A 72,089-nucleotide genomic window follows, 5' to 3' on the forward strand; every position below is an offset into this window, starting at 1 on the left:
GGAAATAAAAAGCTGTGATATCTTTTTATTTAAATCTTCATGGCTTAGCCTATTAGCCTTCTGTCACAGGGTTCTGGCCAGGAGGTCCTGAGCCAGGCCCCTGTTAGCCCAGCTCCAATTAAGAAGCATTAATTGGGGCTGTCTGAGTATGCCACACCTAATTGCTAGAAGAGAAACACCTGTGAGCCTCATTAGGCAGGGGGGGAAGAGAAAGGAAAGGGAGGAGCCAAAGGCTGTGCATCCCTGCTGGCTGGAGAAGCTAGCTGTCCCCCAGGTTGCTGGTTTGGAGCAGACTGTAAATAGATGGTGGTGGGAGCTGACACTGAAAATAAAAAGCACTGGTGATTACACTCAGACGGGGTCTCTGGCTGATGGCAAGGCGAGGGCAAGTGAATGCCTCATTACATCTTCATGATGTAAAAAGGACTGAATTTGTGATTGCTCAGTGTTTTTCTACTATTTTAGACCGAGTGTCCTACAGCATTGCTATGCTGTTTCTGATGAGATGTACCACCAGGCCCTTTGAAGCCACCTGCTGGAGGTATCATGATCCTACCACACCCTGCCCCAGGAAAGGGGCAGTGAAGGTGGGTCCTCCATGCCTGCCTAAAGATGCTGCAGGGAAGAAGCCAATCAGAGCTCAGCAGGCTCAGATAAAAGGCACCGCAGAGCCTGAGCAGGTTAGTTGCTGGCTGGGACCAGAAGGATGGAGAAGGAGTAGAAGGCTGTGAAACTCCACAGATAAAGTGATTGGGGAGAAACCCTGCTCCATGCAGGGATAGGATTGTGAAGCTCCCCAGGCAGAGAAGTCTGGGAAAGAGAACCTTGACTAAAGGGGACTAGACTCTTGCAAGTTCTCCAGACAAAGAGGCCTCAGAGAAGACCCTGAGAAATCAGGACAGAGACTGAGAAACTCTCCAGGCAAGGAGGCTTGGGAGAGACCCTGCTCCAACAGGGAACAGATAGAGAACCCAGTAGGTGATGGAACAGAACAGGAAGCAACCCAGGATATGCAGCAGCAGCAACTATTAAAGAAAGCAGCACATGGCTGCTATTTATAGGGTCCCTGGTTTGGGATCTGGATGCCTGGTGGGTGAGCCTGGTCCCCCTCACTGGCCACTGGGAAAGTGGCCTAAGCCCCAAGAAGGGGATAAGACTCGGTACTAAAAGCTGGAGAAAGGGGCTAGAATTTAAACAGGCCTAGAGATGGGGCTGAAGACCCTGGAGAGGGCCAACCATTTGATGGACTGTGTTACTCTGGATGGCGTTCCTTCATGCATTTGGACTATGTGACTTAGCCAGAGAGCTGAGCCACTGAAGACCTGCTTGGCAAGGGCAACAGCCAACAGAAGGCACCAGGGACAGAGAAAGGAAAGGGTGCACAGTTGCACTTAGCTGACAGGAGGCGCTCACGAGAGGTGAGTGTGCCCCACAGTGTTGCATTAAGACCATACAGTATGATTGCTGTCTCCTGGGCCCTTAGGAAAATGAGAGGAAGCTCTCCCCAGTGTGTCAAAACTTTAAATAAATAAATAATGCATTCAGAGAAGGATAATACGCAGCTAATGTAGATTTTAAAGTGTCATTAGCTAAGAGAACTGACAAAACGGGTTGCATTCTGAAGGCGAAGACTTCAGAAATGACTGATCCAATGGAAGAGTCAGCTTGTTGATCTGGAAACATCATTGGGTAAGAAATAATGAGCAAACTTCAAATGGTTTGGAAGCTATGAAGCTATGATCATCCAAGAAGGTGGATGTCTCTCTGAACTTCTTTCAAACCTATTTAAACTAGTTTGGCCTGGAAATCTCATGAGCTTGAATTGTGTTGTGGCATATGTAGCATTGGTATCACCTGGCTGTACAATAAATACAAGGACAGCTGTTCACTATTTTAATATTCCTGTTTCCAGCTGGAACCAATAAGCAAGGAGATGCATGTATTTTTTAAAAAAGTTTAGAGAACTCCAGAAATGGTTTTGGGTAAAAGCTTGGATCACTTCTTGCCTACCTCTAAGCCAAGCATTGCTAGCCAGTTCCCAACTGGAGAAAGAGGAACAAAACCCCTCTCCTCCTTTCCCGCTTCCATATATTAAATATAGTCTCCAATCCCATGCCATGTAATACGTATCTGCCAACATCACATATACTGTATAGTAAGCAGTCACAGAGTCAGCGATGATCATTTGCAAATTGTAAGTAAGTTGTAAAACTCATGGCAATTGTTTTTCCCCCTTAACACAACAGCAATCCTCCCTTGCCTTTGGAACGCCCATTCCTTATTTTAAAAAGGAGTCTGGAGCCCAGTGCGCTGGGCATGACCCTTCTCAGTTGCTTGATGGAGTCTAGGGCACACCAAATCACGATTCTGTCTTGGGCTCCAGGTCTATTTTTCAAGGTAGGGGGAAATGCTGCATGGCTGGAGGTTGGGGTATGGTAGCAGAAAGGAAGGGTACGTCTACACTATCAATCTATCGAGGATCGATTTATCGCGTCTAGTGTAGATGCGATAAATCAATCCTTGATTGATCTGCCGTTGACTCTGGAACTCCACCGTGGTGAGAGGTGGAAGCGGAGTCAATGGGGGAGCGGTGGCTGTCGATCCCGTGCCTCGAGGACATGAAGTAAGTGATTCTAAGTTGATCTAAGATACATCTACTTCAGCTACGCTATTCTTGTAGCTGAAGTTGCGTATCTTAGAGCGTTTCCCCCCCCCACTTCCCCTCCCCCCCCCCCCAGTGTAGACCAGGCTGAAGTCTGTAAAGACAGTGAGGGGATGAAAAATCCCAGGAGCAGGCACCTCAGTAACATGTGCCCCAACCTTTCATTCACTCCTAGTCACACACACACACAGCCAGTATGGGACTGGGTTGGAGGTTATTGTTACTAGGGGAGAGGAGGATTCGGTAGTGGGAAGGGGTTAGAGAATTCTTAGAAGTGTGGGAGGGTTTTGCCAGTTCAGGGGACTGGACTGAGAGTCATTTCCCTAGGAACATTCATTCCTTGGACCTTTTCCCCCACCCCCCCTTATCACGCACCGCTGGTTTAGCTGCCAGCCCCGCTATCTATTTGTTTCTAATTTTCAGATTTCACGGCTCCTCACCCTCTTATGTTAGTACTGGCCCTTGACAGATATATATAAATCTCTGTAGTGGTTAATGATGGTAAATCCTGCACTAAGCAAACGCTATCCAGCAGCTCCTGGTCCTAGTTTATTGCAGGTCAAGCTCTCTCTCTCCTTTGGACTTCTATATTCTTCTGCATTTCCTATGTCTTTTGTCCCAGCTGATTTCTCATGTCTATTTTTTGGAATGTCTTACCAATACTTAAATTGGTTTACCTCTTTATTCACAGTTTAGAGCTACCCTTCAGAACATAACACACTGCTATGTTTACTTATTGTATTTATGTAATTGTCTTCCCTAAAAACTATATCTCAGCTTTGTGCTTTCTACTTAGTCACTCTTCTCTCTTACACAACCAACAACATCCCTGCCCTCTATGGCATTTTTCTTTCCGCAGTCTCTTCTTTGCTCCCATTTATTAGGTGCTCTCTGTCACTCCACCCTTCTCAATCTGACTCCAGGGAGTTAATTCTATTCCTAACATTCTTCAAAGCATCACAGATTTCCTTTAAGTTTCTAATCACCAACGCCTGGTTTCTGCATCTGAGGCAGAAGTTAAATGGGGATCCCCATCTGTATTTAATATGCACTTGGCACAATGCCTCCATTATTTTTTATGCTTTTTCCCCTCTATTTTAAAGACCAAGGTTGAAATCCTGGCCTCCTTGAAGTCAATGAGAGTTTTCCCACTGACTTCAATAGGCCCTAGATTTCACCCTGAGAAAACAAATCCTGAGAGACAGATTTTATAGTCCTGAAATCAAGGTGACTCTTTCTTCATTCCTTCATTATGTTCCCTTTATCAGCACTAGATTATAGTCTTACAAGGTCTTCAATCAGCTACCAGAGATGGAAATATAGGTCTCTAAGCCATGTCTATTTTCATTTCTTCCTATTTTATTTAATTTTTAGATTGCTTTAGTTTTACATAGGCAGCAAAGAATTACCTTTTTCTAAACCCTCAAGAACTTGTTTAAATCTTAAAGATGGACTTGTTACTTGGGGAAAAATTTCAAATGTATTAGATTTAAAATGTAAATCCATCCAACTTTTTACTATGGTTTTTTTCCTTCCTCTTTTGATAATGACCAAAGATGTGTTTAAACAGGAGTTTTCCCCTCTTAACAGCCCATCTTCTCCTAACTGATCAGGCAGTGAAGAAATAATGCTGACTTTGTGACATCACAAGCCATAGAAACAGATTGATGTCAAAAGCAAGATGCTGAGTTCATTTCAGGATCCAGCAAAAGTGGAAACTGGGTAAAATCTTCAGTAGATGGGAAGAACTAGAAAATGCTAGCAAAAATCAATTGATTTTCTCCATTGATCCCAGAGAATGAGTAAAACCCTTCCTACCAGCAGATGGAGACAGTAACAAGCTAGCCTCTTATGACATCTCTAGTAGCTGAAAGCCTGTGTTGACCCACAGGTGTGGCAGCTGGACCAAGTAACCACCATCTGTGCAATTTACATCATACACCAATGCAAGGAAATTAGCTGTATAGTAACAGGGGAGGGTAATTGAGTTACCTCTATCAAACTGGTCTAGGATTTTTTTTGCATTGCCTTACTGTAGATGTACACCACACTGATGTCATTTGTAAAGTCAAAATGGCTGAGAACTTAAAATTTGGAGGGAAATTCTTACAATGAAATGCCGCCATTTTCTTTGAAGTTGCTTTGAGTGCCATATGTGAAAAGGGGTATATCTCTGAGGGCTAACTAACCAGGGGACCCACCCATGCAGACACTCCTTGTACAGCTCCTCCTCAGGATAAATGTGGTATTTCATTCCCTCAAGGCTGAGTCAGAGCACTCTCTTACCTATAAAAGGAATCTCCCCTAGGCTTTGCACCCTGCACTGGGTGTCTCTTTAAGAGGGAACAGGGCCCAGTGCACCTGGGCTGATTACCTGCTGCCCAGTTGGGGCTTAAGGGGATGCACCTGGGCCTTATAAAAAGGGAATCAGGCGGAGGGCTGTGGACATTGAGAGAGGCTCCTGTGGGCTGCAGAGAGCTGTTACTTAGGGCATGTCTACACTACAAGCTTAAGTCAATTTAAGTTGACATCCAGCCACCAGAGTAATTAAGTTGGTTGTGCATATCTACATCACACTCCTTGTGTCGGTGGAGCACATCCTCAGTAGCAGCTCTTGCATATGAAGCAGAGAGCAGTGCAGAGTGCAACTCGCTGCAGGGGGTTTGGGGAGGGGCTTGAAATGCCTCATGGGACCAAAACATTCTCCCTGGGGTGACTGGGAACATGACTTTAACGTCCCATGGTGCAGTTTTCTCCCTCCTTTGATTTCATCTGCAGCCCATAGTATTTTGTGCCTTTTTTTTTAAAAGGCTGGCATAGCTGTGCATACACCATCTCCAGAGAAGCATGGACCCTGATCAGTTGTGCACTATTGTGGTGAATGTTGCTACACCACACGCCTTATTCTGCAGTATTTCCAGAGCCAGAAGGGGAACTGCTGCGCGGAACATGGGAATGTACTTCTAGTTTTACTGCTGGAAGCCATGGAACAAAACAATTCCCGGTTGCTGTCAGCAGTCGCGCAGCAGCTGAACATGATGGAGCGCTGGTTCTGATCCAAGAAACAAGCACTGACTGGTGGTGTTGCATTGTTATGCAGGTATGGAATGACGAGCAGTGGCTGCAGATCTTTCATGTGTATAAGGCCACTTTCCAGGAACTGTGTGCGAAGCTCGCCCCAGCCCTGCAGCGCAGCGACACTAAAATGAGACCTGCTCTGACAGTGGAGAAGTGAGTGGCAATTGCTGTGTGGAAGCTTGCAATGCCAGACTGCTACAGGTCAGTGGGGAATCAATTTGGAGTTGGTAAATCCACTGGAGGTGGGCGTGGGGGAGAGGGCTGCTGTGATTCAAGTATGCAGGGCCATTAATCACCTTCTGATAAGAAGGATAGTGACTCTGGGCAATGTGCAGGACATACTGGATGGTTTTGCCACAATGGGATTCCCTAACTGCAGTGGGGTGATAGTTGGCATGCATATCTCTATCTTGGCACCAGACCACCTTGCCAAAGAGTACATAAACAGAAAGGGACACTTTTCTGGTGTTGCAACTGCTGGTGGATCACCGGGGGTGTTTTACCAGCACCAATATGGGATGGTCAAGAAAGGTGCATGTTAAGAAAGCTACAAGCAGAGACTTTGTTTCCAGACTTCAAAATCATCATTGGTGACGTTGAAATGCTAGTAGTGATCCTGGGAGACCCAGCCTATGCCTTACTCCCATGGCTCATGAAGCCGGACACCTGGAAAGCCGCAAGGATCAGTTCAAAAATAGCCTCATCAAGTGCAGAATGGTGGTGGAATGTGCCTTTGGCCATTTGAAGGGTTGCTGGCACAGTTCGCTCACTAGGTTAGACCTCAGTGAAAAAAGTATCTCCATAGTTATGGCTGCCTGCGGTGTGCTTCATAATATATGTGAAGGAAAGGGAGAGAAGTTTCCACAGGGGTGAGACATGGAGGTGGATAGGCTGTCTAATTTTGAGCAGCCAGATACCACAGCTACAAGAAGAGGTCAGCGTGGAGCAATACATCTCGGAGGCTTTGAAAACCCGTTTTAGTAATAGCTCACAGTAATGTGAGCTGGTTTTCTGTATTGTTCCTACCCATAGTCTGAACCTTGCTGTGACAGAAACACAGCATTCTCATACACATCCCCCGTGCCTCAGTTTCCCTATCCCTCCCCGTCCTCCCACCCTGTGTTTTGAATTAATCAAGATGATTTCATTTTCAAGACATGGACTCTTATTGCACACAGATATAGACAGTGAGAGAACTAACAAAGTATTAAATCTTGGAAAGATGGTGGAATAAAATTGGGAGGGGGAAAACACATTCTTTTTGTCTTTAAAAGCACAGTGGCCTTGCCTGTTGTACATCTGTGTGTGTGAGTTATTCTTTGCATCCTCCCTTGGGGTTGAGTGGAAAGACTATTGCATTGTCCCTCCTCACCTAGTGGAATGTGTGTGTTTGGGGGAAGGGGAGTATGGTGATGTTGGAATGCTGTTCTGTAGGGACTGCAGAGGGAGTCGAGGCTCAAGATGTTTCCCCTGAAGGTCAACAAGATGCCTCAGCAGGTCTGTCTATTCCTTCAGAATCTCCAGCAGCTGCTGCTGTGTGCCACGCTCATTCTCCTGGGCTGCTCTCCTGCTCAGAATGTCCAGTTTTTCAGAGAGAGCAACCCTCCACGCCCTCTGCTTAGTGTCCACTGTCCCAGGGGCGTTCATTATCTCATTAAACATGTCATCACAGGTTCTCTTTTGCCTTTGTCTTATCTGGGAGAGCCTCTCCACCAGCGTGGAGGAAGAGCTTGAAGGCCACACTTTCAGCTGCAAGCCATACAAGCACAAAGGAACTCTTGTCAGTGCAGAACCAGTGTCTAGTACAAAGATGCTATATAAAAATCATTCCCCTCATTCACACAAATATAAAGCAGAATGTTTTCATCTCAGAATGTTTTCATTTCCAGACCCTCTGCGGCATTAGGTGGGCAATCTGTGGCAGAACAGGAGGTGGTCAGGGAGCCACGCCACCTCCGCTTTGTAACATGGACATTGTTTGGAGGTCAGGGACCAGCGTTCCCCCTCTGAAACTGCAAGCCCTGCCAGAAGCAGTGCTGAGGGGAGTGCTTAGGTGCTGTTTGGCCACCACAACATTTTCCTTCCCCCGCAACTCCTCATTGCTGCTTCTGCTCTCCAGCGCCTGAGGCTTGCAGTTTCTGAGGCCAATGCTGACCTTGCCATCCAAATTATGGCCAAGTTTTTAAAGCGTGGGGGAAGGGGTAAAAAATCACAAGGGGGGGGGCGGGGCCTGCAGGCACTACTGTTTGCAGTTTGAGCAATTGAAATGAAAACTACCACTGTCTTCCATAGGTCACCTTAGCTAATATCACACTCCTGAGGGTAACACAGGCAGCAAGGGAACAGCTGCTGCAAGCATCGGGGAACAGACTGGGTCCTTATGCTGTGTACTGCAATGATACCTGTTGAATTAATACTGGAGTGGTGTGGGAAAGTGTCCAACCATAGTGGAAGAAATAAGGCAGCCCTCCCTGGAAACATTCTACAATGGATTGCAGAGTACCTCCCTGAAAGTTTCCTGGGGATCTCTGTGGAGGATTCCTGGGACATCTCTGTGTACCTAAACAATCTTTTTTGTGGGCACTCTCTGCCTAGCTGGCTTGGCCATTGGGAAGCAGATAGCCACTTTACCTCAACTATTTTTTTGTTTGTTTGTTTTGTTTTAAATAAAAAATAGGATACAAGAACATGTGACCCCAAAATATTACTTGGAATTGCATACTCCCCAAAGGTTCCTTCTCTGGTATCATGCCCAACCATGCTGCTGTGCTGCAACTGGCTGGAGTGCTCCGGGGTTACAAACAGCTCCTGGCTCTCTGGGACAATGGATCCCTCGCTCACCTGTCTCCCATTCTCCTCCTCCTCTTCCTTGTCCAAGACCTTCTCTTTAGTGTCGCCTGCGGTGGCCGGGGACGCCGACTCCTCAGAGGTATCCACGCATCTCTTGGGGGTCGTGGTGGGATCGCTGCTGATGCTCGCAGCTGCTATGAATAGCAGGCTGCTACTTGTAAAAGCGGCATGTCTGGGGTGCTGAACCAGAGCAACTGTTCATCTCCCTTTCCTTCTGATATGCCTACTGCAGTTCCTTAATAGTGTAGCCCTCCTCCCCCATGCCACAAGCAATCTGCTTGTATATGTCTACGTTTCTTCGGCTGGATCAGAGCTGTGCCTGCACAGCCTCTTTTTCCCCACAGATCCAGAAGATCCACCATCTCCTTTGTACTCCAGGCAGAAGCAAATTTGGAGTGTGGAGCTGGCATGATCAGCTGGGCTGATGAGCTCTCCACACCAAACAAACCAAGAAATTGAAATTCAAAAGTCCCTGGTCCTATAACAGGGGAGGGTCTGTTTCCTGTGTACCAGGCTGCTGGGCAGCAGAGTTGAGAGCGGTGACCAGAGCGATCACAGCAGAGCATTGTGGCACACCACCTGGAGGCCAGTTAAGTCAACATAAGCAATGAAGTGTCTACACTGCCATGGTGTCAACCTAACTACATTGAATTAAATGCTACACCTCTCACAGAGGTGGAGTAATTTAACTGACATATCAAGGGAGTTACATCAGCTGAAGGGAACTGTTAGTGTAAACACAGACATTATTAGGTCAATGAAAGGCAGCTTATGTAGACCTAACAGTGTAGTGTAGACCAGACCAGGCCTCATAGCTAGCTCCCTCTGCCCAGAGATAAGGGGAAGGATTATCCAAGGAATTGCTGAAAGGGTCCTGAAGGAAGTAGCTAAAAGAGCTGTTGGGTGCAGGAGTTACACATGTCAAGATATAGATTAGGGGAGTTTGGAATTAGGGCCAAATACATAAGCATTTTGACTGACCTTAAAGAATCAGCTGAAGGGAAATATTTTCAATCTATTATTAGTCATATTGAATAGACAAAACTAGCAAGATTGCCTGAATTTAAATGGGGAGAAGTAGGCAATGGAAGAGGGCCCTGATGCTATGAAAATAAGAGAAGATCAGAACATTTAGGGTGTCGTCTATTGTCCATAGAAAGAAAGCTGACCTTAATTGACCACTTTAAATATTATATGATGGCAGGATCCATCTTGAATCTCCACTTGGGTGCACAGGCCCAGGAGGGTGCAATTTTCATCCCATGCACCAGAAGTGGGGAATCAAGCCTTGCACAAATACCAAAAGCAGTAGGAGGTTTGGCCTTACCTAGTTACAATATATAGAGAGGTATAATATTTAATCTCATCACATCCAGTCATTCAGCTAAGTGCTCTGTCTCTGTAGAAGACAGAGGAATGGTTCAAGCAATTCCTTAAATTAAAAGTTTTATATTAACAAAGAAACAAAACAAAGGCCATCGTAGTGCTATAATAATCCACTGATTGCTATAGACCTACACAGGAACAAGTCCTCAATGTTCCAGTTTCTGCCTTAGGGCCTAGCTCCTTCTGAAGTCAAGCGGAGATGTTTGTCCACAGTCGAAGGCAGAACTTGACCCAATTTAACTGGGCTTATTTACCTCACAACAGTGAATCCATGATAGTGAACTGAGTGTACAGCAGTGGGGGAGAGAGAATGCGTGTCAGTTGCTCGATCCTCTCGGGGTTGATTAAAGGAGTGGTTTTGGCAGGCTTCAAAGTGAGCTAAATTCCACCCTTCTAGGGTATTCCCCAGTTATCTTATGGTCACAAAATGCTAATACACCATCTAACTAACTCTCACCCCACCCTTGCCTCCACCACAGACCAAGATCAATACTCCTATTTTGGCCGAGAAAGCAAGCCAATAAGCTCTCCCATGCAGTAAAGCAAGCTCATTCACAGTTGAACCCCCAAGCAGTTACTAATAGAATATTTCTGACTAAATGTCATCACTTTCTCAGAGAAAAAAGACAACTTGATGTGTTTTCCATATTTGTAGGGCCTCAGCCATTTGGCACAGTAATAAGCATCCAGAAATCTTGTTTGGCTTCAGTGATGATGAAATATTGAAAACAAAAAATGAACATAAATCTTGTGTGAGATTAATTTGGAATCCTCATGTGAAGTGTACCTGGCTCAGACTTATCTCACCTAACTGAAGTGACACATTCAGTCTTAGTCATGTCTAGTTTATCTTGTCATGGTCTGAAACAGATAGGAGAAACTTTTCAACATTGTACTTCAAAAAATTGTAACCAGACTGATAAATCAATTTATTTTTCCTTTAAATGTGCCCTGGTTTCCATAAGAGAGGCAGCTTGTATGCATGCTGATAAATGGCAACTCTCCCATCACAGACCCTTATGGACACATTGCCAAGAAACTTGTTTTGTGAATTCTTTAACTCCTCCTCCCTCCCCTGCCCCCCTGCACCTGAAGACTGGCTTGAACTCTGTCTTGGCAATTTTACCAAAGTACATACTTTGATAGCTAAAAAATGACCCTGAAGAATGGTTAATACTGTGTGGGGGTTAATGACATGAATCTGTTAAAGTACAGCTTCACATGCAAGAATGTACAGCCATATTGCTGTATTAACACAGTGACATTGAACAGACTGTAGCAGATATAAAATATCCAAATAGAAGCCCCTCAAAAGGGCCTGAATTATGCTTACCAGCTTGTTACCAGAAAAAGGCTCTGTGTAACAGTAGGCAAGAGTTAGGCTAAATGAAAAATAATAACAATAGTCTTCAAACAATCTTAGGACGTATTCTTCCTCCTTATGTGTTCCCAGTACCTATGAGTGAGAATGTTGATGTTTACCCTAAGGGGGAAATAGTCCTTCCTGCTCTTTTGATTAGAAGTTACTGAGTAATGTGCATACACCACAGTATTGCCCATTTAAGTCAATAACCAAAGGTGGCATGGTGATATGCAACGGTGAGAATATGAACTTGATCCAAAGCCCGTCGAAGAAAATGGGAGCCTTTCCACTGGACTTTGATAGGCTTTGAATCAGGCCCTATGTGATAATGATCCACAACGTTATATGCTTATCAAAACAGCAAGGCCAAAATGCTCAAACTTGGGTTCCCTGTATTTAGATGTCTATACCCTCAATAAGTGGTGGGACGTTCAGAGATGTTTAGCATCCAGCAGCTCTCAGGTGCTCAGCAGCTCTGAAAATCAGGCCACTTATTTAGGGGCCTAATTATGGACTTAGGGCCTGGATTAAGCATGTGAGCAGTCTCACTGAAATCACTTTCAGCAGGACTACTCATGTAGTTAAAGTTAAGCATGTGCATAAGTGCTTTGCTGGCCTGGGGCCAGATTTTTAAAAGGTATTTAGGTGATAAAGATGCATGTAGGTGCCTCGTGGGATTTCAAAAATACCTAGACACCTATACTTAGATTCACAAAGGTATTTAGGATTGACTTCAATGGGAATACATTGACTTTAATGGGAGTTAGGTACCTAAATACCTTTGTAAATCTCAGTTCTAGTTACCATGGGAGTTAGGTACCTAGGCACTTTTGAAAATCCCACAAGGTGCCCATGTGCATCTGTAGACAACTAAATACCTTTAAAAATCTGGCCCTCAGTGGCTAACATTTAGCACCCAAGCTTGAATATTCTGGCCTAAATTATTTGAAGTGAAATATTAAATTAATTCCTCATTAGCCTCAAAGCCATTTAACAGAATAGGATAGAAAGTTCTTTAATTTGACTCATAAGAAATAATGTAATACATAATACTGCTGGCTCCAGACACAGATTTTTCATTTTGCCTTGGTGCCTACAAGAAATTAGCTGAGTAATTAGCTTTGTAGAGGAGTAGTTGGGGACAGCTGACATTTATGAGCTCTTTCCCTGTTAGATCTATGAAGCTCTGTTCAGCTTACAAGAAATGGCTTTCCAGGCCTTTTTGTTGTATAGTAATGTTAAGCATAGTAACAAGCCCTCTTCCCACTACAAGGGTGCTTTCTTCCCCATTCTGAAGAGCTTCAGATAGTATGATGGCTGGGTGATGAGCCTCCTAGAAATACCTATTACAATACTAAGATTTCATGATCTAGTCAACCTTTCTGTTGTATAGATCAGCTAGCATGCCTCCAAGTAGAGATCCAACACTTTCTGTAGCTCCCATGTCACGCAAAGTTATAGATTATTATGGTTGTACAGAAAATCTACGGAAGAAGCTTCCAATTACAAGTTTCATGATCAAGTGTTCCCAGGATAGACTATTTTACTTTACAGATATGTCAGTATGGCACCTTCCACCAGCACTCAATTCATTTAAAATATTATTTGTTACTACACATGTTGTAAAAAAAAAAAAGAAGAAGAAGACAAACAACAGCTGAATAGGATTTAGGACATGATAATTTTTATATTAAACACAAAATTCAACAATTTAAGATGACATTAAAGTTGTGAAAATAATTGAGAACAAGTTCTCTCCAGTTAGAGTGCAAATGAATAAAATTTGTCATCCTCTTATTTTTATATATATAATCTAATATAAATTGATTTAAATGAAACTTTGTTAAAAATATTTACCTTCCAATCCCTCCCTATGATAGGATTCTGTTCACAATTTTTAATCAGAAAATCATACTCGAAAAATGGCTTTTACATGGAACCACTTATGCCTTAACCTTAACCATTCTTACTAGAACAAAAGCGTAACAGAACAGAGACCTAAGAGCAGAGAATATACAAACATTCTATTTAACCTGTTCTTTCAATGTTAAAGAATGTTAATATATACTTAAATCATGCTACTGTATCTATATTCGCAGACAGATTCCTACAAAATAAGACTAATACCAAAAGTTATTGCTATTGCTTACTAGCCTAGACTTTGCTAGGCCTTCTGTGACTGAGGCTGTCAGTTCAGTTAAAATCTTGCTGAAACTGCATGGTGGTTTTGTTTTGTGATGCAGACAAATAGCATTTAACTGCGTTGACTGACTAAAAAGAAAATCTCATTGTATTTACGGTCTAAGACAGGTATGAATCCAGGTTTCCAAAGTGGAAACTATTAATGAGCCTGCTTATTTATCACCACCAAAATTAACACCTCTTAAGTTTAAGAATAGATTACATCTGTATTTGACAGCACAAAAATTTGTCCCTAGGATTTTTAAATTCTCTTCGCTATTTTTTTTTTTTAAAGCTAGATATAGTCAGTTTTATTTATAGTTAGTTATGCTTTTATTCAGTTCAGAACTTCCTAGAGATATATGTAGTAACATGTTGGTATCTTTTTATCAGAACCTGAAAGTGAAAAACTCAGGAGAAAGATTATTATTAAAAAAAAATAAAATTGAAATTTACAAATCTGTTTTCATTTTCCAAGCTCAGAGAAATGCAAAAAGTATGCAAACAGCATGTGAACAGAGAGATTTTTTTCAGTTTTAGTGTTATAAATTGTTTAAAAGTGTACGTAAGAATATTTTTAAAAAATACTGTATATGATTTTTAACCTGACTTCACCCTTTTCAAAACATACTTTTATGGGCTTATTGTGCAGAGATACCATATGCGGTGGCATCTTTTCATACACAAAGTTCAAGTTATTCCTATATTTCCTCATTGTGCTATGTGTTGTTTAGCATCTCTGAATCCTAAACCACCATGCCTATTCTTTTATTTATTCATATTTTCTCCAAAATTAAAAATCCAAAATATAAGGATGAAGTAGTCCATCCATTCTTACCCTAACCCATAAAATATAAAACCAAACCGAATATACAGGGAAACATCTCTCAAATAATTTCTAAACATGTTGTGAGATTAGTTTGAAAATCTGGTGTAGGGTTATCATACGTCTGGGTTTTCCTGGACAGTTCCTCTTTTTTGATCCTCTCCCCTCTGTCCAGGAGGATTTTTCAAATAAGAGAAAATGTCTGGGATTTTTGTGGAGCAGACATTGCAGCTCAGAAAGAGCTGGCTCTGCATCCTGATTGGTCCCTCTGCTGTGGCCGCAGCTGCCAGATACCACCCATCCAGGCCCCAGCTCCCAGCCCTGGGAAGGCGGGGAGGCACTGATAAATGGCTGGCGCTACACCCTGAGCCTGCACCAGCCACCCTGCCACTGTGTGAGAGAGCGATCTTGAGAGTGAGGCTGCAGGTACTCCTTAAAGCACCCCCAGGTACCCCTCCCAGCGTGCACACACCTCTCCAGCACCCCACAAATACCCTATCCAAGTACATACATCCCTCCAGCACATCCCAACTGTACAGCCCTCCAGAAGTGTCCTCTTTCGGGAACCTGAAATATGACAACCCTAATCTGGCATCGTCATTCATAAGGTACCCTTGCACCCCCATCTTTTCTTGAGCAGATCACTGCAATAGTTTCTTGGATAGCTGTCAACACTTGTCCAGTATATAGCTACAGTCTATCTAGAAATTTGTAGTATATCAACTTTGTACCATTTATCCTAGTAACATGTCACAATTCAGGTTTCCTGGGCATCTAATAATGCAGTGTAAATTAGCAAGTTTTGTGCCGTTTTCATGAATTAAGTCAGCAGAGAATTTGATTTGGATCACATGAGATGTAAATCAAAGAAGAATTTGGCCCTCAGTCTTTAAAGTACTTTTACTTCATGATATGTTTTAGGTTTAATGTTCTAGTTTAATGATCCAGTGGGATCCATGAAGGGCCTTAGTCATTGCAACAGTAAGCATCAGAGAGCCTAACTTTTAGACACCTAGAAAACCACAGAAACAACAGTGTTGGCCACAAAGCCTGAGTAAAGTGCCTAGGTGCCCTCTACAATGAATGGGGAGAGATAGGCACCCAAGAATGCGACCCACAAAAGCCAGAATGCTAGGTGCAAAGCTGCCTAAGCTAGCCAGTGGGAGAGGTTGATGACAGGGAGGTGTGCTAAACCCTGCCCTTCTCTCAGACAGAGGCACCTAAGTCTAGGCTGCAGGAAAGTGCCTACCTCTGCTTAATAATCCATGAAAGGGAACCAACCTCCTGTAGGCACCTAAGGTGTTTCTTCTTGGAATGAGATAGGCACCTGTCTCTCTCCACACAAAATAGCTGCGGAAGGAGCCCCTGCCTCCCACCTCACAACTTTTAACCCAGAAGTTAGAGCTCTAATCTGGGATATAGGAGACCAGGTTCAATTCCCCCCACTCTCTGCCAGAGGGGGATTTGAACAGGAGGTGTTACCCGAGGTTATCTATCTGAACCCGAATCTATGGAAATTAGTCTCTGTTTTCCTTGGGGTGGCAGAAAATAAACCAGTTGGGGACACAGCACCTCTGTCTGATAAATGATTGGTACACACAAGAGTGCTTCCAACCCCAAATCCTTGTTTTTACTGAATACAAAGCACACATCTAAAATCACAATTGTCTAGAATAGATCACCCCAAACATAGTCACCCAAAGTCTGAGATGGTGTTGAGTGGTCAGCAGCAGGTTTCTGGTGGCCAGCCTTCCTCCGAGCTGCTGCGGAGTCACATGTCAGTCTCCTAGCTCTTGGAAATCCTCTCTCTGAACTTTCTCCAAAGTGCACACTCTAATTTCTTTTATAGGTCACTCAAAACAAAGGATAACTCAAAGTAACCCCTAATGGGCTGACAATTTCTCTAGCAACAGCAAAGAACTCCTAACTTCTCCTTATCAGCAAAGCAACTCCCAGCAAGATATTTACAGACACCCAGGTTCAAGGTCAGCTATTCATACTCCCTTCCGTTCTGATGAATCTGTCACTTTAGTGTATCTATTCTTGTTAGATATTGTGCAGCTATTTTTGTCTACCTAAGCAAGGCCAAATTCGTCCTGACTATGTGGTGTCCTTGCTTCCAGCTTATCGTGGTTGAGTACACAAAATGGCTGCGGTTATGTCAAGTCCCGTTCTCTCATAACAGAGGGGTCTCCCACCTCTCACGAGAGTGCTCTAACCATTGAGCTATGGCATATTCTGATATGGGGCTCAGTCAGTTTCTCCTGAGGAAGCTGTTCCACTGGGGATAAATAATGAAAGAGTGGTTGGAGTAGCGGGTCTAGACCCAGGATATCCCAGCTCCCAGGTGAGTGCCCTAACCACTCCATGACTATTTAAGTATTTATCCATAGTGGAACAGTCATTAGGCCAGAGAGATAATCACCCTTTAGTCCGGTGGTTAGGGCACCCACATGAGTGACCCAGGATCCAGTATCCCTGCTTCAATCACTCTTTCATTGTTTATCCAGAGTACCACAGCTTCAACAGGAGAGCCTGGGGATGCCCCGTATCAGAATATCCATTGCTCAGTTGCTAGGGCACTTTAAGTAGGAGAACCCTATTCAAATCCTTTCTCCCACTCTGACAGGAAGGGGGGAATTGAACCTGGTTCTTCCACATCCCAGGCAAGTACACTAACCACTTAGCTAAAAGTTGTAAGGTGGGCACCACTGCCTCCTCCCACCAGATTTAGAATGGGATTCAATCTGATAGGTGGTCTCTGAGCATGCCTACTAGCTTGGGTCCTGCAAGTGACTTAGATGGAAGAACTTCTGTCTTCCCCTGGTTTGTGAATCACTCTGGGGCTTAGGCCAGAGTTAGGCAGCAGTGCATATGCTCAGTGGCAGAAACTTAGGTTGCTGTAGGAACTTTTACCCTGAAAACGTAGGCACCGAATAAATTCAGGTGCCTACTGAGTTTGGCAGGAATTTTGTGGATTCCGGTGTGTAACTGTGCCTCAGTGGGCCACAACTGAGAATGCCAAATTCAGGACAAACTGCTGAGAAATAGGGCAGATAGCCACCAGTCTTGGGGTGTAATCCCCCATATGATATACCAAACTAGCAATAAAGGTAAACCTCTGTTTCACCACACTGGCTAACAAGAAGTCATAAAAGCAGTTTCTTTAGGCATTCCAGTCCTTGTATTACCACCGAAAACACTAGACTTAGAGATGAGTGGTTCTTTAAAACCAAGTTCTTCAAATAAAATGTTCTTCTGATCCCAAAGGACCAGCCAAACACCCAGGTCAATATATAACGTAGATCTTACCCAAAAATCACGCCGATGTCAATCCTTTAGTATCTAAAATCTAAACATTTATTCATAGTAAAAAAGAAAGAAAGGTGAGAGTTAAAATTGGTTAAAGGAATCAAATACATCCAATAATTGCAAAGTTCTTGGTTCAGGCTTGTAGTAGTGATGGAATAAACTGCTGGCTTGATAAGTCTCTGGTTGCTTCCTGTAACAGGGTGCTGGCTAGGAGATCCAAGCCAGGCCCCTGTTAGCCCAGCTCCGCTTAAAATTGGGATTAGTTAGGAATGGTTGGGGAGGCCACACCCTAATCACCTGAGGGGATGCATCTGCAGGCTTGAGTGGCCAGCCTGCTATATAAAGCTGGCTGGGAGGAAGCAAAGGGAGAAAGAGACAGGAAAGGGAGGAGTGTTAGATCCTTGCTGGTAGGAGAAGCTAGTGGTCTCCCAGGGTGTTGGTCTGCGAGATATGTAAATAGTAGATGGTGGGGATATGCACGAACAATAAAAGAGCACTGGTGCATGTACTTTGGAGCGGTCTCTGACTGAGTTTGTGGAGGGGCTGGGAGAAGGCACTGCTACACTTCCAAATGGTTGGAATGCCCCCATTTAGTATAAGTCCAGAGGTTTGAGCAAGAAAGAGGCTGGATCAGGATAGAGGCAAAATGGAGGTGTTTCTAGGGCCTTTTATAGCTTCTGCTATGTGGAGGGAAACCCATTGCTTCAAACAAAGCCCTCCGCATAGATAGTTGAAAATCACAGGTAGTGATAGTGTTTGGAGTCACATGGGCAAGTCACATGCCCATGCATGATTACATCTGGACATGTAGAAACCATTACCTATACCTCAAACAGCCCATTTACAGGACAGTCCATTCAGTGTAGATGGGCATCTTCCATTGTGAGTTAAGTGTCCCTTTGATGAGCCACTTAATGTGAATAGTCCCTTCAAGATGTGCTGGCTCAGTGCCTTGTGGGCGTTACCACAGGAGCAAACATATTTGAAATACAGGTATAGAGCCAATGCTCAGAACTTCAAATACAAGAACGATACATGCATACAAATAGCACAATCATATTCAGCAAATCATAACCTTTCCATAGACATCTTACATGCCACATTTTGTACAAGATTTGTTGCAAATATATAACAGTGCTTAAAACAGTGATCTATATGGTCATATTTTAATCAGATATCATCACACACTGGAACCAAAACTGGGTCTTTGGTGCCTAAATCTTACTATCTTTCTGGATCCGGGCCTTTGTGCTTTGCATTCTCTTTGATGGACTGCTAGTGATACCATCTGTAGCAGGTACAATAGCAAGATACTGTGTCTTTGCATATTTAGCACCCAAAGGGGGGAATTCACTCTGGCACAATATCCATACATTATAAGAGGATTCTTTTCTAATGCTGCTTTTAATGTAGCTGCTATGTTATGTCACTGCTATCTGTACAGTGCTGTGATGGCAATAAAGAGTACCTTGCAATCCAATAAATAATAATAAGAGGGAGTTGTAAAAATGTTAAGAGAAAATAATAGTCCCTACAAGAAAGTAACTCCCTCAAAAAGTCCTTTGGATACAGAATTTCACCCACCAACTAAATGACAGAGCTAACGGTATTCCATGAGTCAGCCATAAAGTACAGCCATATAACACTACCACATATGTTATGATCTACTTCAAAGTAGTCACGTCTGAGCCAAAAGATCTAGGAGAGCTGTTAGGTCCAGTTTTATAAGGATTTCTGTTGGACCTAATTAGGATAGAGTAATAGGAAGGCTTGGCTCTACTGAGTGCTATTAGGACTCTGCCTGCAATTATAGAGGCCTCAGTTGTGAACTCAGCAAGAGACAGAGCTAGTAGGTGGTTTGTGAAAGGTGTACTCTCAAAGTTGTTTTCCTTAAGGGTCATTTTTCCGAACAGAGGTTTTAACTAGAGAGCAATTCCACAGAAGTATTTTCCTTTGCTGGAGTGTTATCTACAGCGGTATTTCCCATAAGATTCTTTTGCTCTTAGCAAGTGAATTTATTTATGGTAAAATACTTTTAACGGGTTTTTTCATGAAATAAACACTCCTGGACAGAGAAATTGCAACTATGGGACTCTCTGAGTTATGCCCTGACCTAGGGTCAGTGCTGCTAAATAATCACTGCTACCACTGTCCTACCAATCGTTTTGGGGAGAATTCATTAGATGTTACCCTTTTTATCCATTTAAACTTATGTGCTTTTTGTTTTGTTTTGCTTTTTGGGGCAAAATGTGATTCATAATTTTCTGAGGATCCTATACTGCTTTGATTAGTTTTCATCCACTAATTTCATGTTAACTACTTTATAAATTACAAATAAGTTAGAGCTGGGTGGGAAATGGCTTTCCTGTCTATGAACACTTTCAAGATATCGGAAAAATATCTGTCCAGAATGGGGACCAAAAAAACCCAAACCACTCCCCAACTTGTCACAAACCAAAAGTCCAAACAACAACATAAAAACCAAACAAGAAACAAGTTGGGTCAATCTAAACTTTGTTTCAAGTTTGACCATTTTAAAATTATTTTTACTATAATTATCTTAAATTTCTAAATGTCATTTTAGTTGAACTGCAATTTTTCATTTCAAAAATCTTGAAATAGGACAGTGCCAATTTTGAAACCTTTTTCAACACTCTTTGAGTTGAGAAACTTGTCAAAACCAACCCTTTCCTGTAAAAAGTTTTGGTTTTGACAAATCAGCAGTAAAGAAAAACCATTCTGTCAAAAAAAAATTCCCGACCAGCTCTAAATTAATATATATTTACCAACTTCCACCTAAGAACCTTCAAGCATGTTACAAATACTAATTTTTCAAGCCTCATGGTTTCCCTGTGAGGTTGGCATATATTATTGTCTCTCGTTAGAGGGGGAATTTGAGTCAGAACAAGGTTAAGTGATTTGCTTAAGTAATTGGCCTCGCTGGAATTAGAATCCAAGTGTCTCAGTCCTATCTTCAAACCATAGTGCCAAAAGAAGCAGTGAAAATGTTAGACGGTGTTTATCAGAAGTGTCCTATAGGGACAAAAGAGACCTCAAGAGCTCATCTAGTTCATTCCCCACACACTGAGGCAGGAATATACCTAGACTATCCCTGACAGTTCATCTTTGTAGCACACTCTATTTATACCAAATACTGTTATACATATATTTTCTTTTGTACTGGCTAAATTTCACTCCTGTCACAGGATATGTTTCAGCATTATGGCTAAGAAACAAGAAGAAGGATTTTCAGCGGCATGTTTCAACAGATAGGCAGCAAAAACAGAGTAAGTCAATTACAGCTGTCTTTTCAGAGTCATCTTGTGGGACTGATATTACCATTATCTACATAAGTAGCATTCAGCCAACTATTCACTTAATGGGCTATAATTTTAAAATCTTCTTTACCCATGAGACTTGCTGTAAAATCAACACACTGAAAAAGGAACAGTATATAGTTCCAAATGCACAACAGTACCACAGTGAAAACACTGTTAGCTCTGCATATAAAAATAATTGTGCATTTCACCATTATCACAATATTTTGATATACATAATTTTTACTTTTATCTTTGCTGTTCTAAGTCAGTTACGTATGTGTATGTCCCATATTGCAGGACAAAATCACTATTGGTTTATTCACCACAAATGGTCCGTTCCCTAAACATGAAAATATAGAAGATGTTTCTCTGAATAGGCCTGTTAGTGCATTGGCAGATTGAATTTTCTCATGGTGCACCCATTTTCTCATTTACTTTTGGATTAAACAGAGAAAAGCCATTGTTCTGAGAAGGTGAAGTTGCAATTTTTCTGACAATGCTGGGTTCCTAATTGCTTAAACACATGCAGTCCTTCAGGTTTGTGACCAATGTAACTGACTAGCAACCTTATGCATATATATAAAACTCACCAGGTTTTAAGTTAGTATAAAGTGAGAAAAACTAATTGGCTGAAGGGTAAGTATAATAAATTCTGAGGAAAAAGCATAGCTGATCCCATCATAAAACAACTCGAATGAGAATGTGCTACATAATAAACTAAGTGTTACTATTTTCTACAATCACTCAGGCCCTACATTTTGATTAATTGCAGATTCTGAATTACTGAGAAAATGGCAGTTAATTACCTCTAACACCTTTGCAGGAACAATTTGGAGGAGACTATGAAATTAGCACTCTGAAGTTTGAGTAAAAAAAAAAAGTGGTTTAATGGAATTTAATAATTTTGTAATTGAAATTTATGTTTCGCAAAACTAATAGCTTTAATACTGAAATACTTTATTTGATCTATCCCATATTTTACGTACACGGACTTTTATTGATTTCTTCTGAAATAACCCTCACTTCCAGAAGCTGAACTAGGAATATGTATTTCAACTGTCGTATTATTCATAATAATGAATGTGTTTGGTCTGATATGTTTATCTTTATATTTTGGATGACTGTTTTGCTCTGTATTTTACTTTTCTAAATGGTTATTCCTAGTTCTAAGGCTAAGAGCTAAATTGTGGCTTAAACCACAGCCCTTGGTAGGGGACAGTAGAGAGGTGCATCACCCATGCCAGAACTGCCAGAATAATTGTGTAAGGCCTCGATCTTGCAAATTGTTCTGCACAGTTGGATTCCTGCACCCGTGCAGAGTTCCATTGGTTTCAGGGGTTCAATCATATGGAGCAGCTTGCAGGACTGGGGCTTAGCCTTGTCCTCTTATTACAGTGCACTAAAATAAATTTTAAAATTTTGTTTAGAGAGCAACAAAATCCTGTAAGTATTCAAAGAAAAATTAACTAACCCAGCTTGTTCCACTATGTATTTGTGATAGGCTGGGAGTTCAAGCAGAAAGTAGATGATCTCATGGAGACTTTTGGCAACTTTTGATTCACTGGAATGATTTGTTTCTTTTTTACCAAAGCCCACAGGGTGGTGCTAGTCTGTGTGCAGCTACAAAACCTGATCACTCAATACTCACTCCAGTTCACTTTAACACAGCACATTACTCACTAAATTGAAATTTGCTTGGGCATATTAGAGTGGAAAAATAGAACCTGATGTCCACGCAATCCATCAAATTGCACAATGAAAATTATAAATGGAGTAACTACAGTAATACAAAGCATATGAGTAAATATTAGATATGTCAGCAAACTAAACAATGGGAAAATGTCTTAAAAATATCAGATTCGATTTTATACTTAGGGAAAACTATTTAGGTCTCCTTTCAGACAACCATTATTGTATTTGTATTGCAATATCACCCACAAGTCCTAACCCAGGTCCCATTACTATGTGCTGTGCAAACACATAGGATGACACAATCCCTGCTGACATCAAGGTGGCAGCAGTTTTTGAGGAGTGATTTGAAGGCAGGTTCACGATATTTCAGAATCATACATTTTTCAATCCTAATTTCAAGATAATTTTGAAAGTCTAAAATAAAATCTCATCTGGGTTTTTAAATCTTTTCATATAATACACTGGACAAGGCCTGGGTTTAGATTAATATATTTCATAATGAGTATTAAATGGTTTTATGTGTTCATGCAAGCCTGAAAAAGGAACGATTAACAAAAATAAATCTTACTGGAGAAGAATCAATTAATTCAATTAAAAAAGATATGGCAGAAACTGATGGAGGCTAAAGACCACCAATGAACATTTAGAGTATTTTTATGTGTCAGAACAGACATTTATGCAAAGAAATTGCAAAGACTAGGATTATTTAGCAGGAAAGTTAGAGGGATCTGGACGAATTGTTGAATATTATGAAGGGCACAATTGATCACTCTTATCCTGCTCTATAATACATGAACAAGGGGACACATAGAACCCTAGGTATCTGAAGGTTTCAGGCAGTACCCAACGTCTTCAGATAAACAGGGGGTTGGTTGATCAGGGAGCACAGTATTTGTTGCTGGGCTCCGGGTTTAGGAAACCCAAATTACAGTCTCCTTCATACTGCCAGGCAGCCTTTGGGAAGCCAGCTTGCATCTCTTTTCCTCTTCAGCTGGATGGCCTTGGTGGCGAGGGGGTTGGACAGAAGGTGTCTCCTCTCTTCACAAGAAGACCTCTCTACCTGCTGAAGCCCAAATGTGGGACACAATATATGACAAACATCCAAAATGAGGATCACCTATAAAATATTCATGGAGGTAACTTCAGATGCTGTAGAATTCATTCATTTATGGTAACTACTTTCCATAACTTCATGATTATAACCCTTATAAGTTTTCAACAATTAAAGGGCACCAGATTTGTGTGAAATGTAGGTAACTTTGGGACTAAAGTGAGTGACCCTCAAAAATAAGACATTTGAGAGATATGCTCACAATATTAGGAGTCAGGCAGAGCAGTTTTTCACCCACAACACTCAATCTATTTAGTCTCCCTCTCTGTCTCTCCCCATCTGTTCATGGTGCCCATCACTATGGTACCAGAGAAGCTTGGGTATTCCAGCCAGGCTCTCCTCTAGCCCCAGAGGGCAGTGAAGACCTGCAGCACAGCCTCCCACAGAGTGCCAGGTGATCCTGTAGAAGCCAGACTGTGCTCCTTCTCCTCTTCAAATGGACAGCCTTGGAGAATCTGGTTAGTTGCTCTCACTGAGAGCAACTTATACAAAAGATGGATCTTGATTTTCATGTTTAGCATCAGTATCGTAGTGCTGGCAGCAGGTAAGACTCTATTCTGTTTAATTCTTTATAACAGCATTGGCAGGTGCTTGCATAATGGATGACAATTTTCAGTCCTTGCCCCCAAACATTTATTTTAAATGCACATTTTTACCGTCAGAAGCAAATGAATCATGGCCTTTAAACCATTTGTAGTTAGACTAGAAATGCTTGTGTATTTTTAAATAGACCACTTGCTACCCTGAACTATTGTTTCCTGCTTTGCCTTCAAGTATCAACCTTAAAGTAGCTAGAGATGTTTCATGTCCCACGATTCTTCATCACTGGATTATAGAGGGGTCCTTCAGGTGAGTTAGTGAAGAAGCCATTGTGTAGCAAAGGGAGGCCTAACCTTCAAAATAGATAAATGTAACAGATTAATCTCCTAATATGGAATCCTTCATGCTTCTCTGGGGTGCGATAGAGGAAGACCAATTCTAATGTGGAGACTGGTTTTAAGCTTTTTAGCCTCTGGAGTAACTAAGTCTGTCTAGTAAGTCTATTGAAAGGAGAAACTTCATGCAGCTGTAACCAAAGAAGATTGCTGAAGAAGGACTCCAGACAAATTTTCCTTTGAAGTGAATTTGATATGCTCTTTAATTCCCCTCACCCCCTTTGTCCATCAAAGCTCCAATTTGTTGGCCTTCTGTGCATACTACAAGGCCCCTCTTTTCTCAGGCTTCTGGGGAGGTAATGAGCTGAGGGTTTGGGTGGGTATATTCCTGGGCAGTCCTTTTGTATTTTGTGTGTTTTGACCTACAGAAAGGCATCCAAAATGCAGGATGAGGAGCCTATGTTCAAAGCCTGTATTAGCTGGAAGAGAACTGGTCATGCTTTTGTTCAGAAACATATTTTTATAGGACTATTTCAGGCTTCCTTGACTTCAAAATTTGGCCCTTAACCATAATTAACCGTGACACACTTTTCTGTAAATGTAATAGTACTTAGAAAAAACAGCTAGCAGTATTTTTATAGGTAGGTCTAATTGCTTTTAGGTTCTTAATTCTTAGCTAGCACATACCATCTCATGTTCCCATCACTGTCACCCTTGTCCTCCCTTTTCCCTTGAGTTCTATTCCGATCTGTTAAGATTTTGTTCTTATTTATACTGTAAGGTCTTCAGGGGGAAAGGACTATCTTCTATTTTTTAGCTTGTACAACACCCACCCAGCACAGAGTAAACTATCATCACTTCCCTTTAAATCTAACGGAAATTACTACACTATATTGTACTAAGGCCATGATTAAAACAATAGGCTGATACAACCACATTACATATACATGTAAAGATGAATTTGGTCCATTACACTCATTATTTTTAAATAATACATCTGTTTATTTCCATCAGACCACATCATCAGCAGATGCATCTTATGTAATTTCCCTTGAAATCTTTGTCCCATTAAGTTTATAGTTTCTCCCCACAAAAATGAACCCATAAGGCATCTTATGAGAATGGTAACAGTGACAGAATAGAATTTAAAGGCAGCACAGTATGACAGTACATGCTGTTCTGCTGATCAGATAAAAAGTGCTGTGTATGCCCTTCTCCATTAAATTCTATTTTTCTTATCCCTTAATTTGATTTAAAAAGCCTCCTACATTTTATATTCAACTAGAAGTTACCATTTTACCTGATGATTTGGTAAGGACATAAATGAAGATCTTGGGCCAAGAAAAGAACCTCATGACAAGAGAGTCCCCTCAACATGTCTAGAAAAACAACATAAATGAGCAGTTGGTAAAGCAATCAGCCCTTCATATTGGAGCATACAGCATACATATGCAATGACCTTAGCCTTTCTACTTTGATTTACAGCAGTGTTGGAAAGTAACTTAACAAGGTGGTATGGAGCTTCAAGAGCAGTTGAAGTCAATTTATTGTCTAAGTTGCTATGGATGTTAATTAGATTAGGAATTTGCCGAGAGAAGAGTATGTTCTCTTTGAAACAAAGTTTTTGTGGCATGAAAACACAGAAAAGAAGAAATCCTACACTCAAGGAAATTGTAGGGTCCCACTGAATTCCACAAAATTGTAAAAATTCCAGCAATAACAATAGTTATGAAAGAGCCAAGAAAGTACCAGACCATTAAAAAAAATAACATACCCCAACTATTCTTTCATTATTTGGTACAGTCATGACAACAAATAGAGGATGATGGGTAAATGGCATGCTTACTGGTATTTTCTACATAGTGCCATCTAGCTAGTGGATGGATTGACTATTTACTGTCAAAACAGAAATGTACATTAAAAAAAGAAATAAAACTTGACTAACAGGTTTATACTGCTACCCATCACCACTGTATCCTAGTCTTCCACATAAATCAATAGTGACATCCCCAGCAGACTTCATGGAGTCTCTGGCACTTCTCCCTGTTCTAGGAAAACAAGAGGATCTTTTTAATCCTGCAAATTAACATCCTTTTGCATGTCTTTTATAAATACCATAATTCAATGCTTTAACAGTGCAATGGGGACTTGCTAGACACTTTCCCCATAACATAACTCTTTTGCATGATTCTAATTCAAAGAACTATATTCTCTTTGAAGCCTTTCACCAAAAAGGTACACCTGGAACCTCCAAATTCAGATAGGAGCAAGAATGATGCACCTAACTGCAGCTGGTGTAAGTGTTTTGACATTCAGTATTCAGGAAGATATTTAAGTATGAACCCAAGTTTAAGCATGAACCTGAGTAGTCCCATTGAAATCAGTGGAATTATTCAGGTGCTTGAAGTTAAATATCTTGCTGAACAGGGACCATAGAGGAAATAGGGCTACCTACTGAATTACCAGTACCTCTTCTTGCAGCCTTCTTCTGTTTTTTCTTGGCAATCTTCCATCCAAGAATTGACCAGATCAGAAAAGGGCCCTATGAGAGGTTGATTGTGAGGCTACATCAGGGAATCAGGTCTGAATATGTAAATAGGTTACTCCAACAGCTGGAATCTCATGCCTGGTATTCTCTGGAAACATCTGTCCCATTTTATTGAAAAATATTGTAAAGTGAATCTTAGAGTTACAGGTAGAGTTGTGCGGATAACTGATTTTTTTATTTTATGTTATTTTTGTTTGCTGACTGAATCAAAAGATGAACGCTTTGTTTCAGGGCAAGCTTACCATTTGGTTCAACCAAAACATTTTGTTTCAGATTTTTTAACAGTGTAAATAAAAACTGAAGTAAAAATTCAAAACAGCCATTTCATTTGGAAAATGTGGAAACAAAATATTATTATTTTTTCAGATTTTGTTTTGGGTTTTTTTGACTGAAAGGAATCGGCAAATTTGTCACAAATTTACAAGATGTTTTCGTCAACCTGAGTCTGGATTCAGCTGAAAAACTCCACCCAACTCTAGCTACAAGAGCTAGAAAACACTCTAATCACTCTAACAGAAAACATAGGGCTGGATCCTTGGCTGATGCAAGTCAGGGTAACTCTACTGAAGTCAATGCACCCAAGCCGATTTACATTGGCTGGGAGCTGGCTTATAATTTATCAGCTGTCATCCGTCTCCAAAGCCAGTAGAATGTTGAACAGTCAGAATGAGTGGAATGTTATAGGGGAAGGTTGTGTGCAGTTTGCATGTCTAGCTTTTGCGCTGCTCTTTTCACTTACATCTCCCCAAGGCCCCCTTGGAAGCAGAGCGCAAGGGGTTTCTCACCATTCAGATATATACCACTAAGTAACATTCTTGTAAATGAAATACTGGGGTCCATATTACCACTGTCTGTTGATCCCTCCTCTACAGTCAGTCCCCGCACCTCTTCTGACACACAGGACCAGAGTTTCTCACAAAATATGCTCACAAAACATATATGCAAACAGCATGTTCATAATCAGCATCAGTATCCTTCAATCCATACAATTATTCAGAACACAGATGTAAACAATACTGTGCATTGCTCTAGTGCCTTTCATCTGATCTCAAAGTACTTAATATGCATTAATTATCCCTTACACAAATGCCTATTTGTGCCCCCAGAAAGGTGGCTTTTTCATGTGCAGTGGGAGCATGTACATGTTACCCAGGAACAATTTAGGAAATAATGTTTGAAAGATTGCCGTAGGCTGTCTTCCTAGAAGATCAGTGAGTACAAAACATTGAAAAGAGTAACAGTCACAGTAATGCCATCAGGGTCAGTTCCAACAGCAAAAAAACCCATTACTGCACCTCTGCCAGTTCTGACTGCGGCAAAGCTTATGGATATAGCTTAGTGTTGGCATTTTCTCATCAGCTTGGAGGAGAGTAAGCCCTAACCGTGCTGCAGACTCATTCTGCCTCAGTACCAGGAGAAAAATATTTGTGTAATAAAATATGCACACCTCAGGGAACCCCCTGTATTATCTTAAAAGTCAGTGGTGGTTAGTGCTGCAAAATCTATAATGATCCATTATAGTTAATTTACTACTAACCAGCATTCATCTTCACTGATTTTGGTGCCATTCATTTGTGCGTGTGCATATTTACATATACTCTGCTAAGTGCAGCCAGTTATAAGGTTTGGACCAAATTCTACAATTACAGCCGTACAACCCTGTTGAAGTCACTGGGGTTGCATGGATGTAACAGAGGGCAGAATTTGCTGTTATAGATCATTCTTCTAGAATTTGCAAGATTATATATCTTGCATTCTGACAGAACAAAGGATGGGTCAACATTCATGCAGCCCTGTGGAGTCTGCTAACTACACAATGATCTACATCATCACTTTATCTTATTTTCTCTGAAACAGCTGTGGGTGTTCCCCACGTTTATCCCCCCCCCTTCTCCTTCCAACCTTGCTGCTGGCTCGCTAACAGATACATGCTGAAATAACTATGCATCGCATATGCTCAGCTGTATGAATGCTGGTGTCAGTGATCCGGCTGGGGAGCACATACACACAACAGAATTAGGAATCCTCATTTTTTTCCTCCAGTGTTCTCATTTCATTCATCTCTCAGATTACATTTCTGCTATTTGCCTCCCTCCATCCCCCTCACCCTTTTCTATAGCAGATGGGCTACGTACTGATGAGATAATACTAGGTGCAATTCCAAGCAATCATTTTCAAAAACATCTGGGTTTTTTGCGTAACTTATGTCCAGCTCACACTGTTTCAGGCAGTACATGGATCAGGATTCTGGATCATGCGTAAATAATCAGAGTGAGAAAGGGGGACTATATGCATGTGGTGGGGAGTGTATATCAGTGTTTGTCCACTGATCATTTTTAATTTAGATCTTTAAGTATTCGTATAGATGCATTTAGAGTCAACTGGTTTAAATCTGTGTAGCTCTGATTACAGTGGAACTAATCCAATTTACACCAGCTCAGGATCTAACCTTGAGATTTTATATGAATGCATTTTGCAGCTTCTCAAATCAGTAGGACTAGCATCTAAATTTTAATCTATGCTTGCTATCTGTGTGGCATTTAAGATATAAAGGAGTATAAATGCTAAAATAATTATTAAGCCTATCTGGGATTTCTTCTATGTCCATTTGTAAAAAAAAAAATCTATTAATAGATTTCCTATTCCCTTTAATTTACTGGTTGGTGTGTGGGGAGGAATCTATTAATGGGAACAATTATTTTGAAAAGCTAAGCAAGTGTAATTACAGATCCTGTAAATCAAGTAATTTCTGTCTGTTTGTTTGCCAAATGAGACCAGTGGTTCCTGGAAGAGAAAAACAACAAGGAAGTATTTAAATTGGTTAAAAATAGCCTTTGCTTTGAATTTTTTAAAGCCATGTGTGTGGGAGTGTTAACTACAGGGTTTTATTTAATGGATTTTTGGTTTTTTTTGCTAACGGTGACAGAATTTAATCAGTGAATCTTGTACAAAAGGTGGTTTTGGCTACAAAAATTAATAGTTTGAATATTTCATGACATCACTTTATTTTGAAGAGGTGTAAGTATACATTTCTGAACTTGGAATAGCTTGTTAAATAGCTGCTTTTGCAGACTGGCCTTTGAATTTCTGGTTCTCCATAGGAATGTGAATGTAGGTCTGTTGTAAAACTTCACACACACATATACACACCCTGTTCCCACTATCAGACTGACAGGCTGGTGGCAAGTAAACATTTATTAACACTGGACCATCCCAAAACTAGTGGATTCAAACTAGAAAATATCTTATGGATAGAAAAGTTCAGGACATGTCAAATTAATGTGTGCCCTCTGAATTGGCCAGAAGTAACAAAAGTGTTTAGTTTTGACTACAGTCTGTAATACTGTAGCATTTTGTTATTGTACACTATGACACAAAAGTGATATGATGTAATCTGACACACATCCACTATCTCAGAAAGTGCACCAATTTGTGGGCTAGATTGTACACACACAATCTGCCTTGTTAAGGGACAATGCAGAGGTGCACTGCCTCAGAAGCAGAATTTATTTTCTGCTCCTCTGTTTTACTCGTGGTGGATAGCAATTTGCTACTTGTCCTGACCAGTGGCCGATTACAACCCTCCCACCCCGACTTATGCCACTTCAGCTGCCCTGACAATGCACTGAGAAAGGCAGAACCCAGGTTCTGACCACTCTCAGTCCATTTGCTCGAGGGGAGAAATGTAGCTGGTGCACAATGCCCTGCTTACTTTACACATCTGCACCCCAGGTCTGGGGAGGCCACACAGGACCATGTGGTGGCGGGAGGGGAGATGGTCTGAGGTGAGGTTGTTTTTTTTAAATACCCTTGGCATGTAGCTCCTCCTCTCTCTGTATGTCATTGTCTAATGGATGCAAAGTTTACTTGGTAAGAGAAAAGATGCTCACTTCATACTACAGCATTTACAGCCACTCCACATTATCCAGTCCACACACTATCAGGCACAAGAGTACAGTCTGCTCCTGGAAGAGCTCCAAGTGCCTTGAATGTCAGCAACAAAGGAGGCTGAGGCTGTTGTAAAGTGGAAAGGGGGGTGGGGCATGGAGTTAAGCACCTTTGGTAGAGATTTGTTTAATATTTTGAAATAAGCTTCTGGAATCTTATAACCAAACAGATGACTCTTATGAAAATCTTTGTATGTCTGAACAGGAAGAGTTTTACCTCTCAAGCAGGAAGCCTAATGCAGAGCTTACACAGTGATATATTTTCAGTCATGTGGCCAGGACAATAAACATGTATCTTTTGATCCATGTGACAGTAGTGCATGAGCTGTAGTTTTGTGCAGGGCTGGAATGAGATGCAAATCTGTCAGAAGTGAGTCTGTGCTCCTGGACTGCTTCCGCACATCCTAAATTCATCAAGCTGAGACCAGAGGATTTCAAATAAATGTCTAAAGAACCCATAAAAAGTATCCAGCGAGCATGATGGCTTAAGTCCTAATGTTAAAACACCGTCTACTCTATATTGTATGAAACATTTTTGTCTCAGGATCTATAAATTAAATATTGTTTGCAAATATAAATGCATCTACTCCCTCTCTACTTCATACTATATGAATGAATGAAGAAATATCTTTCCTGGGACGGTTAAGGGCCTGGCTAGAATTTTAAAACATAATTTAAAATGATCTCCTATTAATTGCCTTAGTGCTCAAATGGAGATAATATCCTCAGGGTATTAAGTAGCACTGGTTCCTTTATACCTCCTTGCCTTAGAATGTTATGCAGCTAACTGCAGCGGAACATTATTTCATAGACTGCCTCTGTTTACAAATCAAAGTGCCTAGCTTAAGCACAGTTTGCTGAAATACAGTGCTGTTATTAGGAAATGTGAGTGGGCTGAAGTGGGGATCCCTGTAGAGTTAACTTGGCAGCATTTGAGATCCTGGCTCAACCTGATATTAAAAGTGAGTCATCAGTTTACCCACACAGCAGGCCCTCTCTTTGTACTTCTCACTGTGAGCAACGCAGCAGAGGGCCAGAAGATTCAGGGTTAGCTTCTATAATTAATAGCCCACTGAAAGGAACTCCTTGTTAAGGAAGGCTTGTTTCACTCTTGTATTTTTGTTCTTCAGTGTTAGCCTTTGATAAATAACAAAAGCACAAGTCAAATCTACCACCTGGAAGGTTAGTTTACAATACTTGTTAGTCATCTGATCCAGACTGCCTCATTTCTACTCCAGGTCTAAGGTTTTGGAACTGTCTCAGTTCACTCAAAAGCTATTTTTATATCTGCTAGGAACTGTTCGCAGTGCAAAGCTTTCATTTTCATCCGCTCTTTACTGGCTTCTTTTCCCAAGAAAATACATGAACTGTCTTAGACTCACATGAGGCCTCTATCAGGAAGCACTTTGGTATTCACCACTCTTTGGTGAGTAGGGGAATAGCAGAATCACAGAAATTAGAGATGCAAAAGCAATACCAAGTTAACTAGTCTATCACTCTCCTAGGACAGGATTGTCTCCTATAGTACATATTCCAGTGCTTTGTCCGGTCTAATTTTTAAATGTCCCAGCCATCTGGACTTGTACCATTGCCTTCCAGGGAATATCTATCCATTTTGGTTGTTTTGAAAGTAGCACCTAGCACTGTAGTATCTAAGTGCTGTACAGACCATTACATTGAATAGACTGTTTCACACTTTAACAGGATGAAGAAGTTTTCCCATACTGACTCTAAACTTTCCCTTCCTTAACATCATCCAATTAATCATAATTATACCCTTTTGTACTATTGTCGGAATCTCTTTTGCCTCTTACAGTCTTAAAAAATTTGTATGAGATTTCCAGGCTCCTCAGTCTTCACTAATCCAAGCTACTGGGTACATATTTTGTTCTGTTTGCTCCAAAGCCATCCCCCCCCAGACCCTTATTTTTTATTCTCTGTGGCCCTGATTTGCAAAAGAACATAAGCATGTGGTTAAAAGTTAAACACATGCTTAAGTTCCATTGACTTCAGTGCATGTGCTTAAGTGCCCTTCCTGAATAGGGATGCTTTCCTGAACTGGGACCTGTATTTCCCCATGATTTTTCAAAAAATGTTTGGCTCTAAGGAGACCAGAACTGAATAAAATATTTCAGCTATGATCTCATTGGATCCATGTTACAGTAATGGGAAAACAAAGTTACAGGAACTACCACCAAGCTTATGAAATCTAGCAAGTGGGTGCAACAAAAGTTCTAAGCATATACAAATGCAACCGAGGAAGTTTAACCCCAGAACGTAGTTTTGCACATGCCTTTCACTTTGTTCCCTTGTGAATACATAGGGGTTCTTCCAAACCTCCTCTCTTGATTTGTGTCAAGATCCATCAGTTTTACAAACCCTTCTCAGTATGTTATCCTATACTTGTGTGTGTTTATGATAACACTCTCATTTCCAATTCTTTGATGCAGTACTGTTAATTACAACATATAATCTCCCTCTCTTGCAACGTCATACCAGTTACTCTAAATGCACACCATTCAGTCATATGCATACGCTAGATTTCAGTTTTGTGGGTATTCAAAGTATTCATTTCCCCCCTAAAAACAAAACACAAATATAGGGATGAAGAAATAAAGAAATGTACAAAATCTATAGAAAACATAGCTATGAGAGACAGGAATGGAAGGAAAAATTTAAGCCACTCTGAGCTGTACATGATAGATGGTCAAATGAGCTTTATTATGAAAAGGAGAATGGCTTATGTCAAGTGCCTCTTCACCCTGTAATGATACAGTGAAATATGATCACTTGTCTTGAATAGTCTTCATCCTAACAGCTACATTCTTGAACTTATAAACACTATTAATTGTGTCAAACATGGAATATGAATCCAGCAGCCCCTTTCTACATTTAAACTGAATGGGTCTCATAAATTGCTGGTGTAAAATCTATTGGAAACAGTGGAGTTATATGCCAGGCAGGAATTTAGTGCAATATTTATAAATTGTGGTACTGAAGACTTTTGCCTATAGAAGATGCAAGATTTTTTATGCCTGCAAGGATCCTCATCACTCTTGTATTGTTCCTGTTTGCAAATCTTCTGTGTTTGGACTCTTCATGCTAGCCTCCATTTTACACATTTTAGACCAGACTTTGACTGACCCTGTGCAGGTGGCACAAGGGCATGGCACAATGGGGCTGGGGAATGCAGACATAATGGGAGTGACTGGAAGGACGAAGTGAGGTTGAATCCCTGGTATCCGTTCCCTGCTTTGGACAGCAGAATGAACTTTCCAAAAGCCTATTCCCATTGATGCTGATTTGTGTGCCTCACCCTTACTGCTCATTGGAGCTTTTGCTTGCAAAGGACAATGGCTCATATCATATTGCCTCTATATAAATCCATAGTATGCCCACATCTTGAATACTGCATGCAGATGTGGTCGCCCCATCTCAAAAAAATATTGGAATTGGAAAAGGTTCAGAAAAGGGCAACAAAAATTATTAGGGGTATGGAACAGCTTCCGTATGATGAGAGATTAATAAGACTGGGACTTTTCAGTTTGGAAAAGAGATGACTAAGGCCGGTTATGATAGAGGTCTATAAAATCATGACTGGTGTGGAGAAAGTAAATAAGGAAGTGTTATTTATCCTTCTCATAACACAAGAAATGGGGGTCACCAAATGAAATTAATAGGCAGCAGGTTTAAAACAAACAAAAGGAAGTATTTTTTCACACAACGCACAGTCAACCTGTGGAACTCCTTGCCAGAGGATGTTGTTAAGGCCAAGATTATAACTGGGTTCAAAAAAGAACTAGAAGTTCATGGAGGATAGGTACATCAATGGCTATTAGCAAGGATAGGCAGGGATGGTGTTCCTAACCTCTGTTTGCCAGAAGCTGGGAATGGGTGACAGGGGATGGATCACTTGATGATTATCTATTCTGTTCATTCCCTCTGGGGCACCTGGCATTGGCCACTGTCAGAAGACAGGATACTGGGCTAGATAGACCTTTGGTCTGACCCAGTATGGCCGTTCTTCTGTTCTTATGACAGACTGGAAATGGTTGGACTCAATTTTCTAAAATTTATTTATCAAAATCCTTCTAGTCTGAATAACTTAACTGGGCACTGGGGAACTCCACCAAGGGGCTGGGAGAAGGAAGCATTCCCCAATCCAGGTTGTAGGGTAGCAGTGAAGATGCAGATCTATGGCTGCTAGTCCTAGTGGTGGGAATAGTCCTTGACTCTATCACATCCAGGGCCGGCTCCAGGCACCAGCCGACCAAGCATGTGCTTGGGGCGGCACCTTGTAAGGGGCGGCCAATCTTGGGGTGGCGGGGGGGCGCTCGGGGTTTTTTTGTTTGGTTCGGCAGGGCGGCACTCAAGGTTTTCTTTTTGTTTTGTTTTGTTTCGGCCGGGCGGTGCTCGGGGAGCTGGGTTGTTTTTGTTTCGGCGGTGTGGTGTGGCACGGCACTCAGGGGGTGGGTTCGGCGTGGCGTGGCATGGCGCGGCGCTTGGGGGGGGTGTTTCAGCGGGGCAGCGCTCGGGGGGTGTTTGGGTGGGGCAGGGCGGCGCTCGGGGAGGGTGTTTCGGCAGGGCAGCGCTTAGGGGAGGGTGTTTCGGCGGCACGGCACTCGGGGGGGTGTTTCGGGGGGGCGGCACGGCACTCGGGGGTGTTACGGTGGGGCGGCGCTCTTTTTTTTTTTCTGCTTGAGGCGGCAAAAAATTTAGAGCTGGCCCTGATCACATCCCTTCTCCCATGATATGGAAAGATTCTGTGTTCTGTGCAGTAGTCTCACATCTGCCCCGCCACCCCAACCCACCCCTGCCTTGTCCCTACTCTCTCTATAATGACAGGAGGCTGGGAGCACCTTAAAGAGCTAGATTCTGCTCTAGGCAGGTGTTGAACACCCCTTATGTGGTCCTTCTATATCCAGACTCCCCTTGCATAGCAGAACTATCCAAGGTTCCACTGCCTGAAAGCCTCTACAACTGGGAAGGAGGAGGCAGGATTTTCCTCAGTGGTGCTAATTCTGATACAATGATCAAAATGAGGAGACCTGCCCAAAGCAAATCCTAAAACTGATACTTCGCCACGTGAATTCCACTGTTTGAATTGAAAAAGCAAATGGACTTTGGCAGTGACCCAAACTGAGTTAGACATTATGTGATGCCAAAAAAATCCCATGTAAGTTTTGGTACGGAGTCTATGTGCAGTGCATGAGAGAGGGTAATGTAGTTCATATGGAAGAGATGTGAAATGTGTCAGGAGAGGAACCATTTTACCAAAATAGGCAGGAATATGCACATGTTGTGGAAGCATTTAGTACAATCCTGGACTGCAAGGTGCAGCCTGAGTGGCTGGGATGTACACTGGGGCTCTCCACTGGACCGAGGGAGGATGTCCTCCCCAAATACCCATGTTTCTCTAAGACAGTTGCAGTAGCTCCTGTAATCAGTGCACTCCTGTTCTAAAGGGGAGAATGGCTTGTGTCATAACCCCCTAGCCCACTTCTCCCTGCCTCTCAAAGTCCCTGTGCACTGAGTTGCTGAGAATCCCCAGGGGTTAGGCCAAGAATGGTACAGACTGCTAACACTCCAGAAGAAAATTAGTCCTTGGAGGGATGATGGATATCTCCGTATCTTGGAACAGAATACACTAAAATAATAAGCACTTATATAGTGCTCTACATTTTCAAGCATCAACTTATGAATATAAAAACACTCTGACCAGGGAATGTAGTTCACAGCCTAAAAGGATGATGATCAGACAACTTTAATCCAAATGCCTTTTGTTCATGAAAAGTACTAGTACCAAACTATGCATAAAACATCAGTGATATTAGTGGTTCAGCTAAAAGCAATAAAACTAAATGAGTTAATAGATTTCCAAAACTTTCTGAATGCCAGCTGTAGGCAATTTTATTTGTGTGCAAAGTTAATTTGGCAAATGGAAGCCGGTTACTGTTAAGATTCTGACACCTTTCTGTATGTTCAGCAGTAGCTTAGACTTGAAATGAATTAGACTACCCACATGGTAAAGTACTTCTCAGCGTGTGTAAGGCTAACACAATCTAGCCCACAGTAAATACCCATCTCATATATGGTGCATTCAACAATCCTTTATCTCAAAAGTTATCCAGAAAAGAAGATGGAATTATTTGAGAGACATGTTAAAATGAAACCAGTGTCTGCTATGGCAGGCGTGCCATTGGGCAGCCAGAACATGCAAAAGGAGCAGACCAAAAGAATCCCTCCTAAAGACGCCACTCAGAGAGGGAAAACTTATGTGACTTAACAACATAGCAGATATGTAAAAAGCAGCTCAGGTTAGACAGAGATGATGGAGCCTTGTCTGTGCCCTAACTGACCTTTGATTGTGTGGGAAGAATTCAGATATATAATAAATACCCGTAGGAGTAAAATATTAAGATAAAAACATACTACATAGAAAAACAAAACAAACTGACATAAAAAGGGTTGGGAGACCACTAACTACAGATTATTGTATAATGCAAAAATAAAAGCTATGGAAGAGATTAAAGCAGCGGTTCTCAAACTGTGGGTTGAGACCCCAAAGTGGTTCATGACCCCCTTTGAATGGGGGTCGCCAGGGCTGGCTTAGGCTTGCTGGGGCCCAGCGCTGAAGCCCGAGACCCACTGCCCAGAGCCGAAGCCAAAGCCTGAGGGCGGCAGGGCTAAGGTTGCAGGCCCCCTGCTTGGGGCTGAAGCCCTTGAGCTTCAGCTTTGGCCCCCTTGCCCAGAGCAGTGAGGCTTGGGCTTTGCCCCCCCCACCTGGGGCAGTGGGGCTTGGGCAGGCTCAGGCTTCAGTCCCCCCTCCTGGGGTGATGAAGTAATTTTTGTTGTCAGAAGGTGGGTCATGGTGCAGTGAAGTTTGAGAACCCCTGGATGAAACTATAGAGTGCAGTGGATATTGTACCAAAATACAAAACAGCCTGTGGAGGAGTAATCCACAAACCAGTGGTCTATGGAAGTCTTTTTGTCCTTACTTAGACCTCTGATTCAGGACAGCACTTATGCGTGTGCTTCAAGTTCAACACATGCTTAGGAGCGTTCCTGAACTGGGGCATTATAGTGGGGACATGCAATCGTGTTACAATCAGTAGAGTTGCATAGGGTATAAGCCAGGTCACCATTTGGCCAGGCATATCACAACTAAAGAATAGAAGAAATAGGAGTAGGTAAAACAAAGGCTACGTCTACGTTTGAGCTGGGAGGTCTGATTCCCAGCTCATGTAGGCATACCCATGCTAGCTGTGCTTGAGCTAGCATGCTAACAGTAGAAATGTAGCTGGTGGAGCATGGGTAGTGGCTCACTTTGGCCGCCTGAGTATGTATCCATCAGATCCAGGCAGCCGTGTACTCGGGCAGCTTGCCCGAGCTGCTGCCTGTGCTACCCTGATAGTTTTAGAATGTTCGTTTGATCACGTCTAACATGAGCTGGAAATGACACCTCCCACCTCAAATGTAGACATAGCTAAAGGGGCAAAGGAATTTAATAGACTAACCTGAACACCAGGCTGTGACGAGCGAAACCAGAGTTCTCTGATAGTTCTGAATTAGCAATTCTGGTACTCATAAGGAGGAATATTCAATCACCATTTCTCTTTAGAAGTATAAACAGATGGGAAGCCACCCTACAAGCTAAAGAACATGTCTTCTGAGAGTAAGTCTAGGGCATTCTGTAGAATAAAACACTTTTTCTGTTTAAAGGTTTTTTTCGTAACAGTTTTAGTTTCAGTGTTCTGACCTATCCATACAGTACTAACTGTTATACATTGAAAACACTTTAACAGGAATGTATGCATACTGAATGCCAGAGCCTGAAGCCAATGCTCAGGTTTACCTCAGTTGACTTTTACCTGAGTAAAGATGTCAGGAATTGGCCCTCTGAGGTCAACATGAGACTCAACAGTTTGTTTTCTGCTTTTCTTCAACTTGCAGTTTGGAGGAAAGGGATAGCTTCTCTTCACATTCAAAAGCTCCTTATTGGTAGGTGACCATATTTTCCTATGCTGAATATGGGACACCTGGTAAAATTACTTGTATTTAAGCAAGTTCAACGGCAATCAATCAGAACTTTGCAGTACAAACATTCAAATTAACATTGAGTTGACTGAGCCCCTGTTAAAAATAAATACTGCATAGTTGGAGTATTTTTTATTTATCTTCTTATCTTTAAGGCTTTAGGGTTTACACAGGGAGAGGTCACACACACACACACACACACACACACCCTTCTCACACAGGGGGGATGACCGACCAACCTGACTCTCCCTGCCCGACACTCTCTGCCCTCCATGCCTATCTGGTACCTCTCCTGGTATCTGGCGCCACATCTTCCCAAGGCAACACATGTGGGGAGCACGCAGGGTCACATGCCCCCTCGCCCCCGATTTCTGCCACAGTTCAAGCCAGAATGTATCCAGCAGCAGCCTTTTGGCACTGTAAGGGAGGGAAAGGACAGGAGCTGCAGGGAAGGAGGAGGGGGAAGAGATGACCTGGCCCGTGTGTTTGCAGAGGTCATCTCTTCTCCTCCCTCCCCTGTGGCTGGAAGCAGCTTGGCCCTTCCTGTCTGCACAATGTCGAAAGGCAACTAATACCTCCAGTCTGCTGCTGGCCACGGAGATAACCCAGCCACCTCCTGTCCCCTGGCTACAGCATGGGCAGGAAGGGGCTAAGTCCTAAGGATGCATTGTGCACCAGGGCCCAGGGAGCCTGACTGCAGGGGCTTCAGCGAACCTGGCCATAGAGGTGGCTCAGCAGGGGAGCGTGCCTAGGGGATGGAGCAGCCCTGCGTTCCCTGGGGGCAGGACTCAGGGCTGGGCAGGTGGCGGGTGAAGAGAGTGCTAAGCCCCTGCCCCAGGGGCTGCTGTGGAGCCAGCAGGGTTGGGGCACAAACAGGCTGGAAATTACTTCCTCCCCACCCCACTCCAGAGCTTAGTGAGGGGCGGAGAGGATTCCTGTGCCAGCACTGTGTGGGGCTTTGGCACATGCAGGGCTTGGCTCCTCCTGGTCAGTGCCCCAGGCCGGAGGGTCTTGGGCTTTCCTGGGGTGCTGGCTCAGCCAGAGACAGTGGGGGAAGGAAGAAGCCTGTCGGCCAGGCTCTTGGTGAACTAAGCACTCCGACCAGGGGCTGGTTCTCTGCAAAGAGCTGGGAGCTGGATGCACCCTGCCAGGGGTGGGGGAGGGAAATATGAAGGAGCAATGGGGCTGGGTGGGGTGTGAAGGGGCAAAACAGGGAGAGGACAGCGAGAGGGGGAGCATGTAAAGGGCCAATTGGTGGGCAGCAGAGGAGACACATAACCACATGTCCGCACTCACCAGCCATCACAGCTCACAGCCAGTTCTGGCCAGAAACAGGATGGGGGAGGGCCTGCTGGCCAAGAGCCGGTATGCAGCAGGGGATTTGCTGATGGACCAGCAGGGGGAATGGCCGGCCCTGTGCGCTACATCTTCACCCCACATCCATCCCCATTGTCGGCCACTGGACCCCCCACTCATTGCTGGTGGGTGGGTGGCTGGCGAGCAGGGATCCGAACAGCAGCAGGACCCACCAGTACTGATGTGGGGTGGGGAAAGACAGAAAATACGGGACAATTTGCCTGTTTTAAGAAAAAAGTCGGGACACCTGCAGGAGGGCTTAAATATGGGACTGTCCCTTTAAAAATGGGACACCCTAGTTATTGGGTTAGGCATGAGGATGTGTTCCCTGGCCTCACTTCAGCTGGAATTCTGGAGTGAAATCCTGGCCTCATTGAAGTCAATGATAAAACTCTCATTGGCTTCATTAGGGACAGGATTTCATTTCAGGAAGCTAATTGTGCTATAAAAGCCAAGATAAAGGCAAAGATGGTGCAATCTAAGCTCCACAGATCTCATGGTGGGCTGGTGGAGCTTGTTTTATGTTTATTTTCTCTTTATTGCCCAATACTCTGTTTAAATATGTGAAGTCTGTTTCTGAACTGTAACGTGGGTCATAATTCTTGTCTTCCTCTGCACCAGTCAAACCCCTTCTCCTTCAAACCCTCCCTCAAAACTCATTACTTCCTTTAAGCTTTCTGTGACTATTCTCTCCTCTGTTGCTATCTCACTTTCTCATGCCTGCCTGCATTAAAATAAATGTTTCCATATGATTTGTTATCACTTCTCCTTAATCCATTTAATTTTGATGGTAGTAACACCGTAGGCAGCAACCTTGGCACTTACTTAAAAGTACCTAGTTACTTATGAAAGTATTTAAATTTATGTGCACTAATTAGGGATGTAAATATCGTTTAAAAAGTTAACCATTTAAACAATTAAAATTATATTGGTTAACCGGTTAATCGATTAAAGGGAGAGAGGCTGGGGTTGCTCTGGCCGGCCGGCGCAGCTGGGGCTGGAGTCTGCCAGTGTGGCTCGGAGTGGGGGTTGGCCAGTGTGGCTTGGGGCTAGGGTAGCACCAGCCGGCTGGCGTGGCTGAGGTTGCTGCAACTGGCCGGCGCGGCTCGGGGCTGGGGTCTGCTGGGGGCAGGGGTCTGCCGGCGTGGCTCATGGTGGGCCGGCTGGGCTTGGGGCTGGGGTCACTCTGGCCGGCCAGCGTGGCTGGGGCTGCTCCGGCCATCGCAGGGCTGGGGGCTAACGGTTAGGGTGAGTTAACCAGTAAGACTAATGCTTACTGATTAACAGGTTAATATTTTACATCCTTAACACTTATTAGTGTAGAGAGCAGAATAAAAATCAGCCCAAAGTTTAGTTAAACGCCAGTTTTTCTGAAGGCTTCAACATCATCAGATGTAAGTTGATCTATGAACATTTATATATAAAGACAGATATTCATTGCACTCTTGGGGCCAGATTCTCAGCTGGTAAAAATTGGCACAACTCCATTGATGGTAATGGAACTATGGTACTTTATACCAATTGAGGATCTGGTCCTTGCATTTTGGAAGATATGTTATCTCTCTCATACACCGTGACCTAGGAAGTCACTGTCTAGCCTTACAGGATATGCATGTGAGATAAAAGCAATGTGCAAGTGAATGGAGAATATTTGGAAGTGGGTTTTGTTCTTGTCCTTTAGTGTGGACTTTTAAAGTTTCACAATGTTAGGAATATGTGATGCAAAGGTAGTTTTAATATTATGAAGACTGGTGCTTCTCCCTCACCGTCAATGATTGTATGTTACTTTATCAAGATAGATCCAACCCAGCAACTCAAATCAGTTATCAGTGATTATTCTAAACAATTATATCAATACTGAAGTTGTGGAGCATTTTCTAGTGATATTATTTTAGGATTATGTTAGAATGTTAAGTAATGAATAGCAACTTTGCAAGTAAAATAAAATAAAACCTTGGATAGGATAGCTTGGAAATATAAAACACTGAAAAGTAAGGGAGGGAAGGCAATTATTCTTTCCATTTCTGACATAGTTAAAAAAAAAAGAAAAAAAAAAGCACCACCCAACCAATATCCCCATCTCTTATTTTCCATCTCCACCAACACAAACAAGATTTGTTTATGCCCCTGTAACCACTATCATTACATAACCTCTATCAAGATGAACTCACCAGTGAGAATGAAGGGAAGTGTGCTATAAGGCTGTAGAGTGTATAAGGCTGTACCCTGTACAGTGTCTACTGGCATTGGAATCAGGGGGCCCAAGAGGGCATGGCCCCCCACATTTTAACAAAAGAAACATATGAGCTCTCTGTGGGATATTTAAGTATTAATTCCTCCACTGCTTTGGCCTGGGCCCTCCCACTTCTACAAAGGTTCCAGAGCCTGAAAAGCCATTGTCCCCCCGCAACCTCTTTAAAGCCTGGCTGGGAGGGAGTGTGCTGTGACCTGGCCGGGTTGCCTGGCACTCAGGTCCTGCTCTGCATTGAGCCACATGTAGCAGCTGGGCCCTCACCTGTCAGCTACCAAAACTGCAGCAGAAGCTCCTCTTAGTGCCGGCGTGGGGTTGGCCGGCATGGCTTGGGGTCTGGAAGGCAGGAAGGACCCATCATCTGAGGGCTGAGGGCTGGTCAGCAGGGAGAGTAAGGTAAGGAGAGTGTGTGTGTATGTGTGTGTGTGGGGGGGAGGGGGGCAGGGACTCCTGGAGGGTGAAGCTGGTGGGAGGGGCAGGGGCTGTAGTAGGGTGGGACGGGGGGCCTGGGGCTCCAGTAGGAGGTACTCGGAGGGAGCAGGGCCTCTGGGAGGCACCCGGGTTCCAGGAGGATGAAACTGGTGGGAGGGGTAGAGGCTCTGGTAGGGTGCGACTGGGGGAGAGGGGCTGGGCTCTGGGAGGGTCAGGCTGTTGCAGTCCTTCTGGCACCCGTGACAGTACCTATTCTCTTCCTACTCAGGTATTTGGGATCTGAAGACTGTCCTTCAATCTGTGCTGCTGTTACCCAGGTCGGCTTCTTCTGGATCCTTCACATCTTCTATGCCTTTAGATCGTAGGCAGAGGCCTGTGTATTGCTGTGTATACTGGCTGCTCTATGAACAATAATAATATTGTTCATTTAATGTACTTTAACCCAGCACATCTGATGAGAATTTGCTTAAGAGGCTTTCAGATCTAGAAAGTTATCCCAGGAGTTCCAAACTCCTATCTTTCTGATCTCTGCTGGAAGTTCCTCTGTTGTAGCTAAGATAGTGGGTCTATACAAGACAATGTTACATCGTGACTTATAAGTCATGTTACTGTAACTTCAGCCATGTAGTCGGAGTTCCCTTGACTTTAGTAGATGCAGCCAAAGGACTGGACCCTACCATTAGAAATTAATATGTAGTTAGTCACTAGATTTGATATAGCTTGAAATACAAAAAGAAAATCTGAATGAAAAAAAATCGTCTTTACAAAATAGTTAATTTCAAACCATTCTAAGATTGATAAATCACAGTTTGCCCCTAAGATTCCTGTAGGTAGAAATCTGAGATTATGATTGAATTTCCTCCTCTGTTGGACACTTTCTCTCTCAGGTATTCTACACAGGGGGCAATGCTGCATTATTTTTCTGCCACATTCCAGACTCAGCACATAGTAAAATCCTTCTCTGCAAACTTTCATTTTCTTTTGCATGGTTAAGTTATCAATTTTCTGCAGGATACATGAGTATTTTCTTGTTTGACAAGCCGCAGGTTAAGATGTGTTTTAATTAATTGAATCTGGCTAACTCTCCATTCTCTATCAAGCTTTCCAGACCTGCAAAGCTTTGAACTTTGCACATGAAAGGAAGAGGTATTTATTGGAATCTGCAGTGGCCCTCATCTGCTCATCTGTATCACTTGTATTCCACTTCATAAAATAATGAACACTGGAACTGTCTTATGGGAACTAGACCAGCAGTCTTGTCCAATTTTAGTGGTAAAGGTAATAAAATTTAAGTGTTCCAGCAGTGAGACCAGCTCTGTGGTAGTCTTCAAAGGACTTGCTTCTGTCTTGGCCTCAGCACTAGGGATATAAGAACATCAAAAGCTTAACATAGAACAAGGCCTAATTTTAACTACATTTCCATGTTACCAAAGTTGACTAAACGTTTATTGAGAGTTTAAGGTGTTCCAGCCTCTTTATTTTGATAGGAATAATATTTATAGAAGCTGTTTGTCAAAGGAGTTTAGACTTTATAGTTTTTAATTTTAATTCTTTGCTGTATTTTCCATTTTATGGGGGGCTTTCCCTGTCTCCTAACCCTTTGAAACCTTAATCTGACTACATCTGAAACCTGTTTTACTTACATTTTTATCAAAGCATTTACAATAAACTTCACAGTATATTTTTTTAAAATCAAATCATAATTTGTAGAGGAGTTGCCCTTTCCAGACAGGTTAACCAGATATTTTCTCAAGTCACTTACCTCTTCCACATTTGATTCTGCTATCTTGGTTGGCATCATTCCTTCAGTCTTCTGATCTGGTCTTGTCAGATCTCACAAGCTAAGTAGTCTTGCATCTGGTTAACACTGGGAGTGAGAAAAGTTCTCCAAGGAAAACTCAGGGCGTTGCAAGAAGTCATGTTGGTCATTCCTTTAATACTGATTGAGTATTGAACCAATGTCACAGCATGATAGTACAAGACACTGTGCTGCATTTCATAATAGATTAGATATAAACCCAAGTCCTACTTGTGGTCTTTAAATAAGCAAAGACAGATCATCAGTTGGTGTAAATTGGCATAGCACTATTGAAGTTATGGAGTTACGCTGATAAGCATCAGCTGAGGGTCTGACCCACAGTGTTCACAGTAGTTTGTTTTTTTTACAAGACTATGGCTATTAATCCCAGAGTCAGGCCCTGATACAAATCTGGATAATTAACAGTGTTGAGCATATAATTTGCAACTGATAATTTATCTGACTAATTTAGCTGATAAATATCCCTCTTTTCATGCTGGCAGAATATCCATAAGCAGATCATGATTTCCACATACGTATTAGATTATTTGAAATTATTCTGTTTTTATAAATACTATCAATTGATCATGAACCATTCTTTGCAAATATTTGCTGTTTGCCACTTAAGCTGCATTGTTTCGCTGTGATTAGTCAGATAGGTCACATAGTCTTGTTTCTGGTCTCTAAGAGGATGAGTGTGTTAAGCACTTCTGGGGCAAATATATGGTGTATGAGAATATCCATGCATAGTTCTTCAGGCTTTACTGGCACAAATGTCCAGGGAAAGTGAATTCCAATTGCACAAATTTGTGCAGAAAGTAAATACAAATAGTGGGAGAACCAACCAAAGGTAATACACTTAAAAAATCAAGCAAATATTCGCAGTAGGCATCTAGCTCTAGTAAGTACATTCTGCTTACCTAAAATCTCCTTGTGGTTTCAAATGGATGTGCTAGTCTTCACTTCCTGTCACAATCTGTTATGCAGTATTATTGTGCGCTCTTAAACTGCTGCCACATTCGATCTTAGACATGGCTGAACCAACTCAGAGAAATAGTAGGCAAGGCCCCATGGAAAGATCAGTTAGGAAGAAAAGGAGTGGAAGGGGGCTGGCAGTTCCTAAAAGATGTAATACTGGATGCTCAACATCAAGCTATTGCGATGCAGAGGAAAGACAAGAAGAGCCACAGGAAGCCAATGTGGCTGCACAAGGAGCGTTTTAGCTATCTAAAATCCAAAAGGGATACATATAGGAAATAGAAGGAGGGGCATGTCACCAAGGAAGTATACATGGGAATGGTGCGAGCGTGTAGGGACAAACAGGAAATCCAAGGCAAAGAATGAGTTACAGCTGGCAAGAAATATTAGAGAAGGGGCTTACAAATACATCAGACAAAAAAGAAAGATCAGGGATGGTGTTGGTGCACTGCTTAATGGAGAAGGTATGGTGACCAGACAGCAAATGTGAAAAATCGGGATGGGAGTGGGGGGTAATAGGAACCTAGATAAGAAAAAGCCCTGAAAATCAGGACTGTGCCTATAAAATCAGGACATCTGGTCACACTAGGAGAAGGTGAGCTGGTAATTGAAGATGATAGGAAGGCAGAGCTGCTCAATGCCTACTTTGCTTCAGTCTTCACACAAAAAATAACGTGTGACCGGATGACTAGCAACATTATCATAGACAATAAAGAGGAAGGGATGCAGATCAGGGTAAGTAAAGAACACGTCAGCGATTCTCTGACTAATTTGAATGAATTCAGATCAGTGGGGCCTGATAATATTCATCCCAGGATGCTGAAGGAATTAGCTGAAGAAATCTCAGAACCACTGGCAATAATATTTGCAAACTCAAGAATGACAGGAAAGGTCCCAAAAGACTGGAGAAGGGCTAACTGGTTCTCCACTTGTGAGGTAACTCCCTTCTCTTCATGTGTCAGTATAACAATGCTTGCATCTGTAATTTGCACTCCATGCATCTGAAGAAGTGGGTTTTTTACCCACGAAAGCTTATCCCCAAATAAATCGGTTAGCCTTTAAGGTGCCACCGGACTCCTTGTTATTTTTGTGGATACAGACTAATACGGCTACCCCCTGATACCAAACAGAGATTAAAGCTGCTCTTGATTTTTTATTAAGGAAAGCCTAGATCCTATGGAAAATGGACTAAGTGCCTGTGATGACAAATAGTTATATGCATTTTCCACTGTACTGAGATTTTAACTCCCTTTCTCACATTAATTTATTTGGTTTGATCATATGATACAATAAAAGAAGTTTACTCCTCAAAAACACCAGACAAATACTGAAAATAATACGGAATCCACAACTCAGTATCTTTCCATAGTTACCAAAGTACTATGCAAGCCTACAATTAATGTCACATTTGATTTGTCTTGCATTTTGCTGTCCTTATTACACCAAACATTTTTATTTTCCCCTCTAATCCTGTCTAAGGCTCTTATAATGGCATTTATCATCCTCCACTTTCTTCCCTCTTTTATGTCACTCTGGGTTTTTTATTCCTTGTTATTGCCTCAATATTACATTATTCTGATTTTTTTTTCCTGTTCTACCTGCCACACTTCCATCTCAGTATCACTTACTCCACCCTAGTTTTCTCATATCCTCTGATGGTGGTTTATGGGAAAAATCTTCAGCAGAGCGGTGCTGGAGGATGGTTGCTGGTTTGTTTGTGAGGTGTCTACACCATGTCTGCTTCAACCACTTGATAGAGATTATTTTACAGTTCTACTGGTTTGGCAGAGCTAATATATACTTTGGAATCATTTTACTTGGAATGTTGATCTGCTCTTTCTAGTCTGCTCTGTAGCATTCAAAGTTGACTTACTACCAACATTAAAAAGTATATTGGTTACTATATAAGGCAAAGGATGGTGAGACTTAACACTGCAAGTTAATACTCGAGAATACAAATAAAACATGAAATCTAAATATTTTCTATCCCTGACTTTGTTTAGTGATCTGAAATGAGAAGGATATTTTGAATTTTGTTGCAAGCTAATTTTTGTTTGTTCCGATCTCAGGATATTTTCCCAAAACCTATTTTGGTCTGTTGGCTTTTTCCCCAAAAACAAAAAAAAATATTTCAGAATCAGGGTTTCATCCAAAATTATTATGAATATTTTCAATTTATTATTGTGTCTGATACTTTTTGTGTGTGTCAGGTTGGCATTCTCTCTGCCCTCAGAAACATTTGTTTTTCCTTCCCACCAAAAAGCCAAGATAATAATTTAGAAGCTTAATAACTATGCTGCAAACTTGTCACTGATGTTCAGATTACAGTTTTACTGCTACATAAACATAAACCCACATTTAAGGAAAAGTGCTGTGTGGCAGAGTATCTGTGCTGTTCCGAAAGCTGGTGGCTAGAGGGAGCTCCTTTCCTTCTTGCAAACAGTGACTCTTGGAAGGCAATGAATCTTTTGCTAAAGAAAAACAATCAGTTAAAAAAAGACAGGAAAATAAGAGAAATAACACATTAACTTGGACTGAGGATCATTCAGGGTGGAAGGGAGGGTTGGCAGGCAATTGAATTAAATTTACCATTTCTACAGAAATAAAAAAAAGCAAATGCCCCAAAGTCAGATATAGTCATTGGTTACACATGGATAATTGCCTTCTTGGTAGCTAGTTCACTGGCAGCTGTTAGACTAGTTATGCCAACTTGGGTTACCTGGTTCCAATAGTGGATCTTTTTGTTTCATGCACTCAGGAAGTGAAGGCATATACCACAAAAAAGAGCAGTGAGTTTACAGAGCAGCAGTAGGTGAGGGAGTTAGCTAATAGCTTTATACTTTTAGGCCCCTGTCCAGCAAAGTATGTAACCACATGTTTAGCTTTAAACATGTGAGTCTTTCCATTGACTTAAGTTGAACTAATTGAATGCTTAATGTTAGCATGTGCTTAAGTGTTGGATCAGGGCCTTAGAGCATATACATCCATTGTGCCCAATCCATGGCATCTCATAGACCTATTTTTCATTTGTCAGACTGTCCCAGGCTCACATAATGTGCTGCAATATTATGTAGCCAAGAAGATTGGGTGAGGGGGACAAAAGCAAAGATGAAGGAAAGTGAGGAAATCTCATATATTAATGCTAGTAATTAGCATAAAAATCTAAATGTCTAACTCACTACTGCATTACTGCAATTTTATGCCAGTACAACTCTGAGATCAATGGAGTTACATTAGTGTAAAACTGGTGTAAAGCATGGTGCTGCCCTCTCCACCACTTGGATCATCAGAAAAGTTTGAACCTCGGACCTTAGGGATAAAGCATGAGCCTCGACCATGTAGTAGGCACTTATCCTCTTACGTGTACCAGCCTCTAGAAGAGGACAAAGACCCATAGCCTCCTAGTGTGGATTACTAATGCAACGGTGAATAATGCATAGTTGTCTTAATAAAGTCCAGTTCAGCAAGCATGCTTGTTATGTCCCAGTCCTAGACTACTAGGAGCCTAAATTAGTTATACGAAGACTCATTAATGAAAGGGTTTATCTTTCTTGAACATACTCACTTGGGCTCCTACAATAGCCTTTACCAAAAACTTTCAAAAATGTATAGTCTTGCATTCAGTGGGTCTCATGAAACCATGGATGGGTTCTTTTCAAGGTCTTGGCAGATCATGGAGAGAGTCTTTTCAAAGCTATACATTGTTTTCTTCTTTTCCCTTACTTCAGTGGGACTTTTCAAGTGCTTAACACACACCAATCCACCTTCTAATTTTCCATTGCGTGACAGAAGAAATCAAAATGTGTGACAAATGATCAAAATGTGGAACAACCGTGTTTTGTTGTGAATGATGCCATAACTGATACATTATATAGGGGTTTTTTTTAGTATACAACCCCTTTAAGGATGTTTTCTCATTGTGTGAATCAAATACACCTTTTTTATTTTTAACGGTATGTGTTTGAACCCAGCATCTTCAGATTCCAGGCACAGACCTCTATCATTTGAGCTAAAGGAGTGACTAGTATCCTTCAGCATCCAGCCACTACAGGGGAAAGTGATACAGGAGGTTACATATGTGTTAGACAGTAGTAGAATGTTGGAGATCAGGATTCCTGAGTCCTCTTCCTGATTCTAGAGAGGAGCATGTTCTAGTGTTCAGAACAATGTTTTACAGACAGGATAAACAAGAATAGGTCCATCAATGGCTAGGGATGGTGTCCCTAGCCTCTGTTTGCCAGAAGCTGGGAATGAGCAACGGGGTGGATCACTTGATGATTACCTGTTCTGTTCATTCCCTCTGGGGTACCTGGCAATGGCCACTGTCGGAAAACAGGATACTGGGCTAGATGGACCTTTGGTCAGACCCAGTAGGGCCATTCTTATGTTCTTATAGACTTGACACCTTCATTCTGAGAAGCAATGCACTCAAGTATAGAAGACTTGGATCTGTCATAATACAGACCTGAGTTTCATTCCCAGGTCTGCCTGAAATGGCTTGTAGAACCTCTTAATTAACTTACTTGTAAAATGGGGAAATTATACTTGACTGCCTTCTAGGGTAAAAGATTAGGCCTTGTTCAATAATAAGGACTCCGAAGTGCACAGAAATATAAACAGCAGGCAGTAGAGTTGAAGCCAGAACTCCTAGAAACCTGACTCCTGGCTTAGTGCTCTGAGAGTCAGTCTGTCTGTCCTTTTCATGCATGTCTGTGGGTGAGGCAGCTCAAGGCAACTGAAATGAGGAATATCCCACAAAATCTGGTACATTCAGTAGCTCTGGCTTAAAGTTAAGCACATGTGAATGTGTATGCAGGAGCAGGTCCTAAATCCCTCCTACAGGCTTGGCGTCGCAGCAGTGGAATTACTCCACAAGAATGCACTGGGTTGGAGGGACAATTCCTACCCTCAGCCTTTGGTTTTTTATAGTATTTAGCCCCATATCCTTAATTTGTGAATACTAATGAAGTATGCTTGACAAATAATGAAAGGTGAAACAGATTTTTAGTTATAGATGTTGAGCTTGGTTTCAGGGCTGGCTCTGGCTTTTTTGCCGCCCCAGGCAAAAAAGCCTCCGGCTCCCCCCCCCCCCCCCCGCGGGGGGGGGCGGGGACGGCCGGAGCCCTGGGAGGAGGGCGGCGAGCCCCGGCGGGGGCTCCTCTCTCCCCCCGGCGGCCGGGGGGAGGGCACCGGGGGGGAGGGCGGCGAGCCCCGGCCGGGGCTCGGGCTCTCCCCCCAGCGGCCGGGGGGAGGGCGGCCAGTGTTACACCGGAGCCCTGGGGGGAGGGCGGCGAGTCCCGGCAGGGGCTCCTCTCTCCCCCCGGCGGCTGGGGGGAGGGCGCGGGGGGGAGGGCAGCCGGTGTTACACCGGAGCCCCGGGGGGAGGGCGGTGAGCCCTGGCGGGGGCTCCTCTCTCCCCCCGGCCGGGGCTCAGCTCTCCCCCTGGCCGCCGGGGGCAGGGCGGCGAGCCCGCTCTCCCCCCGGCGGCCAGAGCGCGGGGGCAGGGCGGCGAGCCCGGCCGTGGCCCCGCTCTTCCCGGGGGCCGGAGCGCCGCGCCGCCCCACTCCAGGTGCTGCCCCAAGCACCAGCTTGGTGGGCTGGTGCCTGGAGCCGGCCCTGCTTGGTTTAACATATTTTGTTTCCTGTTATTCTTAACAGTGTTTGTCCTAAGGAGGTCTAAGTACTTGGTAGAAATATGAGTTTTAAGACAGCAGGAAAGTAAGGCAATGCAGTTATGCCCATACAGAGGTCCCTTTATCTCCCGGGACTGTCTGCTGTACATGACCTTTTGAGGATTGATCCCCAGATGAATATTTTCATCACCCAGAAAGTTCTTTTAAATATTTTTAGGCTTAATATACTGGGGGGGGAATTGAAATATTTGTGCCAAGGTTTTCAGAAGGTGCATTGCCAAGGATGTCTGTGCAGGGAAAGCAAAAAACAATTTTAAAAAAATTAAGGGTATTTAGTTCCTTAAATACAAATTTCAACCCCTGTAAGCCTACCCAATTTCATTCACAGAATCAAATAACAGGTTAAAATGATACATTAATACTCATGCACAATACACACAACCCTCTTTGATTTATCCGATCCAGAAGGTTCACTCTAGTTTTTATAACATGTTGATAGTATAAACTTAGAGAGGGTTCTTCTGGAATCTGTTTTTCTTCTACTTGCTTTCCCTTTTATAACTTTTCTCTCTCTTTTTTTTCCACTTTAAAACTGCACTAGGTATTTATCGAGCTATATCTTAAAAGACTAGTCTTTTAAAATCCTTTTTGAAAACATATACACTTCTTTCCTAACCGCTTAGCATTCTCAGTCTCTGCTATTATTCAACATAGTGCAATCTTTTTGGATACATTTTGTAAAAAAGACAATGAAAAATATAGTTACTGAATGTTGTAAAAGATCTGTGAATATCAAATTACTAATGGCAAGAAAAGAACAAGAGAATTTCAAAATAAAGGTCTTACTAATGAGTGTATTGCTGTGACATATATCATGCTTACATGGGATTTAAGTATTCCCACAGAGTGTTTGCAACCCAAACATTATACCTTAGTGATAACTCATGAGAACCAGAAAGTGAAATTGAGTATAAAATGATTTTTAAAAAAAGCAGTCTATTTTCATTGCCCCAAAAATACACAAACAGCATAAACTATAAGCAATAAATTAGATATTAAAATTATTTCAGTTTTAATAATATAAGAGCTTGACTGCACATACCCTTACTTAGTTACAATGAAGTTAATGGGACTGGTTTACTGTCATAAGGACGATATGAATGAGTTGAGTATTTGTGGGATCAGGCTGTAAGCTGTTTTTTGTAAGAACCATATCTCGTCTTTATATTTCAGTGATCTAAAGAAAGGAAAGAACAAGGAACACACACAGAGGAGGAAATCCAGGAAACCCGTCTAGCCTGTGGGTGTCCTAGCTGGGATTTGTGGGGTGCATGTGAGATGGGATCTATCTCCATAACCCAGGGGCAAATAATAGGGCTTCAGCATAACCCTTCTACAGCTGCCACTCCAGCCTAAGGACTAGCACTGCATTAATAGATCCTCAGCACTCTCATTACATGGGGGGGGAAAGTCACTGAATTTCCATAAGTATGGATCCAACCCCCAGCCCACCACATCCTCTCCTACTGCTCACACAATCAGATACCCTACAAATAATAGAAAAGCCACCCTCATTCCAGTAGAATCCTTTGACCGTTAAGTAACAATTCTCCATACAGACTTCCATGTATTTTTATTGATTTTTTACCCCCTTTTTAAAAAGAGTTGTGCTGTACATATTACAGAAACTCAGACTTTTACAAAGCTTCTAAGTAAATTTGTATTAGGGGTGCATTTTCCTCTTTTACAAAAATAAATAAATGAATAATAATTCTCAACCTATTCTCATGGTGTATGTTTATTTGAACTGCCTTTGCCAATTAATAATGTTCTTTTAAACTACAACAGTTATTATTTTAGGCTATGCTGCATGAGTTAGAAAAGTTAAACCTTGCTAAAAAAAAATCACTCTTTACATTAAAATAGGTTATTGAACTGGACAATGTGTGTTATTAAAGTACTGTGTATGTCAAATGATATATGTGTGAACAGATTTCAAATTTAACCAAATGACTTAAAAACACAGATTCAAATAGTTTAAGTGGTTAGAAATCAACCAGGAAACAATCATACTCTATTTCTAATGATCAAGACGGGGGGATTTATTTTGAATGACTCACTTCTTTTTAAATTAAATGCCAGGCATCCTTAAACGGTAATTTACCAGCACAGCTGAATTCCCCAAGGTAACAAAGCAAATTCAAATTCTGTGTTGTGGAATGCTCAGTAACCTTCCACCACTGGACACCAAGTCTACAGCATCTCAGAAGTGCACAGACTCAGGAGCAGAAATGTAGCAAAGCATCCACTAGAACTGTAAACAGAGAGAAAATAAACCTCCCTCTCCCAACCTCTTTAGTGTACTGATATTTGCCTGGTAATATCACTCAAGACTGGAGCTGAGCAAATAAGATATTTTTAGTTTGCTAGCAATTCTGAAAGATATTAAAAAAAATAATTGTCAAACCAAAAACATTTTTTTTAAAATGTGGCAAATTGAAATATGAAAAAAAAATGTTTCAGGTCACATGTAATAGCTCACCCCTTAGAGTACATCTATACAGTGAGTGGCAGCATGCTACAGTAAGTCTGAAAGCCCAGACTTGGGCTTGCGGGACTTATGCTACAGCTCTAAAATATAGCTGTGTAGGGGCTCAGGCTCTGAGGCACAGGGAGGTGATCTACACAGCTATTTGTAGCATGGGCCTGAGTCTGTTAACCTGGGTTTTGAGACTCACTACTGTGCGCGGCCACTAGCTGTGTAGATGTATGAGGGCCCTGATTACAGAATGAGTCACACCTGGGTAGAATCAGGTAATTCCCTATAAAGGCAGTAGGTGCCTGTAGTAAAGGGGTAAAGAGTAGGAAGCTTTGGTAAAGTCTGTAGCAAATGAGGATGAGCTTCTTCAGGGAAGTCTAGGGGAGTTTACCCAGGTATGGTGGCCTGGGAGAGACTGCAAATACCCCAGGCAGGAAGCGAAAACTTGTGTTGTGTGGATTTAGGAATAGACTCTGTTTTGGGATTTTGAGTTTTATTTGCAGTTTATTATATTAATAAACATAGTCCCTAAGGAGGGTATTTTGACCAACAAAAAGTCTGAATGCCAGTTTTATTTGAACAGTGCAAGAAAGGAAACTAAGGTAGGCTGCCTGTAGGTTGGGCCTAGGCCAGCACAGAAGGCAGTTGGGCCAGTTACATTACCAAAACATTTTGTTAAACCCACAATTAAACATTTTGTTTTGATTTCAGCATTTTCAAAACTAAAAGCTGATTTTCCCCCCTCCTGATTCAAATAAAACACTTTAATTTAAAAAAATGTCTAAATGAAACACTGATCTTTTTTTCCAGAATTTTTTAGGTTTTTGTTTTGTTTGTTTTTGACTAAAGCAAGTAGTCAAAATCAACACATAATTCACAGTATGTTTTGGTGTCATTTTTTCCCCTGCATTTATTTTTGTTCTGGAAAAAAAAATTTAGTCAAGACTTCTGCCCAGCACTACTTGAAATCTCCATTGAGCTCATAGGACTCAGTGTTTTTGTTTGATGATGCTGACAAGACAAAAAGGGTAACATTGAGGAGGGGAGCTTGCTTTCATAGTGGAATTCAGCCCCTCTTTTCTGATCCTGCTAAGTCATCCATTTCACTTTAATTGCTGCCTCAGAAAGATGTTTTTGAAGGACACTTTTTTGCCTCTAAAATACAGTAGGTTGCACCAAAGGTACTTGCACATTTTTTCTCTTTTGATTACTCCTGGGCTTTCCACAATAATATTATAGCTTCTGCACTCACCACTATCCTCAATAAGGCCCTGTTTCAGCAAGGTACTAAGTCTAGTACCTAACTTTAAACATACAAGTAATCCCCTTGACTTCATGTTAGATGTATTCTTAGTACCTTGCTGAATCAAATCTTGAATCACTCACTTCAGACACTGGGTAGCATCATAAGGAAGGTGCAGTAGCATTGTATTTTTTCTGAGTGAGGATTTTTCCCATTGTTGAGTGTGTGGGCATCCCAGATCTTTCCCTGTCAAGATTCCATCCAAAAGGATTCAGCCAAATTCATCACTGTTTCCCATCTCTTTAGGCCATGTCATGTCTCTCTCCAAAACTCTTCGCTACTTTCTCCTGGCCTTTGTTATCAAACTCAAAAGCTTTTCATCCTCCTCTTCAAGGCCCACGTAACTCTGCTCTGGAACACATTTGTGCTCTCCCTTTCTCATTATTACTACTAATTAATTGTATTATGGTATTGCCTAGAAACCCCAATTGAGCTCAGTTTCCCATTGTATGAAGTACTATGCAAACATAATGTAAGAAATAGTTCCTGCCCTGAAGACTTACAAGACAGACGGATGATGGGAGGGAAAACAGAAGCAAAGAGAGAGATGAAATGGTTTGCTGATTGTCACAAAGCAAGTTGGGGTAGAGGTGGGAATAGAACTGGGCTCTCCTGGCTCCTAGTCGAGTGCTCACCCAAATATGCTGTTTGTTCTTTTTATTCTGGCAAGACCTCCTTCCCAACTGTTCCTGTTATATCCTGCTCTTGCCCTCCTCTTCATTTGTCCATGTTGCCTCTTAGGATATGTCTACACTAGAGCTGAAAGGTGTAAATTCCAATTCAAGGTGACATGCCTGCACTAGCTCCAATCTAGCTAACAAGCTAAAAATAAAAGTGTAGCTGTCACAATGCAAGCAGTGGGAGGGGCTAACTGCCCCAAATTTGTACTTATGAACTTGGACAGGATCATACTTGGGTGGCTAGCCCCTCCTGCTGCTCAGGTTGCTGTGGCTACATTTCTATATTTAGCATTCTAGCTCAATCAGAGCTAGTGTGGGTATGTCTCCTTGAGCTGGAATTTACACCTTCCAGCTTTAGTGTAGACAAAACCGTATACTTGGAATTGCCTCTCTGCTCCTGTGCACCAAAGGTCTGACACAAAGCCCATTGAAGTCAAATGAAAATACTCCCATTTACTTCAGTAGGCTTTGTATCAGGCTCCAAGCTAGTTTATTCTCTTCCATCAAAACTCTTTCTTGGCACCCAGTGTTTCATGGGTGAGAAGATCTGCCTGCTTTGATCTTCTCTGTCACGTTGTGTGTTATATGCCTCCATATTCTAATATCTGTTTCTGAATTAGACTCTAGACTTTGTGGGGAAGCAGGAATGTGTCCTATTATGTTTGTACAGCACTAATACATCAGCAGTTCTCATTAAATAATAATGAAAACTATGGTACGCTTGGATGAACAATTCATAACCAAAAAAACGAGGAGTCTGGTGGCACCTTAAAGACTAACAGTTTTATTTGAGCATAAGCTTTCGTGGGTAAAAAACCCACTTCTTCAGATGCATGGAATGAAAATTACAGATACAGGCATAAATATATTGGCACATGAAGAGAAGGGAGTTACTTTACAAGTGGAGAACCAGTGTTGACAAGGCCAATTCAGGCAGGGTGGATGTGGTCCACTCCCAATAATTGGTGAGGAGGTGTCACTACCAAGAGAGAGAAAATTGCTTTTGTAGTGAGCCAGCCAGTTTTTGTGGATACAGACTAACACAGCTACCCCTCTAATTCATAACCAAGTATCTATCCAGCCACGTTAGCTCTTTTTCTGTTCATTAATTGTCTACAAACAAGACACAATTTTATGGATTTGTTCTCACTTCGAAACAGTGTGGTGAACATTTTTTGTCAATACGTTTCAGCCTGTGCATTGCTTGTGAATTGTTTGCTGTGATTATTCCTTCAGGAATTTGGTATTCATGATTCAATAGCCAGATTGTGTCATTGGTCACGTAAGGCACATGGTATTGTTTCTTCTCCTTGAGTGGATGACCTGAGTTTTATAAATTGCTTCTGTGTTATAAACTAATTTATTTTGATCATAAAATGTTTTTTTTTAGTGATTAAATGAATCTCAGCTCTGAGGGTTGGGACTGGCTTTTGAACAAATAATTGTGAAAATTGAACAAAACAAATTTTATTTAGAAGTCACTAAACTGTTTGCAAATGATTGTTCTTGCTATTCACCCAGTCCCAAAACAGTGACTAGAATACTGCATTCCAGTAAAGAAAGTCTGATAGTCAAATTCAACTGTTGCATATGCCAGTAACCAGTTTAGCTTGTGCGGGGAGGGAGGAAATAGAGAGAGGAGGAATATATATCAATCAGCAAGACACCAAAGGCAGCACTTGAAGCTCTATATAATCTAAAAGAATTGTAGAGAAAGATGGTCTGATTCTCATTTACACTGCAGTTTAAAGGGCTTTTAAATTGGGAGTAAATGTTACTCCCATTCTCAGACCCCTTTACATTGCCAGAACAGCACTAAGGGGCCTTAGTGTAAATGAGAATTGGGCCCAGAGCAAGGAAAGGAAGAATGGCAAAGGTTATTATAAAAGAGTGCTTTGATTTCAAGCATCACCAGACATACAGTATCAAAAGGAAAAGATTGGCAGAAAGCATGGACCAAGGGATAAAGAGTTCACAATGCAAACCCGACAAATAAGTTGTTTCATAATTTAAGTTCTTCAAGTGTTACAAATCCTGAAAGACAATTTTCTCCATTGGCTGTAATTAAGGTTTTCCTTGGCTCGTGATCCTGGTGAACTTGTAGAACTTTAAATACTACTACTATTAATAATAAAAATCTGCTTTTCTCACCAGGTGGAGTTTTCCCTTGCAAATCCCAAGCTTTCCAATATATTTTGTAAGATACTTTTGTCCACAAGTTTGATTGAAGATGGAGGCATTCCACAAATCCCCGAGCAGAGATCATTTTTATTAGCAAGTTTGAGCGCTGTATATACAGGAGAATATGGGATTATTTGTTAAGAAATTTACTACCCCAAAATTTATGGCAGTAATATAAACTCACAAGTGTCCCCTTCTGCTGAGGGGGAGTCCAGTCGGTAGCTGTATGACTGATGATGTGACAAAGTGTGATAGTGAGTGCAGCTGCTGGAACAAAAAATAATAATTTCTGAAAGACTGAGATAAAACAGGAAAATACTTTAAAGTGGATATCTAATTTTTAATTGTTGTGCTAATTAATTCCCACAAATCTTCTGCTTTCCAGAAGTATGAAGAAGCATTTCTCTATTCATATTTTTGAACTAGATTCAAAGTAAATAGGTTACTTCTCTTAAGCAGAAGTCTCATTCCTTCAGTACATTTCCCCCCACCTTTTGAGGTGCTGCAGAGTTCTGTGGCTATTGTTTGACAGCTGAAGGTTCTATCAGTGGTTTCTTGTGAGCACATTAGGTAACTAAGGAAATCCTGTTGACCTTTTACATGAGACAGTTCTCCTTTGCTTTTACTATAAGCTATTTTGAGCTTCTTCTAGCACCTTCTCTCTCCTTTGCTTCCTCTTTTACTCGCCCCTCTTTTCCCCCCCAAAGTTTGAGGAATTTGAAATTTGGATTTGAAATTTGCAGCTGAACCCTCTTTCTAAAACAGGCTGAACCAAAACTCCAGATGTGAACAGTCCTTGGCTTTGAATATTAATACACCTCTACCTCGATATAACGCTGTCCTCGGGAGCCAAAAAATCTTACCGCATTATTGGTGAAACCGTGTTATATCGAACTTGCTTTGATCCACCTGAGTACACAGCCCTGACCCCGCCCGAAGCGCAGCTTTACTGCATTATATCCAAATTCGTGTTATATCGGGTCGCGTTATATTGGGGTAGAGGTGTAGTGTCTTTTTATCTGTTTATACAGAGTCTAATACAATTGCACTTTGATCTAATTGAGGTGTCTGGACCCTATTGCGATCTAAATAGTAATTTGTTCTTCTATGTAATCAAGGCTACTGGTGCTTTTCCCTGATGACAGTGTACAAAAGTCACATTCCTAGCCCTTCAGCATCAGAGAGCTAATTAAAACTTGGCTAAATACAGATTAGTTCTTGTTAAGATTAGAAATGTCCCAATTCACTTGTCCAATCTATTTTGACTATAAAATTATCTACTAATTATGCAGATGAATTTGGGTCAGGAAGCAAGTACTCACTTTCTTTTCTTATTTTTGTAAATAAAAATATATCTAATAAACCTATTAAAACAAGCTCTCCATATTTTGTGATTGGTAGCATAACACTACTTAGGTTCATACAGGATTATATTATAATGTGTGGGTGATCCTATTTTATGCTGGATTTGTGATATAACAGCCGATTTCTCATTTCCATAATCTAATGCTTCTAACCTTTGAAAAAAGAGGAAACTGTTTATCATCACTATTAGCAATAATGTTTCTTCTAGAGAGTAAATAAAGCTATTGATTGTGGGAAATCGAGTGTTTAATGATACTCACATTTCAATTTCAACTATTTTGCACCTTTCTAGTTAATAAACATGTTGTTGTTCTGACTGATATTTACACTCCTTTTGGGTTTGTCATGCTTGGCTCTTTTTATTTGTTTGTTTATAGTTTGGTTAGTGTTTTATTTTGACGGTTTTATTTTTGTGCTTTACTTTCTTTTTCCAAATTCACCATCTGGGAAGACCAGTTCATTAGAAACTGTATGGAAGTAATATGTATGGTACAGTAGCTGTAATTTTTGTGTATGTGAGCTAGAATTTTTAGAAAGATGTAATATAAGCATGTGAGTAAAGCTAATAGAGGAGGTGGTGGAAATCCATTTAGTAATAGGGATGCATGAATCCATAGTGCAGGTGTCATGGGCTGTGCTAACAGAGCCCAGCAAAGGTCTGTCACAACAGGGATTGACCGCAGATGAAACTGTGCTGGTTCACACAGAGATTTTGCTTCATGTAGGACACAGACCAGCATGAAAAAAAATCTAGTATCTCTACACTTAACTGTCCCATCTCTTCAAGCCCTGGGACATCCCTCTTTATAGGGAGCCAGGAAGATTCATTCATTCTGCGTGTCTCTGTCTCTCTCACACCGGCCACACTCCCACTGTTCAGGAACTGACTAGGGGGAAGTATCACCTCATAGGGTGAACATGAAGGTATCCTAGCAACTGTGTTGTAGGGATTTATTGGCAGTTGTTCTAGCACATAGTGACTAGGGAGCTACCACAGAAGGTCCCTAGCTGCTCAGCAGTAAGGCACTTTCTATTCCTCATCACTCCCTAATCCACTACAGGGCTAAACCTTGACTGTGACTGTTTTCCAGCTCCTGCAGCCTTATGTGGAGGATAGCCTCTAGAACACCTTTGGAGGACCAAAGAAGGCAGTTGCCTTTTCCAAATAGCACCTTCTTCCCTGAAACATCTGCATGAGGGAGGGACAGATGGCACCCAAGATCCCTGAAGATCCAGAGATGGGAGAGAGATGCTGGCCCAAGGACTCAGTAGGGTTCAGGATGCTATCCATTCTAAAGGTAGCACCTAATTGTGAAGAGAGTGGCCCTGTATCTGGAACTACAGAAGCACTCTGAGGGGAGCAGGGGGAAAGGGGAATCCAGTCCTATAATAATTGGATCGGCCCAGTCTATGGAATTTTTGTAGAGCTCGGATGATGTTCACTATTTGAGTTAAAAATAGAAAGCTTTTCCATCCTGATCTCTGGTTTCCTCTCAAATGCTTCACACACACACTTCTATTTACAGAAATATTCAAATAATGCATGCAAATAACCCTCTTTTTAGTAATGAAAAGGAGTTCCACACATTCATTCTGCGTTGTATACAAATATATTTCCTTTTCTCTGGTTTAATATTATTCTCTCTTGATTTAAATATGTTCCTTTTTCCTTCCATTAAGATAAATAGGCCTTCCCTAGACCATTTGTTAATACATAAGCAATTAACTCATATTTTTTTCATATAGAGCAGATGCTTACACTTTTAATAGTTCATTTAGGGTTTGATCCAATGCCCATTGCATAGATTCCTATTGATTTCAATAGTCACTGGATCAGGGATGGAGGGAGATTAGGAAGGAAGAATGGCTGTCATTGGCTTTCAGTGGTAAGACTCTTTTCTCAGTCCTGTGTCAATGTAGTGCATCCTTTCCATATCTAGTGAATAGAATGAGAAGAGTAAGACCATGCATTCTTCCCTCCCCTGCATTCCCTGATCTGTGTCTTTGTGCAGTGATAATGCAGAGTGTTAAGGTGTCACTGTTTGCACTCTATTAAATGAATTAGCTAGGAAGAAAATAGTTAAACTGTAACAAAATCCCAAGAGCACCATGAACCTCCCAGAGCAATATTTAGAAGCCAACAGATAATCCTGCCAAAAACTGGACTAATTACAAACTGCAGTCATAGACTGGTTTCTCGTTTCACTTTACTGCTGTATCAGCGTTTTGCAAAGGGGAAAGTGTACATTTTGAGCCTATTTGTATTTCTTTTGGAAGACCGTGTTCTCTAGTGGTTAGGACAGGTGAGTCAGGATTCCTGGATGCTGTTCCTAGTCCTAGACTCATCTGCTCTGTGGTCTTGGCCAAGTCATTTTGTCTTCTCTGTGGCCTAGCTGGCCCATCTGTAAAATGGGTATCATTATACCTACTTCACAGGAGGGCTGTGAAATATCTGTTAAGCACTTTTAAGATCCTATGATGAAAGGCACTTTAGAATTGCAAAGTATATTGTGTTAGATTGTGCCATTTAGTCACAACCCTCTAGGGGAAGAGGTGCCAAGCAAGGGGGATCATCACACACTCCTGGAGCTCCCAGTTGCACTGTATGGCAAGTAATCAGTGACACATTTTAAGGGTGCTGCATAGTCTCCTCTATGTAGCCAGCAAATTCTGCTGGCCTCTGCATGGTGGTTTGGTTACAGGCGCGGTGGGGAAGGGATTCATTCATCATCTACCCACTTCCCTCCCCCCCCTTTCAGGCAAGTTGCTCCCAGGGGATCAACTTTGTCTGAGAGTAGGAGTTATAACTGGCCCTTATGTGGGACATGAAAGGGAAAGGCTCCTTACTTCCTCCATTCCCCTCACCCCCACTGTGCTGCCACGTAAAGGGGAGCCATGATCAGACCCATCATTTAAAATTTTGTTCATTGTTTATCCTGATGATCTCCTGAACTCTGTCCTGGTTCTTCTGTTTTGTCTTCCTATCCTTGATAGTAGGGACCTGCCTTTTTAGTATCCACAGAATCACCTGCTATATGAACAATTGTATTGCTGCACTATAACACTAGTCCTTCCTCTTCTCATTCCCTCCCTAGAGGTTCATCACAACACGTTTAAAACTTCGATGATCTCTAATGTTGTAATCATTCCTGGTTTTGCCTATCTCTAAATGAGAGTCTTACTTCTGCTAATGGAATAGTCAGCCAGACTATTGGTGATCATGTTTGCTTGGTGGTTAGCTGAGCTATTGGTGTAGCATCTGCTTTTTGTATCCTTTATTTATTTTTTACAAGAATTGTTCAAAGATTATCTTTCCTCTGTGTAGAACTGTAGTCATTATTTTCTATAGACATGGAACGTGAGCCACTATTTTCCACATGTATAGAATTGAAGCCGTTTTCTTTTCTTTTCTTTTCTTTTCTTTTCTTTTCTTTTCTTTTCTTTTCTTTTCTTTAAGAACTGAGGACTCATTGCAGTGAAAGTTGAGACCATTATCAACAGTTAGGAAGCTCATTTAAAATTCATTTTCAAGGCAGGATTAAAGAGAAATCTCTATGAAAATTTTAATAAAACACGCTACACTGCTAGGTAACAGTATTGCGCTATCAATTTTGTTATTTCAAGAATCCATTCAGGGATCTTGAGCTCCAGTACAAAACCATATGCTCTATCAGCATATCCCTTTACTCTGTAAATGCAGGGATACCTATTGGGATACTCTAGTCTATATACAATATCTCTTGGTCAACAAAGTCACCTCCAAATCTAGTTAGTAGAAGATAGTGCATGGCCAAACCAGGGGCCTGCTCCTTAAAAGATGGTGAGGTGTTGAAGGATCTGCCCTGGTTTGGGAGGAAGTCTGAGTATGTGTGGCTATGAACGTCAATATACATCTAGAAGAGCAGGGCATAATCTTCCGTTTTCACTCATTGTAAATAATACCTGATCTGAAAACAGAGTTTCAAAAAGTAGCTAATTTTTATTGTAGAACACATCTTTTCATCAATTTTGCCTTGGGCTGGGTGGCTAATAAGAATATTTTGCTTGTGAAAATTGATCTTTACTGTAGTCTCAATTTTCTCGACTTTTTTGTTTGTTCGTTTAACATGGAAACAATGAGTTTTATTTCTCAGCGAAGTGGGAAATACTTGATTTTTTTACATGCTTTTTCTTCCAGTCAGGGTTGGATGATGACCCAGAATTGATCATGTACCACTCACCATATCTATTGGGTTGGTCAGTTTAGACTGTCATTTGAGATAATGTAACATAGGAAGAAATGTGTAAGGACATCCATTTGGCTCAATAGTCCCTTCATGTGCCATGTAACCTACTACTTCACAAGAGCCATTTAGGCCCATTCTTTCTAAGATTTGTGCCCATCAGTAGCTCCATTTAAGTTAATGGGACTGATCTCATGCATAAGGTTAAACACGTGTGAAAGTCTTAGCAGGATCAGGACCTTACTTTGTGTCTAATTAAAATAGGCCACCAATATACCAGAATCGGAAGAAAAAACTAATAAAACCTTCAAAACTGTGTTGAAATATTATGCAACTAATTCTGTAGTCCTTACTCGGGCAAAACTCCCATTTATTTCAGGTGGAAGAGGAATATTCCTAGCCGCATTTTCACTGGGCTATATGACAAGCAAACTGTTCAAAATACCCAGAAAACTTTGCATTGCACAATAAGAGCATCTGTATTTTGCATAGCCTTCCTATTGTAAATCTAGATTAGTGAGTGATAGTGAAATTCATATCACTGTTTTTTTTTTTCTTTTTTTCTTTTTTGGTAGGACTGGGTATTGTATGTCTGGAGATATTTTTTATACACCGACCAGCCTTGCAACCTGGGTGGAAGAAATAAAGGGAGGATGGAAAGCATTTTAGAAATAAAATATTAGAACAAAAATGCCTGACACTGTTGGGAATGGTGAGGGGTTGTTGGTTTCCCCACCTCTTCTTTCTTTCTGTTCTGGCTGTGTGTAAGCATAATATTACACCCCATTTCACAGCCAGTTTGTGATTGCATGCACTATTTGTATTCTCTAGGCAGGTATTACTCATTTCATACATCATTTAGTGTTAACTGTAGTGATTCCGCAAAGTCAGTACATAGCTTGAACATAAGGTTAAGAGAAATAGATTTTGTTTTTCGTCCTCTGACATCTCTGTCTAGAAATATTTCCTTTTGCTTCACCACAACAAACAATTGTACAATAATCCACACAATTCTCTGTTCTTGCTTTTGAAAAATAAGGATTTTCCAAATCACGGCAGTACACACATTCATACTCTACCACTGCAAACTGGAAAACTAGATGAAACCTGAGTCAGATAAGCATTATAAAGCCAGGCGAGAAGAAAACTTTAAGAGTAATCCCAAATGTGCTTGAGGGATAAGAGCTCGTATCCACTTACTCCAACCAATGTGATAAAAATTCCAGTTTGGGAATGGACAACATATCCTAGAATTGTAGATCTTTTCTATCTCGAATGTGTATGATTCTCCTCCTCTTCCCTGGGCAGACTAGGAACAGCCCACAAACGGCTTGTAGGCTTCACAGTGCTGAAGAGAAACTGAATCATGCCTCCCAATCATCTGTGGAGTTTTCTTCAGTGTTCAAGGGTTCCATATTCTTCCCTTCCAGCAAAGCAGAAGACCATCACAAGCATTTAAACTCAAATTCCTGGGCACGTTACGTTTAGTTTGCATCAAGCTAAAGCTTTTCTCGTTAAGACCATTACAGACTTTATTTTGGAGGATTTAGAGACCAATTTTCAGGATAAACCTGACAATTTTAGAGAGATCATATTTGGGCTAGGTCAACCCTGACAATGTCAATTAATGAGTACTTGTGCTCTTTTTAAAAAAAAAATTATTCAGAGGAATGTACAAGTAAATGCTACTTAAAACAGAATTAGCTGTGTTATGATTGTGACTTGCAGTTTAATTATAATTGTAGATTCACAGTGTCATTATAGCAGTATAGAATAAAAAGCTTTAATATGTTTCATCAGTTCTCAATTGAGTTAAAGCGATCTTTCCATTTTCCTCTCATTTTGTAGACTTCAGGTAATTTAATATCACATTAAACTGTTTGCAAAAGAGCTAATACAATTTTTCAAGGCCTGATTACAATAATTTTCCATTTCTATTTGGCGTGCTTTGATCTCATAATTGAAAATACTAACAGATGGATCATCCCAAAATATGGTGTGTGCATCATATTTCATGATGAATGAAACAAGCCAATCAGGATATTTTGATACCGTTACTTATCTTGGGGCCAGTGGAAAACTGCAGTCAAAAACTCTGAAAGACGTAGACAATATTAGTAAAATTATACAGAATTTTCCCAGTTTTTGCAGGGATTTTTTGTTTATATTGCCATAATGCAGTCTAATAACGCCTCACTTATTTCCTCTTTGTCATCTGAATCATGTCATTTACCCATTTATGCCAATAGATAGACATACACTGGCCAAATTCAGCTCACCAAGTCTGCCATTAATAAGTGGCTTTGATATAGAGCCTTTCATTCCATCAGTAGATATATAGCACTTTACTGTCCAGGACCTGGACACGGACAGTTGGGCCTCATTGGTGAGAGCTGGTGTCAATAGCCAGGAATCGGAGCCCAGAGTGGAGGCCAGAGCTAAGGTCAGAAGTCAGGAATTGGCACAGAGGGTTAGAACTGGGTTACCTGGAGAGAGGCGAGGCACGGCTGGGTCTGAGGTGAAGCAGGGCAGGAGCAGATTGGGCACAAGCAGGCACAGGAGCTATTGCAGCCAGGGGCAAATGCTTTGATCAGCCAGTGAACTGTGCTCATCAGGAGACTGGGTAGGCACAGCAGCAGGCCCTTATTTCTGACATCTACAAGGTATCATTATCCCCACTTTATAGATGGGTAACTTCAGTGGTGAAGTGATTTGTTCAATGTCACCTAGCAGGCTATTGGCATAGCCAAGAATGGAACCCAGGTCTTCTGAGTCCCACTCCAGTGCTCTAACGACTAGACAAACCGCCTCTCCTCTAAGCATCTCTGTGCAGCAAAATGAGTGAGACCCTAACCTAAGGGCTAGATAGTATCTGATCCCTGCATGGGTGTACAGGTGAAGGACACCAGGAGTCTTCCACTTCTTTTGCAAGGGCCAGGGACAACTGCAATCCCTGTGTAAACAGGGAGAGAGGAAATGTGGCTATGGTCCTGTCCCTACAATAAACCTACTTAAATGCATTCTATACAAAAATGATATTAAAAGTATGTTATTAAGGTTGCAAAGTCAGGTACACAGAACTTGGGGAAAAGCATATGCAACCTTAATTTGACACTCTTGTGTGTCTGCATTACGCTAGTCAGTCATTGATTATATGCTCAGATACTATTTTGGAACAGTCCCTCTTTCAGCACAGAGGTGGGATGGTGCTCAGGGAATGGATCAGTGTAGTGTAATGAATGAGGTTGTTCCAGGGAGGACCTTCCTCATTGACTGTAGAAGTTGGAAAGTGTGTAGAAAATGAGGTAGAGGACTACAGGGAGAGAGGATGGTTTGGGGGCTAAGACAGTTAAAATCCTTCTCAGACAGAATCAACCCCGTGCACATAATACTTGGCCAAAGGCTATTTTGAAGGTGAGGAAGGATCCATTTTGTCTGTGTCCCATCTGGAGACTCAGTTCTATGTGGGATGCTGATAGAAGACTCTGGGAAGCATGTTCGGTGAGTAATTTGAGAATAATTCAGAGTGCAAGTGGTGAATTTCAAATGCTTCTAACTCAACCAAATCTAAATAGATTTTGATGGGGATAGCAAAAGGCAGCTCCCTGACCCCAGGAATTCCCCCCTGCCAAATTTCAAAATCCTGCTGCAACCCATGGAGGGACTAGAACGCTTCAAAAAAGTCTGGAATTTTTTCTTATAATGGGAAATGTTTAGTAATTGTAATATTAGGGTCACTAGTAGCAGTTCCTGGTGTGTGTGTGTGTGTATAGATATAGAGAAATATATGAAATAATGCACAAGCTCATTTTGGGCTAAGCTCTTTATGGACAACATACATATGCTTTGTTTTTCCAGTTTGCTTGGTTGTGGTATTAAATGCTCTCAGGTTCCTTCATATCACAGACTTGTTCTTTGTACTGGAAGTCATTTTTGTATTGTAAGTTCACTAATACATATATTGTTTATGCAGGGTTTTCTCAACTCTTTAATTTACCTGGTCTCTGATGCTCTTTTCCCCGATTTTTTATATGAGTGAGAGAGAAGACCAAGGCTATCATGTCATTGTCAGAAAAAAGGGTTTTTTTATATCCTATTTATTGTGTTATATATATACAATGATACTTTAAACGGATTAGGAGTTATTTCTCCAGTGTTTCAGTGTATTGTCACTGAAATTATGAAACCTATTCTGTCTGCTGTTTGTTAATAATCCTAATTACATAACTAATAGTAATATAATGACATCAGTAGGAGGGATACAAATTATAGTACTCTTTAAGTACATATTTATCACAATGCCCATTGGAAGTAGCTAAATAATATTTTTCCTATTTTACTGATGTTTAAAGTGAGGCACTGAAACGTCAAATGACTCTCCTAAGCCCACATGGCAAGTTAGTGGCAGGACTGAAATACAATGCGAGACAACTGGCTCCCAGTCTTGCTCTCTATTCGCTGAACTACTTGAATCCCCCTATCCTACAGTGACACTATCTCAGCATCCCCCTGCATCTCCAGTAGGGAATTTCATTGTGTTTTCCTCACCTCTGGCATTACAGTAACAAATATTTGTTTCTTAAACTGAGCACATCAGAGCAGAGTTACTGGCTGGTGATCACAATGTAAACATGATTTATAAATAGCTGAGAGAGTTTATCTCTTAGGATTTACAGAAACATGCTGTCATGAAAACAGATTGCTGCTATTGTAAATATCATGGGTGCATGACATAGATGAGGCTAAAAATGAAGCCGTTCTGTGATTATCTATGTATCTATCTATCTTATATGGCCCCCAACTCTGTAGTATCTTAGCTCCTCAAAGTATTTATAAATCGAAATAACAAATAAAAGATACTGAGAACAATTGTTTAGAGGGACACTGTATACTTTCACTAGTCTCAGTGGAGTCATGATTCCTCTGCTTTATTGGCATGAATACCTTGGTCTCTATTTCCTCTTTCAGCTATGGGATGCAATTAGTTCATGTGAAATTGCATACCAAAAGGGCATGTTTTGATGGCTTGTCGTATATAATCTTACATTGTGTTGGCTTTGAAATTTCTATTTCCCACACCCACTTAGGGTAATGTGGCTGGTGTTGGTCTTTGTCACATGATAAATACTAGAAACAGTACTGTAAAGGTATGGAAGGCATAACCATTATTTTATCTAGGGAAATACCATTTTAAAGCCATCTTGTCGCTTTTTCCTTAAAGAGGAAAACTACATTTAAATTTCAGAATTACTTAGTGCAGTACAATATAGATGTACTTATAGATTATCTCCTTGATGTCTACAGCACCATCTTTGCATACCATGGAAAAGGTGGGCAGAAATCTGCATTTCCAATTTCCATTGGCTTCAGTGGGGCCAGGATTTCACTCATGAACATTTTGACCCATAGGTGGAATTAACCTCCATATTTCTAGTGGCTCTATCCCACATTCCAATGAGGGAGGGGGGATGGTTCTGAATTCGGGTCGCCTTGGGAGAAGGCCTCTGCCTCCTTGCCAAGGAATCTCCTAAAAACTGCACTCCTACATTCATATCTGACCTGGCTGCAAAATAGAGTGGCAAAAGCATCTAAAACTCACAGCATTTGCACAATATTGGAATACTCTGGCCCCTTTCTTAATTAGCAAGTACTCAGGAAGGCTGAGTGAGTAACCAGGCCTGGGATAAGGGCAAGTCCAGGAGGTTTCCTCTTCATGCTGAGCCTGAAGACAAAAGCGAGTAGTCTCAGTGCAGTCTTGCTTTACTAATAACAGATATTCTGACTGGAGAAGGGGGTTGAGAACTCAGTCTTTTTGCTAGTTTGTTTCCTGATTAGAGAGTTTTAGAATGTGGTTTTACTCTATTCTATTATCTTCTAACAGGTGCTGGCTCGAATTCAAGTTAAAAAAAAAAATTACTTCACCAAAACCAGAGCTAAATCAGAACCAGAATCCCTTCTGATTCTTCCATTGCTAATTTATACAGTAGTAAAGAATACTGCCTTCAATTAGGTGCAATCGTCATTTATATCATATAATTTACAATTGAGTTAATTCATTAGAAATAATGGATTACAGAATGAACTTTACAATGGAATAAATGTCTCACCTCATGCAAGAGGTGCAGAGGTAAAGCTTTGATGCAAGCAAACGCCAAACAGCTTATTGGGGAAGGGAGGAAATATTTATTCCACAAGCACATTCATTGTGTGAATGGAAGATATTTCTATAAAAGAGATGTCAGGCCACTGAAATGTCAGCTTTTCCTAACGGCTCCAACTAACACTTCTTTGCTCTCCATGTTGTCCAGAGAGATGGCAGCTTTTCAGGACAGGAAACAGCATAAGCTCTTGCAAGCTATTGGTTGAGATGTTTATTTCCTAAACATCATTGGTTTTAAAAGATTTTCTTTTGGCAAATAGCAATGTCTCCTGTTTTGCTGCTAGACATAATTACATTGGCTTTTAAATTAACATGTAGTGATCTTTTTATTTTTATAGCCATTAACCGTTAAGTCAATTTCTTTTTTCCTTTCACCATAGATTCAATAAAATCAGTCCCCTCTGGAGATTTGCTCCAACTCTGCGTGAAGCTGTGTCATGTTTCCAATTCATTTTAAAAAAATCTTTTGGCAATAGATGCTATTGAAGAATATAGGTACTCTGGCTTCTGACTCAGTCCCTCCAGCAGCATCCCGGTAAGCAGAGAAAGTGTACTTTGGTGTCTCCTCCTCCGCCCTGGTATGCCCATCCCTGTACCCTGCTCCTCCTTCAGCCTGCTCCAGAGATGGCAGATGCTCTCTTTGAGGGTTTCTGGGTGGGTGCTCTGCATAGGGAGCAAGCAGAGATACTGAGACTTGTGGTGGAGCCAGCTCTAGGCTGGGAAGGGGGATCCCGGCAGTTCACATCTCTCTCACCAGGGGTAGCTATTTCTGGCCCCTGCCCAATCACATAGGTTCTTACCTGCTCCCAGCCCTATTTCTGACAGCCACTCCAGGCCCTTTAGGTCCTGCTCTCATCTCCGCCTCCCAGCAGCCACAGGGCCCTACCTGTCCTGAGCACACGAAACAGCTTGCTTAAGAACAACACACAGGGTCAGAAACATAGATCAGCCCTCCTCCAATATTGCCATGGCGGGGGCACTAGCCCCAGTTCCGCTGCCCAGGCCTGTGCTGTGGGCCTGCCTCCTCACTGCCCCTGGGAGCATCCAAGGGTGCTAGGAGGGGAACTGTGCATGTGCTCCTCAGGCTTGGGGACTGCAAATGTGCCTGTCTCTTGCACAGGATATGCAAGGGGTGGGGGGACCTTAACCTGTTCATTAATGTAACCAGGTTTAGATAATGATGCAGCCCATAAGGGCTTTCAGGGAATAGGCAATATTAAAAGCCTGACCCTAATTTATTCTAAACCCTTGCAGTACAAAAGGGGCCTTACAGTGGGTGAAAATACATTTTGCTCACATTTTAAGACCCCTTTACACTTGCTGTGCCTGTGTAAAGGAGCCTTAGTGATAGATGAAAATCAGGCCCTCCATGGGTTATGCGAAGCTATTTAATCTAGTTTAATCCTCGTCCACTGAATGGAAAGGAAGTAAGGGCAGGGGTAGGTGGTCTCATACTGGTTGGCCCTCAGTAACTTACTCTGTAAAAGTGAAATGTGTTATGCTACACTGAATGTGTTTCCTCTGTTTCCTGCTGCACCTCGTAATCCTTACTCAACCCTCACTAGCAAATCATTCTCGTCTCAATCAAGCCAAGGCTTGTTTTGTGTTTGGAGTTCCAGGAACACTAACGCTTTGGAACTTTGCCACACTGTTTCGAGGAGCTTAAAAAATTAGAACCGTTTCCACAGTGCAGTTGGGGATGTTTATTGTTCGAGTGGGTGGTAATGTCACCAAAGAGGCTTGGGAAACTAACACTGGGCGGTGGGACTGCGAGCTCCTGCTAGGCAACACGGTGGCGTGGCTGGCTCCGGCCGAGCGGCACGGCTGCCGGTCCTGGTGCTCTGAGCAGCATGGTAAGGGGGCAGGTAGCGGGGGAGTTGGATAAGGGGCAGGAGGTCCTGGGGGGGTGGTTGGGGCGGGAGTCCCGGGAGGGGGTGGTCAGGGGACAAGGAGCAGGGGGGGTTGGATGGGTTGAGAGTTTTGAGGGGTGCAGGAAGTGGGA

Source organism: Terrapene carolina, unplaced genomic scaffold, assembly GCF_002925995.2.
Source record: "Terrapene carolina triunguis isolate 2854851 unplaced genomic scaffold, T_m_triunguis-2.0 Scaffold84, whole genome shotgun sequence".
Lineage (NCBI taxonomy): Eukaryota > Metazoa > Chordata > Testudines > Emydidae > Terrapene > Terrapene triunguis.